The sequence below is a fragment of the Giraffa tippelskirchi genome, chromosome 1 (genome assembly GCF_054371585.1).
Source record: "Giraffa tippelskirchi isolate mGirTip1 chromosome 1, T2T-mGirTip1v1.2.pri, whole genome shotgun sequence".
In the NCBI taxonomy this organism is placed as follows: Eukaryota; Metazoa; Chordata; class Mammalia; order Artiodactyla; family Giraffidae; genus Giraffa; species Giraffa tippelskirchi.
The window spans coordinates 126,631,548-126,702,430 of record NC_137275.1 but is presented as its reverse complement, the minus strand read 5'-3'; the positions used below and the strand labels follow the sequence as shown (position 1 = coordinate 126,702,430).

Here is a 70,883-nt window from a genome sequence, read left to right as displayed (position 1 = left end):
GACTGAACTGAACTGAACTGAACTGATTCCCATTTGTAAAATCCCTTATTTGTAAAATCAAAATACCAGACTAGGTAAACTTGAAGGTCTATTTCAGCTCTTAACTAGTCCTATATATTCAGAATTTCCAAGAATGGTTTAGAGCTGAGCTGTCCAATATAGGAGCCCCTATTTCATATGTGGCCATTTAAATTCAAATTTAAATTAACTAAAATCAAACACAACAAAAAATTCAGTTCCTCACTTGCTGGAGCCCCATTCAACTGCTCAATAGCCATTGGGTTGGCCAAACAGTTCCTTCAGATTTTTCCATAAGATTGTATGTGAAGTATGTGAAAGTGTTAGTAACTCATTTGTGTCCAACTCTCTGCGACCCCATGGACTGTAGCCTGCCAGGCTCCTCTGTCCATGGGATTCTCCAGGCAAGAATATTGGAGTGAGTAGCCATTCCCTTCTCTAAGGGATCTTCCCGACCCAGGGATTGAACCCAGGTCTCTCGAATTTCAGGCAGATTCTTTACCATTTGAGCCACTAGGGAAACCCATAAGATCATATAGAAAAATCGAAGAACTTTCCGGCCAACCCAATACATGTGACGAGTGGCTACTGCATTAGTACAGACATGGAACATTTTATTGTCACCATTTGTCCTGTTTCTTCTACTTAGAATGATTCCTCTTTCCTCCTATACCCCATCCTAAGTCCAAATTCGTCAAGATCCTTTCCATAGTTATTCTGTGGCAAAACTGGGAAGAACTGTTCCAGATACAGCCACTGTGGTTTAGCAGTCGGAGTCAGGATGGATAAAGAGGATGCATAAGGGTAAAGCCTGGAAAGCCCAGTACCACGCTGCTCACCTCAACTTGTATCTATCAAATATGGGATTTCCAGAAAAGATGGTATCTAAGATCACACCAAAATACACTCTAAAAATGACAGGATACAATCAACCATAAAAGAAAGAATTTTGGGGTCTTTGAGCAACAAATGATGTAGCCCGCCCCTCGTGTACATCTGGAGAAATGCCAAGATCCTCTGCCCAACAGCCCACCCAGACCTAGTGGGCAACATGGAACCAGGTTATGCAAGTTTGTGGAATACCAGGAAAGGTGGGCAGCTGGGAAGCCATCTGTTCATCAGTTTCTGAGAATTTATCCAATCAATGCACACTTTGAGTAAGTCACTGCATTGTCAGTAAAACCTACTATGTTCAGATTTTGTTATTCCTATTTTCCTGTACTCCAGGACAAATGCCACCATCTCTTGACCACTGAAAGTAATGTCTTCCTCTTTGGAATTGCCTTTATATCAGTTTATGTCATTCTTGAGGTATTTACCATGGACCCTTTCATTGTATCCTGTGTATTTAATTTCCTTACAAGACTGTAAGATATGATCTGTACTTTGTACTTTTTATATTTTCCAGAGTTTTAGCATGATTTGTACATCAAGAGCCAAGTAAATATGGAATCTGACAGGGAATGAATGAATAAATGAATTGAATGGATTTATGAATGAAAGAATGAATACTCTACAACAAATCCCATTTCTAAGGACCCAAAATAACCCAGGTCTTAATGTGTCCCACCTTAAACCAGTCTTCCATCCATGACTTCCTTAAATTCCCTATCTTTAAAGGGAAGAGTCACATTGATGACACATAGAAAGAAATGTCCAAAAACAGCATTAACTACAAGTATATGTAAGATTGACAATTTTTGTTGAAGGCATTTTTGGACCATATTTCCTAAATTCTACCTTTTTTATACTTTTTGTTTCTTAATTTAAAATAATTCTTAGACTCAATCATATCATACTTAAATGGGTATCAAAAAATTACCTGGATATAGTACATTTTTTAAATGGTACATACTAATATTAATCATTACTAGCACTAACTGTTTTCTCATAAAATCCCTGATTCAGTGACAGAAGGATTTTTCTCCACTTTCCTCAGCTAATAGTATCTAAAAATTATCCATAACAGAAAAATATTATTCATAGCCAAATATTTTATTCATGCAGTTAGCATGGGCTCAAACTTCTCATGTAAGGCATTTTCTATAATCTTTAGTAGGCTACCTAGACTTTTCTAATTTCAGACTTGTACGGCTCTAACACTGCCTAAAAGGACAATAAATGAAAATATTTAAGTATAAGGTTCTTTTACTGTCTGTAAAAATAAGATATTGGAAACTCGATGTCCACCAAAAGGGGACTGGATAAATAAATCATGATATAGCCTTTCAATGGAGTGATAGGCCAATGTTTAAGAAAGACTGGTAATGCATTCTCAAGTAATTTATTACTTTGTTTTTTGTAATAAAAAAACATAAGAAATTCTATCAAGGTCCATCAATAAGTGACTAGATAGATAAATTATAGCACTGAATACATCCTTTCAATGGAATAGTATATAGTAATATATACTATAGTATATAGCCTGTGAAAACCAAGGCTACTGTGCCCATAAGGGAAGATATTTGAAATACACTGTCAAGTGACAAAAGCAAGATTAAGAACAAGTTTATAGTGTGCTTCCTTTTGCATTAAAGGAGGGGAGGTTTTCAGATATATTTGCATAAAGAAATTCCAGACAAGACATGAGAAACTAATAAAAATGTTTCTACATGCAAGATGGGGAAGGGAATAAATTTCTTCACAATGTCTCATTTTATATTTTTCATTCTTAATCTTGTGAATGTATAATCTACACAAAAATGTAATATATGTCTCCACTATCATTGGCCTAATGTTTGTTTAATAAGTGGATTTTAAAAGAATTACCAATATGTCACTCTCCCTCCTCCTCTTGCCAAGTTTCCTTTTTATACTGTGCTCTCCTCTTTTGTTCATCAAATGCCTTTTCAATGCTCACAAAGATCGAACTGAGGGAAACAGCGAAGGCAGAGTACTTTGGAATGGAGTTGACCTTGATCCAGTTTGAAATCTAACAAGACATGATGCTAAATAATGAAGTAAGTTGGGGAATATATTTGCATAGAAATGAAAGATGGGCTGTGTGGTCTGGGTGGTGGCCAAAGAGTTGAATAATACAGAGTGAATTGTGCCTGTTTTTGCTAACATTTTAGTGGTCTAATTACAAGAACGTTTAACTAAAATGCTTTCATTCTTAAATGAAAAAGATGATTATCAACCACATTCTGAAGAACTAATTAATTTTTTATTTCGCCAGCTTAAATAGATTTTAAAAATAAGGGGAGACAACTGAATAGCCATTCTGAAATTTCTTTTTTCATGCTAAACCAACTTTTCAAATATTTAATCTGTGTTTGGAAATCTCTAATTATCTGAGGTCTTGTACAGCCTTCCATTTATTAGAGAGATGAATCCACACAAGAAAAGCAACAATGTTTAAATTGGGTGTTCAAAGACCCTCTCAGCAAGAGGTATTAAAATGTCAGCCTCATTTGAATGAGACATTTTTGACCCCCATTAGTAGACATTTGACCCCCCGGGTGGCTTTCTGTAACAGTGGTGATGGATTTGCTCTTGTCCATCCGCATACTCCTGCCATGTCCTCTTATGACCTGGGGAAGACATATGCTAGACAGCTGGCTCAACCAGGTCTGTGGCCACTGAACAAAGCAAACCTTGCTGACCCAACACAAAGGTTGATCCTGTGACCTTGTTCTCATTAGCTCAATGTCCTAACCACCTGAGTTAAACAGCCACCAAAAAAAAGTGTAGACTGAACACTAAGTCAATAGATGTCTGTGTGGAGGGGTGTCAAAGCCGGGTACAAAATAACCTACAATACTGAACATAATACTGGTATTTAGGTACTAAAGGAGGGTGTTTTGTCCCCCTATAAATTACATATCTTGTAATCCACACCATTTTCCAAGCTGAGAACCAAAATATGATCATCTTATAAAAGAACTGCTTGAACTTCCCTGATGGCTCAGACGGTAAAGCGTCTGCCTACAATGCAGGAGACCAGGGTTCAATCCCTGGGTTGGGAAGATCTGGAGAAGGAAATGGCAACCCACTCCAGTATTTTTGCCTGGAAAATCCCATGGATGGAGGAACCTGGTAGGCTACAGTCCATGGGGTCGCAAAGAGTTGGACACGATTGAGCAACTTCACTTTCACATTTCACTTTTCAGTTCTATACCACAATTCAATATGGTATGAATCCTGAAATAAAGAAAATGGCCACTGAAATGATAGTTAACCAGGATGGATTAGTAAATCCAAGAGAGGAATAGATTCCACAGCTCATTTGATCTGTGATCTGCTGAGTCTTGGGCTTTAAAAAGGGAAGTAGAGGTAAGAATAGTAGTTGATAGGAGCAGAGGTAAGAACAAGAGCCAATAATTTGTGAGTAGAAGACATAGAAGCTGTTTATCCAGGCAAAACTTCATGAAGAAACATCTGTGATCAGTCAGTCTACAACTTTTGGTTGAGTATCTGTGTGTTTTGTGTGTCACGGGGCCTCTGGTTACAGAGATCTACCAATAGGGAGGGGAGTTCTACTTGTGGAAGACAAAATTTTGGAGAAAGCCCCTGACATCTGCATTCTCATGTTGTCCTTCACCCTGAATAGACAGTGCCAACCTCTGGTGCCAACCTCTAAGTGTCATCATGACTACAGGTTCGGTGCAATACCCACTGAGTGTGGAAATTCCCAGATTCAATGAGAAACTTCACAAGTACAGTATGAGCAGTTTCAATGGCAAGGTTTTATTTCAAGGAATGATGTGAAGTTCCATCCATGAGCTTTTCCTCCTCATCCATCTCAGTGGACTCCACCACAGGACCCTGGTCAAGGAGCCGGCAGGCTCATTAACCCCCAACCACCCAGAGACAACAACTGAACTTATATCTTGGGGCTCAAGAAATATATTCCAATTAACCATCCAAAAATACCACTTTCAGGACTCTCTGGTGGTCTAGTGGTTAGGACTCCAAGCTTCTGATGCAAGGAGCATTTGTTCAATCCTTGGTCAAGGAACCTAGATCCCACATGCAGTGTGGCGTGGCCAATAAAACACTAAAATACAACTTTTAAGCCCCTCCCCTCTCAAAAGATGTAGCTCCCTGTGGGATAAAGTTCCAATTTCTTATGTTGAGATCCAGTAAAATTCAAGCCTCAGTCCTTTTTTTTTTTCTTTGCATCCCATGCCTAGCAGAGGGCTTCCCACATAAAAGGAACTTAATCCATGTTGAATGAGGAGACGAGTGGATGACTCTGATCCTGTTTTATCTTTCCACTTTGTCTCACTTCAATGCTCTTACTTAATCCTTCCCTCCAAGACTCTCAGTAGTCTTTTCATGAACCTGTGGACATGGCCAGGTTCTCCTCACTCTGTGCTTGTTCAGAATGTTCTCTCCAACTAAGGGTATTAGCAATTACTGAGTGTTTACTAGGGCTTCCAGGTGGCACCAATGGTAAAGAACTCACCTGCCAAGGCAGGAGATGTAAGAGATGCAGGTTCAATCCCTGGGTCAGGAAAATCCCCTGGAGATGGAAATGGTAACCCAGTCCAGTATTCTCTCCCATGGACAGAGGAGCCTGCTGGGCTACAGTCCACAGGGTTGCAAAGAGTCAGACATGACTCAGCAGCATGCACAACTGCTTATTATGTATCATTTTGTATATGTTATCTCAATGAATTCTAAAACAAAATTCAGTTTAGTTCAGTCGCTCAGTCCTCTACGACTCTTTGCAACCGCATGAACCACAGCACGCCAGGCCTCCCTGTCCATCAACAACTCCCAGAGTTTACCCAAACTCATGTCCGTTGAGTTGGTGATGCCATCTAACCATCTCATCCTCTGTCGTCCCCTTCTCCTCCTGCCCTCAATCCTTCCCAGCATCAGGGTCTTTTCCAATGAGTCAGCTCTTCGCATCAGGTGGCCAAAGTACTGGACTTTCAGCTTCAGCATCAGTCCTTCCAATGATCACCCAGGATTGATCTCCTTTAGGATGGACTGGTTGGATCTCCTCGCTGTCCAAGGGACTTTCAAGAGTCTTCTCCAACACCTCAGTTCAAAAACATCAATTCTCCTGCACTCAGCTTTCTTTATAGTCCAACTTTCACATCCATATATGACTACTGGAAAAACCATAGCCTTGACTAGACGGACCTTTGTTGACAAGGTAATGTCTCTGCTTTTTAATACGTTGTCTAGGTTGGTCATAACTTTCCTTCCAAGGAGTAAGCATCTTTTAATTTCATGGCTGCAATCACCATCCGCAGTGAGTTTGGAGCCCCAAAAAATAAAGTCAGCCACTGTTTCCACTGTTTCCCCATGATTCCATGATCTTAGTTTTCTGAATGTTGAGCTTTAAGCCAACTTTTCCACTCTCCTCTTTCACTTTCATCAAGAGACTCTTTAGTTCTTCTTCACTTTCTGCCATAAGGGTGGTGTCATCTGCATATCTGAGGTTATTGATATTTCTCCCGGCAATCTTGATTCCAGCTTGTGCTTCATCCAGCCCAGCGTTTCTCATGATGTACTCTGCATATAAGTTAAATAAGCAGAGTGACAACATACAGCCTTGATCTACTCCTTTTCCTATTTGGAACCAGTCTCTTGTTCTGTGTTCAGTTCTAACTGTTGCTTCCTGACCTGCATACAGGCTTCTCAAGAGGCAGGTCAGATGGTTTGGTATTCCTATCTCTTTCAGAATTTTCCACAGTTTATTGTGATCCACACAGTCAAAGGCTTTGGTATAGTCAATAAAGCAGAAATAGATGTTTTTCTGGAACTCTCTTGCTTTTTCAATGATCCAGCGGATGTTGGCAATTAACCAGTCACTATTATACCCATTTTCCACAAGATGCCCACAAAAGTGGAGTAACTTCCCAAGATTCCAGAGCTGGAGGGCCATGGAACCAAGATTTGAACTCCAATCTCTCTGGTTTCAAAATGAAATTCTCCTTTCTAGGGTATGCTACTCCCTCCAAAGACCCAAATTCTGCTTTTCCAAAATTGATCTGACTCTCAAAGTTGAATGCAAGCTTAAGGAGAACTCTTTCCTGTCCACTTCATCCCATAAAAGTCTCTCATTCTTTTAATTTAGTGTTATTAACAAAATGTCCCAGACAATAATCAGGGATTATCTCAGCACTCCCTCTATTATTCCTGTCTATTTTTTCTTTAGCTTTTCTTTAATCCATTTCTTCACAGCCTAAGTAAATGGTTGGTTCAAAGCTCAGATTCTACATGCTATAATGCACTGTATCTCTTTACAAACATGAGAGACACCTCCACATGTGATAAGTACCCAATATAACTGACTAAACACATCCTCTCACCAAGAATTTTGTGCGAATTCCTGTTGCTATTGTTTAGTCACTAAGTCATGTCCAATTCTTTGCGATACCATGGACTATAACCCACCAGGGTTCTCTGTCCATAAGACTTCCCAGGCAAGAATACTGGAGTGGGTATCCACTCCCTTACTCCACGGGATCTTCCTGACCCAGGGATCAAACCCATGTCTCCTGCATTGGCAGGCGGATTCTTTATCATCTGATCCACAGTGGAAGCCTATTGTTACACAAAAGTACTCCTTGAAGTGTTTCTCTCTTTTTTTAATCTTTTTTTTTTTTATTTTAACACAAGTTGTTTTTATTTAGTTGCTAAGTCATGTCTGACTCTTTTGTGACCCCAGCCCGCCAGGTTCCTCTGTCCATGGGATTTCCTAGGCAAGAATACTGTAGTGGGTTGCCGCTTCCTTCTCCAAGTATTTCTCTCTCAAGGTTATTGTAATAAAGAAAGAAAACAGGAAAACTTGAAAAATGAAACAATGTTATAAACTATTTTAAAGTCTTTAATTATTAACCTTCTGGAGCATCTCTGAGATGGCTACCATATCCTGTTAGCGAGATCCTCTTGTTAAGATTTTCCTTGTTTCCTTCAAATACCCTCATATTCAAAGGTTAATTACTTGGTTGTAAAAGTGCACTCCAGAATGAAATTTAACCTACAAGCTCTCCATCTTGAGGTGAATATTTTTAGCAGTTTTTTTCAAACACAGAAAGCCATCTGTTTAACCAATTTAAATACACTCTTATAGAAGAATAAAAAAAAAAAAAGAAATACAGAGGTTCATGGATTTTTAAGCTCTTTTGAGTATTTGTAAAACACATCATGACTTTTATGCTTAGAAATAATATGAAGGGGTGCTTTCAGCTGGAAATCAGCACCAGCAAATAAAGGTGGGCGAGAAGTAAGGATATCTTTGGGACAAAATTTTTTTGATCATCCAAAAGGTTGATCATTCATAGGCCGTAGAAAAGGAGGTTTTATTGTTTTGAACGTTCAATTTTTAGTAAGATAAAGCACACATAATTTGAGAGAATATCAAATAGAAATGTGGTTCTTGTTAATATCACATAACCTTTCCTACAAAACTTTTGCCTTTTCCAGCCTCGCTCCCATTAGAAGCAAATGAAACATGCTGACAGCTCCAACTTAAGAAAGTGTTAGGCCAACAGTCTCTCCTTTAAAGAAACGGATCATTAATTCAATATCACACTACTAGTTTTCTTCATAAACCAAATGCAAAGGGATAGACTCTATTCTGTAGGGTTTAATCACATACAAGTGGCAAAACCACAGAACACAGCTCCTAATCTGCTGGGCCTTCAACCGAAGACTCACTCCACACACATATTCCACTTCCATTTTCATGAGTGTGAATAAAACTCTAACTCATTTCACACTTTTTGAAGAGGCTGGGTCTCCATATTAGTGATTAGATAAGTTCTCATAAAAATATATTGTGTCACTTTACCAAATGTGTTTATATGTATCAGTATGCTTTATCATTGAATATTCACCTCTACAGCAGACGAAATATTGTTTTCTGAACAATCTGTGACTTATTTCCTTTTCATCCTAAATACTCATGTAAATCTAAAGATAGCATTTTTTTCTTGTATGTATGTATGTGTGTGTGTGTATGTATATATATGTATATAGTATATGTATAAGTATATATAGGCCATGCCAAATGGCCTATGGGATTTCAGTTCCCTGACTAGAGATCACACCAGTGCCCATTGAATTGGAAGCCTGGAGTCTTAGCCACTAGCCAACCAGGGCAGTCCCCTAATGTTAGCATTTTGTTTTTAGAATCTTTGAGAAAGCCAAAATGTCTAGGACCTTAAGTCTGATGTATTTTAGGTCTTGTATACAATGTTGTTGTTGTTATTTAGTCAGTAAGTCATGTCCCACTCTGTATAATAGGTTCTAGGTTCATCCACCTCATTAGAACTGAGGGGTGGGATGGGGAGGGAGATGGGAGGGAGTTCCAAAAGGGAGGGGATATATGTATACCTATGGCTGATTCATGTTGAGGTTTGACAGAAAACAGCAAAATTCTGTAAAGCAGTTATCCTTCAGCAAAAAATAAATTAATTTTTTAAAAAAGACACACACACACAAAATTTCCACACACTGGCATAATTTGCACAAAATGCCATCAGTGCCATTTTGACAGGAACAAGGAGACCCCTGATGTTGCTAATTGTTCATTGGGCCTGACCCCAAACGTGATTCAGCTAACTGCTATATTGGGTTTCCCATCTCCACACATGCTGCCCCTACGGTCATCCTCTGAGGGTTTCTGGGTACTTTGGATGGCCTGGGTGTGTGCATCTTGGTCACTGTGGAGGGTTGTGTGAGTGAATCAGGAACTGGAGCATCTTAAAACGAAACAGCTGCAGCAGGAGTGGTCCAGGCTTGGGTGCAACACGATAGCTGCTATTAAACTCCACTTTGAGCTTCTCTTGGCTTTGATGATTTCTTTCTTCCTCTCCAAAGTTTATCATTCTTTTCCTGACCCCAAGTCAAGCTCATAAAAGCCCAGTTCTTGTTTTGGCTCGTATTAAAGTTTTCGTTGTGTTGCTGTTGGTTTCAGGAGTTTGCTTGTTTTCAGTTTTGTTCTGTTTTTCCTTTATCTATTTGATCTGGGAAAACTATGACGTGAGGTGGCCCAGACATTCTCAAGTCTCTTGGATAGAGGTGGAATTAGATATGAAGCTTTTGTTACCTGCCTGGTGTTCACCTGTCTCATACAGCCCTTGCCACCTCCTCCATGCCACTTCCTCCTGATAAGCAGCTGGAAATGTCCTTTTTTTTTTCTTCAGGCTTTGTGGTACCAATCAACTTTCTTGGCATCTCTCATTCCATGATGAACTAGTTGAGTTAAAATGCTTCAATTTCAACATCCAACGATGGCATCCTTGATTAAAGTTTATTGTTCACCATTGTAGTAGAATAAGTGCATAAATGCATTGTTAGAATTTTAAAAAATCATTTTCATTCTGACAGTTAAAAAACAAATGCATGTTTAAGTTCCTCAGAAAAGATGTGTTACAGTAATATAGTGATAGAATTGGAGAGATTATCAAAAGGTCTCTTCCCTTGCCACCACTACCAGGGAAATCATTTAAATGAACTCCAAATATTGTTCCCTCAATTAACATACCTTAACCCTACCACTGTATTTTGCATAAACTTTTCTTAAGATGATAACTTATAAGTCATCACTTAAAGCCTACTTAATGATGCTGAGATGGAGCTGAGATTCAAGTCAGCCAACTATTGGGACTTTTTCCAGCTCCCAACAACCACCTGGGATTCATCTCAATTCTCTGATTCTGTGTTTCAAATCAGCCACTCAAAGATACTATTTGCTGTCAGCAAGTCCCCTGATTTATTTAATCCTTCCCCAAAATGTGTCCTGAAATTCTCGCAATTTAACCCCTATTTGTCATGAAGGCAGCTCCTCTGCGGTGACTAAATCACTCTCCAGCATTGTCAGGTGTTAGTAGAGGCCCTGGGGCTGCGCTGGTGGCCTGGGAAAGCCAGACCAGCCCCCTGCAATCCTGCTGTTACTTATATTCTACACAAATCATCAGTAGGCTTTTTGTTTTAGTTACATTCTCGCTACTCCTCTCCTAAAGAAAGAGCATACAGGCATACTGCAAACATATAGTACTGTCAGAGACTCAGTTTATCTCTATATTTCCCATTTTAAGAAGGATGTTACTGGAACTTCCCTGGTGGTCCAGTGGATGAGATTCTGCACTCTCAATGCAGGGGACGCAGGTTCCATCTCCGGCTGGGGAACTAAGATCCCATTTGCCACAACTAAGCAGGCATGCTGCAATGAAGACCGAGCACAGCCAAAATTAATAAAATTTTTGTAAAGGACATTGCTAATTCCATCTATAATATGCACACATTGTTTTCCAGATTACATAGTACCATATGGGGAACTACAGGGTCAAATATTAATAGAAGAAGGAAAAAAAGAAAAATAAGTAGAAAAGAAAAAAGCAGGGTAATAGAAACTCTTCGCTGACTTAAAAATAGATTGAGACAATCAGTCTCGTTTCATCCTCTAACGTGCAAATCCCAACAGATTTAAAAAAAAAAAATACTATGGTTTACAAAGCAGAAGTCCCATGACAAAAGAGACGGCATCTTTTGCTCCCCTAATACAGCAGTAAGAATGCATTATAGTCAGTAATAATAAAGTCAAAGGGAATAGGTTTGGAAGAGTTTACATGGTGTCACATTATCATCCTTCAAGTTCATACCTCACAGCTCAATCTTCCTCAATTTGCAAGTGATCCAGAAGGCATGGGATTGAATTCACTGAAGGGCAGCCCACTTTTTAACTTTATTTTATTCCCTCCACTCCTGCCACTCCTTAACCCCTAGTTACCAAAAATCTTGTCTCTACTTCTATAATTTTGCCACTTAAAAATGTTATAGAAATGGAACCAGACAGTATTTAACAATTTGGGGTTGACTTTTACACCCTGCATAATTCTTAGGAGATGAATTTGAGTTGTTGAGGTGGTCAATAATTTGTTCTTTTATATTGCTGAGTAGTATTTCACAGTATGCTTCTCAGGTGGTGCTAGTAGTAAAGAACCCGTCTGCAAATGCAGGAGATATAAGAGATGCAGGTTTGATCCCTGGGTCAGGAAGATCCCCTGGAGGAAGGCATGGCAACCCACTTCAGTATTCTTGCCTGGAGAATTCCACAGACAGAGGAGTCTGGCAGGCTACGGCCCATAGGGTCACAAGGAATCAGACACGACTGAAGCAACTTAGCACACACACATGCATTCCACGGTATGGATATACTATGATTAACAGCACATGCTTGACTGTTAACAAAATGGTGAACCATTGGAGTGTCCTTTGAAGGTCTTCTGAGTTGTTTCCAGTTTGGAGCTAGTGTGAATAAAGCTGCAATAAACATTCATGCACAGGTTTCTATGTGACCCTAAGTCTTCACTGAGCTGGGATATATGCTCAGAAGTGCAATTGCTGAGTCATACAGTAGTTACACGTTTACTTTTTATTAAAAGAAACTGCCAAACTGTCTTCCTTTGGCTGTCCCATTTTTCTCCCCACAAGCAGTGTAAGAGTGATCCAGTTTCTCTGCATCTTCATTAGCATGTGGTGTTGTAATAGTTTATTTTTAGCCAAAGCCAGAGACCCAGTTTAGGGCAAAAACTGCTGGCAAGTCTTCCAAATTTAACATATTTTGTTATTTCTAACATTACAAGGGATTAAATGTATATATATTTGGCATATATATATGCCAACACACATATATATGTTACGTATATCCATATATATTAACATCAGCTTACTTTTGTTTAAACTCTACAACTTAAGAGCTGTGCACATTAGACAAATTACTTAACATCTCTGGACCTCAATTTCCTGATATGTAAAAACTAACCCTTCCAAGTAAAGAATTATATTAAAGTAATAATGTGTATATAGAGCACAGGAAAGGGGCTTTCCTGGTGGCTCAGTTGGTACAGAATTCATCTGCAATGCAGGAGATGCGGTTTGATCCCTGGATCGGGAAGGACCCTGGATGAGGGTATGGCAACCCATTCCAGTGCTCCTGCCTGGAGAATCCCTTAAACAGAGGAACAGAATCAGACCCTTTACCGGCCTTCCAGAGGTACTGAGTTCAAATGAAAGAGTTTCCTTGATGGCTCAGATGGTAAAGAATCCACCTGCAATGTGGGAGACCTGGGTTCGATCCCTGGGTTGGGAAGAGAGTTCAAATGAAAGAAATACATAAAAGCAATCTGTAACATGTTGACGTGGCTAGTGGAGGAAGGCAAGTTATAGAAAAAAAAGTCCAGGGCACCAAAGGGTCTCATTCATTCTGCCATCAGATGTCAAGGTAGAAAAATGGCAGGAACCACAATGACTTCGGAGTCCAGGACAGTGATGCCCCAGAGAAGAGGGTGCAAGAAGACCAGAGCACAAATTTCCTTTGCATTTGTTTTCATACAAACAATCAGAAATGAGTTCACCAACAAGCCTCACTTGGTCCTCATCAACAGTTGCCCAAGGCACCCAGGGATGGGGGAGATCTCAAAGGCAAAGGGGCTAAAAGTGCCCCCACTGTAATAGAGAAGAACAAATCTGACTCCATATTGGATCTACTTCTTTTACTTTAACATTGGTATCCTATTGCTTTTGCCTACAAGTTAATAACTAAAAGAATGTTACCTATAGCCAAAAGATACTTAAGGCTCTGATCTTTAAAAGTATAACACTTTCCCCCTCATATAGAGATAAGAAGTTGCAGAACAGAGAATAACATTTGCCTTGTTGAAGGTTGATAGGAACATTGTGACCAGACCTAGGACAGTTGAAGAACAAAGGATTCCAGCACCGAGAAGTTCACAACAGCCAGCCAAACACCCCTTCCCTTTTAGTTAAAGAAGCCTGAATTCGAAAGAGACGCGTGTACCCCAATGTTCATCGCAGCACTGTTTACAATAGCCAGGACATGGAAGCAACCTAGATGTCCATCAGCAGATGAATGGATAAGGAAGCTGTGGTACATATACACAATGGAATATTACTCAGCCATTAAAAAAAATACATTTGAACCGGTTCTACTGAGATGGATGAAACTGGAGCCCATTATACAGAGTGAAGTAAGCCAGAAAGAAAAACAACAATACAGTATACTAATGCATATATATGGAATCTGAAAGATGGTAACGATAACCCTATATGCGGGACAGAATGAGAGACACAGATGCATGGAACAATTTTATGGACTCTGAGGGAGAAGGTGAGGGTGGGACGTTCTGGGAGAATGGCATTGAGACATGTGTATTGTCATATGTGAAACAGAGCACCATTCCATGTTCGATGCATGTGACAAGGGCTCGGGGCCGGGGCAGTGGGATGATCCAGAGGGATGGGAGGGGGAGGGAGGTGGGTGGGGGGTTCGGGAAGGGGAACACATGTAAACCCATGGCTGATTCTTGTCAATGTATGGCAAAAACTATTACAATATTGTAAAGTAATTAGCCCCCAAGTAAAATAAATAAATTTATAAAAAAAAAAAAAAAAAAAAAAAAGAAGCCTGAATTCTAACTCAGGTAAGATGGCTCTTTGGGACACTAGTCCCGCATTCTGTCCACTAACGTACCAAATAAAGTCATTATTCTTTACCCCAATAACTCATCTCTCAATTTATTGTTCTGTCCCATGAACAATATTGGACTCAGTAACATCACCACAAGCTCACATGGACTAAGATAGGTTATGGTTTATCTGACTCAGCTGGATAGAAGCAGATTATATAATCCAGTTTTAACCAAACTAAACTTCAACAAAGGGCTTTAAAAGATTCCTACAAGGAATCTGAGATTGAAGATAATTTGAAGTACATAGGCATAAAACATCAAGGAGAAAATGAGAGAATTGATACTGTTCTTTCTCTATGTTAAGCACTTCAGTCCTAAAGCTACAAAACAAGGCAAGCACAGACAACATGAATCCAACAGTAAATCACCAAGACTATTTAAAATGTGGATTTTCAACCACAGCTGTAAGGTTCAATCTCACCTTAAAATATTTAAACCTATTGTTTACTTTATCTTGCTCTTTTTTAGTTCAGCTTTTTTAAGAGAAGACTGTGCTCAGTTTTGTCCGACTCTTTTTCGACCCTGTGGACTGTAGCCTGCTATAGGCTCCTCTGTCCATGGGATTTCCCAGGCAAGAATACTGGAGTGGGTTGCCATTTCCTTCTCCAGGGGATCTTGCCAACCCAGAAGTCAAACCCGCATCTCCTGTGTCTCCTACATTGGCAAGCTGATTCTTTACCGCTGAGCCACGTGGGGAACCCTTAGCTTTTGTATGGGTTTATAATGTACATATGATGTCAGTAAAGTAGTACAGATACATGATTTGCCAATAAATACAATTTACATGTTTTACTCTTGGGGTGCACAACTAAAACAGTCAGGAGACCATTGAGTTAGGGTATCTGACTTCTTCAAGGGGTCATTTCCCCCAGTTTAGACAGCAGCAGACTACCACACGTGGCCAAGATGGCATTAAGGTAGATCTCCTCTGCTAGTTTGGTGGGTTGCTCTCACTAAGACCACCTCCCTATACCTTTCTACAGCCTCTAAAGACAGACGAAAGTCTTTACCTTCACCCTGTCAACCTTGAGGTCTGGAAGCCAGTGCAGACTCCTCACACAAATCTCTGTGAAGTCCATGGGCTGTCAACACTCCCACATTCCATGACTTTCAGGAAGGTACTTGGCATGCCACTCTTTAATGTTGTATGGCTTTACCTAGTGTTTATTAAGCACATACTGTATGCCAGACCCTCAATTAAGAGCCTCACGTAATCATCTCACCACAAGTTCATCATGACATTGTGATAGACTCTACAGTTATTATCCACCTTGTACAGATGGGGTAACTGAAGCTAATAATGGTTCAGTAATTTTCTCAAGATCACATGCTGACAGCTGCTCTAGTCAATATGCAATTTTGTGCCTCCAGGGACTTACCTGGTAGTCCAGTGGTTAAGACTCTGAGCTTCAAACGCAAGGAGCATGGGTTCAATCCCTGGTGGGGAATCTAAGATCTCACATGCTGGGGGGTGTGGCCAAAAAGTTTTTTAAAAAAAGGTTCTGCCTCCGACTCCAGAGACTTGCTCTTAATCTCTATATTATGCTACCTTACATGCATAATAATAGCTTTTATTTGTATGTATTATTAATCATATTTCTTTACAACATACTCAAACTTAGTTTCTAAAACTTATCTCATTTCAAATGTGACTTTGCTTCATCCTGGGATCAAATATTTACTGGAGTACTTCACTGACCTTGTAATAAACCAAATAAACTAGAATTATATTTATAGGAGCTATTTTTATAAACAGATTTTGAAAATTTTATCTTATCAATCCTTGAAAAAAGACTACTCTAAATAACATGAAGCAGGGTATAAACAATCATACAATAAAATGAATCTGGCTTCCTATTTGCCCAGATGTATCTGAGATTATAAGTTAAACCCCTAGAATTCAAGGCAATGAGAAAAATTCAGGGTGTGATCTAGTTATTTCCACATATTCAGATAGTTCCTGCCTGTGTACATTAAGGATACTTGAGTTTTCTGATGTTCTCTTTTTGTGATTTTAAAAACACTACATTTACAAAGCACAGTCCACACCACGTGGACTCAAATGCTATTTTCTTAATGTAGCTATTTTATCCCTGATAAACCATCATATTTATCCTTATAAACACTTCATTAAACATCACTCTATCTGAAAAAATAAAAATTCAGCATTCAAAGAAAAAGCACTTCAACAGCCCCCATATAATTTATATTTGTAATAAAGCAAAAATAACCACTTGATTAGATTCTGTAATTTTATTGCTGACATCGTCTTGAACAGCAAAAGATACAGAGAACTTAACAATGCTTGGAAAAGCAGAAAGAGTTACTGGGAATGTAAGGAGGCAGTTTCTTGCTTTTTTTATCTCAGGTTAATAACAGTCTAAGGTGCCTGGTTTCTTCCTGAAAAACGTTTTTTTTTTTTTTCACCTTTTTCTCCACAAGTGGGAATTTATGGAAATCAGCTCATGGATATACTTTATTACTCCAGTTTAACACCAATTTGAGGGGGGGAAATGCTTTTTGACACCAGTTGCGACAAAAAATGCATTTATTTAGGAAAAAAAAACAGTGGTATAGTGAGTTAAAAAAAACAGTGGTATAGTGGTATAGTTAAAACAGTGGTATAGTGGTATTGGGTTATATTTTAACCCAATATTAAATATTAAAGTAGTGGGACTTCCCTTGGTGGTCCAGTAGTTAGGACTTCGCCTTCTAATACAGGGGTTGAGGGTTTGATCACTGGACAGGTAGCTAAGACCTCATAAGCCTCTTGGCCACAAAACCAAAACATAAAGCAGAAACAATTGTAACGAAATCAATAAAGACTTTAAAAATGGTCCACATTCAAAAAAAAAAAAAAATCAAGATAGCTAGAATTTTCTATACCAAGAATTTACCTCCATTCCTTGATGGGGGCTTCTTCACTCAGTGAAAAATCTATCTTAGAAATCACTGATTTGAAAAACCAAAAACAAAATCCAACCTATTTGGTTATGTGGATGCAATTTATGCCTTTTCTGTTTATAGAGAAAGCTAGACCTTGCCAAAGGAAACTTCTTTTTCAGATTTTATGTTTCTGCATTCCTCCTGTCTTGTCTTTTGCATCCCTCTTTAAGCCATCACTTCATAACTGTCATGAGAAAAAAGCACTCACTCATTTTCTCTGATTTTACATCTTCATAGAATTTTTTTTTAGGTAGACCACAGCCATCTTACAGGAAAACTCCATTTCTGGTGGGGTCTGCAAAGGGTAGAATCTGAATGTCCAGTGCGCTGTTTGTCACCCAGCACAAGGAGGGACTCCTGTTACCTACAAAGGTATTAGGAAAGTGCTCCCAGCTGAAAGTATTTATCCAATTCCAATTGTTGTTTGGAACTCTAAAATACGAAGGGTAGTACTGTTCCAGGAGCTACTGTTTAAAACAATGCAATGCCTGTTTAGAGGCAAAAAGGCAGTACTTGAAAGTCTGAGTTGGTTTAAAAAATAATAACTATGCATCCAAAAAAGAATTCTTAAAGAAACATTTATATGCCAGGCACATGTTTTTTATTTTAATAACATTAGCTAAACTAAATAAATATGTAGAGTCTAATAATTATTCTCTATATTTTTATATTATTCTATTTTAGCGAGTTTGCAAAGAAGCTAATGAATAACAATGAAAGAAAAATATGTATCTGTCAGGACAAAGTTGCTTGTGGTTTGTAGGCAATGCAAAATGTTTTGTTGAAAAAAGTGCTGTGTTAAAAAGTCATTGAAAACTGCTCTGATTAAAAAAGAAGTGAATGCAAATCCCTATAGGATAATGGCAGATAAAAAAGTAATCATGTTCCCTGTACAATTATGTTCGCTGGCATTTATATAAGCATAATAATGCTTTCAGGGTATTTCCATAGTTGTTCACTTAATGTGGGATTAACATCAAAATCTTTATAATTATCTGAGATCACGAATTTGAAAGTGGAGTGGCAAAATATGTTAATGGTTAAAAGACGCTAGCAGTTTTAATACCAAACAGATTAACACACATGAAAGTAATATAATTTGTGCACTGAATAATATGTCAGACCAATTCTTCTGGTGAAGGAAGAATTCTTATGAAATGGTACTCTTTCTAGCTACTGCTTTGTGTTTCTTCTAGAAATACTAAAGCAATCTCAGATAGAAAAGTGCATGAGATATGCACGTGGGTGTGCATAACTCATGGACTTGAAACATTATTCTGTGACTTTGCATCCCACAATTTCATGAAACCTTCATTTCTGAAGTTTCCTTTCAATAAAATCGAGAACCAAAACGTGACAATAGGAAATTAATTCTGAAGAAGTAAGGTGTGATTATAAACAACAACAACAAAAAAATTAGAGCATAAAAGAGATTGTTAATTGGCAAGAATAGCTATGAATTTCTTTTATAACCACTAGCAAATAAACGTAGATTCCTATGCATTTTTAAATAATAAAGAAGCATATTTTAACATGCACCTCAGAGTTTCATAAAACTATTTCTCAGCCTCAACTTTCTCACCCAGACAGGGGTAGGAAATGGGTAGTCATTTAGAAAGTAATATGAAGCTACGGATTAATTGCCTGGCATGCCCATCTTTCTAGAATCTCGGTGAAAATGGACCTCACAACCCAGACCTAATTATATTATAATCCCTGTTGCACTCAGCTACACGGGTTAGGATGGGATGTGAAACCTTGGAAACTATTCTGAACGTGACAAACGCAGGTACCTCCCCCCCCAACACGGAGAATGTGTATTAAAAGCCGGTATCTGTGTAACTTCAGCTGCGCCTGAATTGGGGGCAGGGGGCGGGGGTGGGGGGTGGTCCAGGAGTTAAATCATGTGGTTTCCACTTATGCAGAGAGAATCCATAAAAAAGAGATTTATTATCATATTTTCCTTTGGAAATGTAGTATTTGTTTTTGACTTTAAAAGTGCTCCTCGGTATAAAACAGGGTAAATATTACAATTTTGTGAAACAGCAGCCAAGATTTAATTGTCTGTGAAATATCAGGCTTAGGACCTGATTCGAGTTAACTACTGTTCTGCTCAGACTAGCTCGGCTGGCCCGCTGTGGCCCAAGGCGCAGGTTGAAGAAGGGGTGGGCGGCCCCACGCCCCCGGGAGCACCGCCAAAGGCCTAGGAGCCTCATCCTCCGGCAGTCGAGCTAAAGTGACTTTGCGCACAAAATCAAATCAGAATAAGCCGCCAAGGAAAACGGGACCGAGCAAACTAGCGAGAGAGAGGGAAATCCGGTAACCGCCTAGAAGTGCAGGAGGAAAACGGGATGGGATGCAAGAAAGTGGAACGGAAGCGGGGAGAAAGGACGCTGGGCAAGTGGACACACTGGACTCCACGTGTGCGCTGTCCGGCGCGTTAACACCGCGTGCGCCCCAGCCGCTCCACCGGGAAGGAGAAGCCCTAGAGCTCGGCCCTGCAGCCCCGGCCCGGCCCTGCAGCCCCGGCCCCCTCCCCGCCTCCTCCTCGCACTGCGCCGGCTCCGCCGGTCCTTCCTCCGCCGCCCGGTGCCGAGAGAAAGCGGGCGGCGGCCGATTTGCCCCGGTGGCACCGTAGCCAAAAGCCTGTCCGTAATTGCAAAGCAAACAAGGCTGAAATATTGGGTCGGTCTCAATCGTGACAAGATCTACGCTTTTGCCGCCAATTTGTTTGTGCAGCTCTATTTAAAGGCCCTTGATTGAGGAAATGTTGAAAATAGCGGGGAGGGTTCCCTAATGAGACCTCGGGAAGAAAGAGCTGGGGCGGGGTGGGGGGCGGGAGGGCGCGGGCGGGGGAGGGGCGCCTTTAACCCCTTCCTGCCCGCTTCAGGCAAAAGCCCTGGAGCCCAGAGAGGGTAGGAGGGGGAGCAGGGATCCGTCTGTTCCCGCCCCGCGCGGCGACCTCCCCGGCGGCCGCGGCCTGAACTCCACCCGTGCCCGCATCTCCCTCCTCCTCCCCAGCCCCCGAGGGCCCGCGGCGCCCTCCGACAAAACCCCCGACTGGGGGTCCCGGCGGCTGAAAGGGAAGGCTAGACACTCAAGAGGCGGGAAGAGAAAACACACACACACATTTATTGCGCGTAGAAAAAGCCCGTGTGTTCAGCGTCCAGCCCCGTGCGTGCCTTGGTCTCATTCAACTCCGAGAGCATCCTCGCAGCCAGCTTCTTTACCCCATTGCTCAGATGGGGACACCAAGACATAGAGAAAACCAGTCCTCGGGGAGTCTGCGCCCGCCCGGCCAGGCTCTGGCTGGGCAGCTCAGGAGGTGGAGGGCCCAGGGGAGGCCAGGCCAGGCTGGTCCCCTTCTGCTCCATCCCACGCCGGCGTCGCGGAGCCCTTGGATGCGCTGTCCATCCAAGCAGCTTTCTCCCCGCTTCTCCCGGGGACTTGGTGATGAGGTCGGTTCCCTGCGAGACGATGTGCGCCTCCGGCACTAGGTCTGGTCGCTTTCAAAACAAAGAAAATTGCAATCCGATTGCCATTAGGATACGCGAAATTCATCCTTGACACAAGCTGTTTAAGCACCCGCTGGATTCAGTGGCTTGATTGGGTTCTCAGGGAACTCACAGTCACAGAAGGAGAAAGCTTTGTGACCGGAGAGCTACCAGAGAGAAGATGGGGGTAGGGGTGGGCACCAGAACAGAGTTCAGAAGAAGGGAGACCTGATTTGCTAGAGCAGAAAGGAGGGAAGCCAAACCTGGACAGACTTCCTGGAGGAGGTGGCATTTATGCTGGCTCTAGAAGAAACTAGGAAGTGTGGATTCTTTAACATGGGAGAGAGATAAGTTGTTTGCCAGCTCTGCTGGCAACTCAAGGGGTGCCAGACCCACAGCTGGGGACAATGTGGGGGTCACCACCTGTTGATCCCCGGCTGCCCCTCTAACTTAGAGAATGTGACTTGATCAAGTCCTTAGCCAAAGTTTCAGTCTCTCTAAGGATTGAAAATCTAGGGCTTGCAGGCAACACCAGAGGCAAGACTTTGACCCTTCAGGAGGCCTGGACTTGGGCCAGCAGGGCCTGTTAGGGGCAGGCCCAGCAGGAACATGGCACTGGGGCACTCTCCCCAGGGCTATTAGAGCCACACATTCCTAGCTTTTCCCGAGGGATCTGGTCAGAGATGTACCTTGGCGCATTGGAAGTTTGTCTTTCTGGAGTCCCGGGCAGAGGTGGACTAGGAAAATGGAGACCCCGAGGGGCAGGGAGAACTGGTTTCAGTGGTACTTCTCCCAGAATGATCTGCGCTTTCTGTCAGCAAAACAAAAAAGCATCAGTCACAAGCGTCCAGTGGAGCTGCTCAGTGTGTTCTGAATGGAATTCTGCTTTTTCTGCATGCAACCAATTCCTTCGTTTGAAGTTGGATGCTTTGCAAAGCAGAATGCAATTCCATTTTTTCGTTCCTCGAGGTTTTGGTCTGTGTTGACTTAAGTGGGCACTCACACAAGTATTAAAAAGAAAAGCGTTCTCTTCTGGAAAATGGAACAAAGTCGCATCTCGCCAGTCACATGGCAGATGTATAATCTGTAACAACAAATTCGCCTCCTTGTGCTGCGCATTTCCAGCAAGCACCCTGCCTTCTCTGTTTATGTTATAACTTTTCTGCCTGCAATTATTTTTATTTTAATTTTCTGTCACTTTAACAGAAACCAGAGCCTTTTCCTTTAATGTTTTGTACACAACATGTTCATTTGGATAAGATGTTCTTTTCTATCCTCTTTTAGCTTGCCTTTCCTAGTGTGGCGTTCTGTATCAGGAGTTTCTAATATTTCTCCTTCTCTCTTTCTTTTTTTAAAAGAACTTGTCCCTGTCTTGCTTTATTTGTTTGTGTGAAATTTAGTTTGAAAGGAGATCAGAGAGAGCAGGAGGGGTTTGTAATAGGAGAATGACCGAATGACCCAAAGGCTGATTATCTGTCATTAACTGGAGACTCGGTGTACCCAAATTACCAGGGAGACCTCAGTCTGCTGGATCCAAAAAGGCAAGCATGGAATGCAGAGCTGAACAGGCTCGTGGCATTGCAAGTGAAGACACTCTGCCCACACATTTTCTTAAGGAGGCTTCCTTCAAACCACAGCTCAGCTTCAGTGGACAAGTGTTTTAGATTCTGACATGTTGTACACTGGTATTTAAAAAAAAAAAAAGAAAGAAAGAAAAACACCCTGCTGAAAGACTACCTTCAACATTTTCTATCGCTAACTTTTTCTGCGTCATTTCATTAGGAGCAAAATTGCAGTTAATTGTCTAAGCTCCAGAGAATATTGAGAAATCAAGCCAAGCTGCTTTTGATCTGCTAAACCCAAACCTTGTAAAAATCGAGGTTTGCCATTAATATTGACGATAAAACGGTTTCTTTTTGTTAACCTGAAACTCAGCCATCGTGGTGAGCCCTCGCCTAGAAGCAAAGGCCCTGGAAGAAACTAGCAAGGGTTTAGAAGAAACTGCCAGAAATCTCTCTACGAACTTGCAAAGGAGGCTTCAGAACAGGACTTCCTAGGAATGCGAGCCACACTGCAGTTAGCACTGGGGCTGCTAACAGATCCTTCAGTCACATAAGTGGTTTGTCCAAAGCCCCGCATGTTAAGCTGCCATTTGCTTTCAAATTTTATTCTGAACCCCAGACTGTCTGGCAGACTAGTTGAACTCTATTCTTTACCGTTCCCTTCCAGCATGTATGCAAAATTACAATTACTTCCTCTTCTGAATGTCGACAGCTTTCCTCCCGGCTTGGAAGAATATATTGCTTGTATGTGTAGGTGATGTGATTGAAACAAGAAAGTGAATGAGCAGTTAACATAAATCCTGTGTGGTGTATTTTCTTACGCCACTTTTGCTCTCACCTCCATCTCTATTTAACTACAGACTAGCAAAGATCAGATTTGTTGTACTTCTTTGGATCACCGTAATTTCATTAATAACACTTCCCACTTACACATCACGCAGCCTGGAAGGAGGCCCCTTCAAGTGCGTCATCTTTTGTTCCCTTCAGTCTGAGTAAGGAATTTAGCTTTACAGACAAACGTGGGCAAATGTGGGTACCCAGCAAAGGACTGAGTTCCCCCAATCAATAAAGACCCTCCAGAGCAGCCGCACTCTTGCCAGTTCATATGAAGATCTAGTCAGAGATTATTTGGAAAAGATGCAATTCCCACTGTCTATAATAGTGGACATTCAGACGTTTCCTGTACAGTGTCCACCCTAAGTATTGTACACAATGTTAGATGTCCATTATACATCAATTAAAAACATTTTTCTTAAAGACTCTGACTTAAGGATGAAACAGTATCTTACTCTTCATCACTTTCAGCTTCTGTGACACCAAAAAACCTTAGAAATCCAAGCATTGCTGGCAAATAAATTAGTAAGGAGGGAAAGAGAGAAGGGGAAGGAGGTAAAGAGGAAAAGGGAGGGAGAGAGGAAAGAGAGAGAGAAGGGCTAAATGGGGGGGGATTTACAAACACCCAACAAGTTCCAATTTTCTCCACTGACTTAACTGTTTCCTAATCAACGAGGAGCCATGAGCCCCACTACAGTCGGCACTGCAGCTACATCAGCCCCTCCTGCCCAGTCTCCACAGCTCTGCTCTCTGCTCTGATGGGAAAGAGGAGGGTTGAGGGCCCCCTCACCAGATACCCCACCCCACCCCAAAACTCAACAAGAAAACGCTCAGAAGAAATGAGACCTCAAAAGAGCCAAGGGCAGCCGTTCCTGCCCTTCGTTTCTGAAACAGACATGAGTCTGAGCATACTTGATTCCACTTCGGAAATGTGTACTAGGAGCACCACCACGATTCTGGGCCCACTGTCACTTGCCAAAAGGTAAACAAGAAGGTGGGGACTACAAACCCTCCCTGTTAGAGGGGGACTCTTGCCCACCACTTGGACAATACGCCTTGCTCTAGACTGTCCTAGCGGTTCTGGGGCTAAGTGGCTAGTATGCACCATGACTCAACCACACCCTTGGAGGGACAGAAATGCAAAGCAGTCAGGGTGTCAGAAGAAGCACCATGCTTGGACAGGTGAGGCTGGGGTGACACCTTCAAGAATACATTGTTTTTTCTCCCACCTTCTGGGTTGGATGTTCTTTCTGGGATTCTTGGCATGTTCTGGGGTTCCCCTCCCATAAGAGCATTATAGAGATTAACAGGAATGCCCAGAGTCACTTCTACTACGTCGGTTAGGAAAAAAAGGTAAAACGAGACTTGAAAAACGCTGAGGGGAATTGAGCCATAATTCCCGTAAACATAAAATGTGTGTTTATGGCCCTCCGGCCTGGTTCTTTTCAGGTCCAGTTTATTTTGAGTTCTCATGAGCAAAACACAAGATACAAACTGCCCTTGCCTTTGAAATAATAAATACCTCGAAAAGATCTGTATTTTCCCTTAAAACAGACTGAAGTTTTTAAGAAAGTATTTAGTTTAAAGCAGACTGATTTTTAAAGTAACATCTCACAAGCCCAGAATGTTTGCCAGGGCATGAGTGCCTCCCCCCACCCCTGTGCCCTTGGACCCTTTTCCAGGCAAGGGGGTGGGAGTGAGGGGAAAAGGGACAAGAAACACAGGCCCAAAATAAATGTTGGACCCCAGTTCTGTCTGCTTAGCTGAAGAAGGCAGTTGTGCTGTGCAGCATAGTGGGTATATCATCAGTTACAAGGATCTCAAACATTCCCCCCAAACCAAGGCTGTCCCCCGAACCCATGAATTAATTGGTCTCCCCACCTGGGAAAGACTGGCTGCAGCTCAGCTCAGGGCCTCAGAGGAGGGGAAGTGGCTAGCCAACCTCACCTTTGCAGGATTCTTCCTGCAGGCAACCCAGGCAGCTGCTTGGGGCCCCTGGAGTATGTGTGCCCTTTCCCAGAGCAGAACACCAGAGGCCACCGTAGAACACCCCAGGATGGGGTCTGGACCATGAAACCAGGAACTTCTGCCTCCTGTCTTTTCCCGCTTCCCCGTCCATCACCACCACTACCGTCACCTCCATCACTAGTGCCTCAGAAGGCACAAGGCATCTAAACTGGGGGCACACCTGACATGGCATCTGCTTTACAGCGTTCCACGGCAGCAGATTAATCTAGCAGCCCACTAGAGAGGCAGCAAAAAGTCCCAAAGAGAGACGAAGAGAAAAAAGTGGACTCGGTTGGTTGTACATCCAGAGTGGAACTCAGCCACTTTGGGACCTAGAGTTCTACCACTTGTCTCCTGCTTCCGGGGCCATAAGCCTCTGCATTTTGGCTTTCTGAGATTCATGAAGTCCTGGACCCTTGGATCACATTAATTAACTGATAATGACACTGTCAGTGTGGACCGAGGTTCAGATTAGCATCTTTTATGACTTTTTTTTTCTGTCCCATGTTATCCATCTCTTTTATCACTTGCCAGGCTCTTTGGGACCATGAGGGGTTTGTCCATTTTCTGTTTGTTTGTTTCGATTAAAAGAGCACAAGAAAGGCTGGAAGTGGCAAGTCCAGATGCCTTTGCCATGGAGGCCACTCATCCCTGGTAGGCACCGAATCTCAATCCCCAGCTCAGCCCTCTGCCTGGCCTCTTCCGCCTCCTCTCAATTTCCCAAACTCCCTCTGGCCGGAAAGCCTGTGTTTTTTATCTGGGTGCAATCATCTTACTTTTGTCTATCTGCTCTCAAGGCCTCGATGTGTTTTTATAAACAGACTTCTTTATTTCAATGTATCAAATGTCAGAGAATTGAACTACCAGTATTTACACACTCAGGGTTTACCTTTCTGGTGAAAATGCAGACCGAACTCTGACCACACTACCCATATTCTTTCCTTGAAGAACAAGGTCTTTAAAAGACTCTCCTTGTGCTCCAAACTGCAGACCTGCCTAAGGTGGAGGTTCGAAGCTCTAGGCCTCTAGGCGGCTTTTTGTTCTGAGCCCAAAGGGCCCAGCATATCTGGTTTCAGCTACTCTGCACCCTTATTCTCATCTTCAAGACCTCTGCTGGGGGCATCCCAGGAAACTGACCCTTTGCTGAAGGGACAGGATGGGCCCTCATGATGACTCTCAGCCAGCTTTCTACGACCCCCTCTGGGTTTCTTTCCTTCTCCTACAGCCTGCCCACCTAAAATCTAAAACATGTTTGTCAAAGCTGTGCCCAGGGCTCTGGGGTTAGTGGCTGGCAGCCACCCCAGTCCAGGGCAGCAGGGGAGTTGGGTACCCCCAAACCCTGCCCTCTATTCATGCAGACCTGGCCTTCCATCCTCAAGCCTGTACCCAGCAAAAAGTGGGCAGCAAGCAAGCAAAGGACTGTCCTCACCGAGTCCTTGGAATGGTACTCTGCAGCCTGGGGCCTCACTCTGCCTGCCTCCCTGGGACGAAGCCCAAGGTGGGGTGCTTGGTCTCCCCGGGCAGATCCTGGCAAGGCCCAGCAGCAAGTCCCAGGCCGCAGCGGCCAGTGCTGGCGCAGGCACATCCCGCGTGGGCTCCCTCTAATTTATGGCCCTTGGGCTCCTGTTGACACTCTTTTCCACACCGACCCTTCGGGCGGAATCTTCAGCTCCACATCAGCCTCGGCCAAAGCTGCCAGACAACCCCCGGGGATCATTTCAGCTCCTGCCACCGGCCACCCCAACCCCCAACCTCTTCTCAAAAGGCTCAAGCCACTCAGGCGCCGCGGTCCCGGTGCCCTGCGGCCCGGTGACTTACAAGTGGAGATCCATTTTCCGTTCTAATGTGTTCAAGATCACCAAGGCCAGCAGTCTAAACATCCACGAGCCGTCCTCCCGGCCTGCCTCTTAAACTGGTGTTTAATGGTTCCCCTCCGATAACTAAACCTGCTTTCCACACATGCCCGCTTTTATGGGAGAGGTAGGAATGCGGAGATGTATTTATATGTTTGTTCATAAAAACTGAAAAATAAGCTCTGAACACGCTGTAAAAAATATTCAGTTACTTACCAGACAGGCTAGTTAAACCTGGGGAACACCGATACCGGCCACACAACAAATTCGGGGAATCGAGGTGCCCTGCGCTTTGAAACCGCCCAAGGTCTGCGCTAGGGCTGGCGTCCCTGCAGAACATCCAAATAAGAGTATTTACAATCTTGACCGTTGGTCCCGGGGTCTTCACCACGATTTCCAAAAGTAGCCACTATAACACAAGCTCCCCAAGAGGGCCCTGGCCTGTGTAACGAGGTGGGTGAGTCCAGCGACGCAGAGACGCGCGTTTCCAGTCTGTGCCCAGGTCAAAGCCGCAGCCTTGCCCTGCGCCCCGCGCCCGCCTCGGCCGGTCCGAGACGCGCCTCCAGGGGGTGGGGGGCGTTGGGAGGAGGGCCGCCGCCCGCCGCCTCTCTCCCGCCCAGCACAGAACTGCGCCTGCTGGTCTGCTCTTGCCTCGGTTACCTACAAAACACTTTGAAAAGCAATATCTGCTTCCTTTTTTTTAACCAGAAAAGAAAGTGGAGAAATACCGTACCTGGTTTAAGATTCTTCAGTATTTGAGGCCTGGGGGGAAAATATTTTAATAGTGAAGCATCTGTTAAACACTTGCATTAATCTCCGGCTGATAAAAAGTTTTTTTAACCCTGCTCCCCCCCCCCCGTTTTAATTATCTTCTGGTTATGAAGGGGCAGCCAATCCTGGACGAGGACCTCGGCAATTAGCAACAAGAACATCAAAAAGTTTTATTGCGGAGAGCGCGAGGCGCCGCCCCCGCCGTCCCAGGATTGGCGTGAGGAGCCTCTGACGACATATATTAACCCGAGCGGCCCTAAAGATGTAGCTGTACATGGAGATCTTACTGGGAAAATCCGCTTCCTCCCCTCACGGCATCCACTTCGAAGAACCACCACCACCGCCGCCGCCGCCCGGGAGCTCCCACGGCCGCCGCGCAGAGCACTCCGCGCCGCAGCCGCCGCCTTCGCGCTCCAGGGGGCCTGCAGGGCCCAGATCCTTCCCCGGAAAGGAGAGGATCTGAGAAAATGGATGCACTGAAACCGCTCTGAAAACCTTCCGAGGGAGTCCGAGAGGAGCGCGGAACACGTTATTCGCAGCTAAAATCACGTTCAAGGACCAAAACAACAACCAAAAATTTCATTAAAACAATAAGCGCACAAGAATCCAGATCAGGCTTGTGGGGGGGAGGGGAAGGGGCGGGAAGAGGAGGGTCGCATGGAGGTAGCTTCACAGTGAGCAGTCGACCCCGCCGCCTCCCTGCAGAGCCCGGCCGGCTCCTCCAGCCGCGGCTTTGGACTCGCCCCGGGACTGCGAGTAGCCGCGGCGCCGGGCACGCGGCCGGGGCGCGGAGCCCGGCGACTCCACCGAGCAGTCCCGCGGGAGCCGGGGCACCTTTGCATGAGCTCGAGAGGACTGTGCCTGCCCGCAGCCGCCCGGGAAGCAGGAGCCTGCGCGCGGGCCGTGGAGCAAGGCGGGAGCCGGCGGCGGCGGCGGCGGCCAGGGGCGCACGGTGCCGGGACCAGCTCGCCGAGCCCTATGGGGAGCCGGCGGCCGCGGCGCTGCTGAGGCGGGCCCGGCGGGCCAGGCGGGGGGACGGGGCCCGGGCTGCAGCAGCCCCCTCTGCGGCTGCCGGGCCGGCCCGGGCGCCCGGGGGCTGGGGGGTGGGGGGTGGGGGAGGCCGCGGAGCGCCGAAGCGGGGGCCCGGGCGGAGGGCGCGGCAGGGCTGCGCGCACGCTGGGGCGCGTGGAGGGGCGCGGAGGGCGAGATGAGTCTGGTGGGGGGCTTCCCCCACCACCCAGTGGTGCATCATGAGGGCTATCCGTTCGCCGCCGCCGCCGCCGCTGCTGCAGCCGCGGCCGCCAGCCGCTGCAGCCACGAGGAGAACCCCTACTTCCACGGCTGGCTTATCGGCCACCCCGAGATGTCGCCCCCCGATTACAGCATGGCCCTGTCCTACAGCCCCGAGTACGCCAGCGGCGCCGCCAGCCTGGACCACTCCCATTACGGGGGGGTGCCGCCGGGCGCTGGGCCCCCAGGCCTGGGGGGGCCGCGCCCGGTGAAGCGCCGGGGCACCGCCAACCGCAAGGAGCGGCGTAGGACTCAGAGCATCAACAGCGCCTTCGCAGAGCTGCGTGAGTGCATCCCCAACGTGCCCGCCGACACCAAGCTCTCCAAGATCAAGACTCTGCGCCTGGCCACCAGCTACATCGCCTACCTCATGGACCTGCTGGCCAAGGACGACCAGAACGGCGAGGCGGAGGCCTTCAAGGCTGAGATCAAGAAGACAGATGTGAAAGAAGAGAAGAGGAAGAAGGAGCTGGTCAGTACCAGGCGGCAGAGGGCAGTGGGGTGCGGGAGATCAGGGTCTCTTTCCAGTTGGGCTGAGCAATGGCCCGCCGCGTTCTCTGGCAGCGCCTTGAGCCAAGTTGCTTGCACCAGGTTGCGGTAAGGTTTCCCGTAGAAGCAGAGAGGCCGGGGGAGGGTGTCAGCACGCGGAGGAGGTTAAGAGGGATGTTTTGCGCTGGTGATCTTCTTCTCCGGTTATCGCCGCGCCCCCAGGCACTTAGGGCGGGCCTGGCGGACTCTAGCTTAATATCTCGATCGTACTGGCCTGGACCCCTCTTTTCTCGTCCTTTCGAGCCTTCATTCGGCCTCCAGTCGGCTCTTGCTTTCAGATGTTTCTAAAATAAGTTGCTCAGAAGCACTTGATTCCAGTTATTTCACTACTGGTTGCGTTTCCCCTTCTTGAGAACAAGACAGCCACTGATTCTAAGAGTTTTTGCGGTGGTTCTGATTATTATGCCGGGAAGACATGAAGATGAACATAAGATAAGCACTTCAAAATTCAGCTCAGTTTCTCTCTGGCAGTGATGTTAAAATGTGACTTCCCAGATGAGTATTCTTCCTGGTTATTTCTGGTTTTGTTTGCATGCGCCTTTACATTTTAAGACGAATAGTAAATATTATCATAGTCATTGTCATTGTTCTGAACAGTAACACGAAGTTATAACCGAATATTAGTTTTCTCAAGTTCCTAACCAGGTGGCCATAGGGTGGTGGAATTTAGAGCAGTGCTACTGCCATGAAGAGCCTAGAAAATAATTACATTTGTCGAGGTTTTCTTCCTTGGGGCCTTTGGCGCTTTAGTTGCTGCAAAATCGAGGGATCTCCTGTAGCCTGGGATTTCAGAGGCCTTGGAGGAGGCCGAGGAGGCCTTGGGCGGACAGGCCCAAGCCGAGGCCGAGGCACCTCTCCCCATCTGCCTTAGAGCGCTGGTCTGGGACTGCGATTGAAAACAGGGAAACCAGACTGAGCGCCGACCCCCGATTGCGCCCCTACATCTGGAGTTAGAGAGAAGGCCCCCAGTTCCTCCATAAACGACTTGAAAATGGGTGGTTGTTTATAAACTCGCCGACCTGGGAGTTGAGTGCTGCCGCTGCATGTCGGCCTGGGCGGTAACTAGGGCAAGCGCCAGCCTTCCTAGCTCTTCTGCAGGGGCTGGGACTTGAGGCCACCCCACCCGCGATCCCTGGCTGGCTCTCTCACTGTCTTCTCTGGCCGGGAAAGCGCGGGGGTTGCGTGGGACCGGATCTCCTCCCTGATTTTCTCTTTCTACTTTTCTCCCCCTCACCTCACCTCTTCTCTGTCCAGAACGAAATCTTGAAAAGCACAGTAAGCAGCAACGACAAGAAAACCAAAGGCCGGACGGGCTGGCCGCAGCACGTCTGGGCCCTGGAGCTCAAGCAGTGAGGAAGAGGAGGAGGAGGAGAAGGAGGAAGAGAAGGAGAGCTCCAGCAGGGCCCAGGAGCTGGATGCAGACCCAGGACTCCAGGCAAGCTCTGCGTGCTCGGCTCTGAGGACTTCCTGCATTTGGATCATCCGGTTTATTTATGTGCAATGTGCCTCCCTCTGTTTGCCCCCCTTGGAGGCATCCGCTCCCCACCTTCCCCTCCAAAAAAAAAAAAAAAGTGGATATTTGAAGAAAAGCATTCCGTATTTTAATATGAAGAGGACACTCCTTCGTGGTAAGGGATCCCGTCGTCGTCTTGTAGAGTCTCTGTTTGTGAATGTTTCCTCCTGCTGTGTAGACACCAGCGATGCTCCCTCTCCACTTACCTAAACCCTTCCAGATAAAGACAGCGGGACACTAGTGTGTATGTGAAGTGTATCTTTAATACTTGGCCTTTGGATATAAATATTCCTGGGGATTATAAAGTTTTATTTCAAAGCAGAAAACGGGCAGCTAACATGTCCGTTGGGCTTTCCTGGTGGCTCAGCAGTAAAGAATCCGCCTGCCAATGTAGGAGATGCGGGTTTGAACTCCGGGTGGGAAAGATCCCCTGGAGAAGGACATGGCAATCCACTCCAGTATTCTTGCCTGGAAAATCCCATGGACAGAGGAGCCTGGCGGGCTACAGTCCATGGGGTCGCAAAAGAGTAGGACATGACTTAGCAACTAAACCACCACCACCATCATGTATGTTGGGGGTTAGTGTCTAGCGCCACAGTTCCATCTGATGTGGTTCCCACTTTGAAGATGTTTCCAACAGCTCCTTGTTTTGTGCACTTCCGTCCTCTAAAATTAAGTGGAATTAATATTGAAGGTGTAAACGTTGTAAGTATTCAATAAACCACTGTGTGTTTTTTTTTTACAAAACCCCTATCTTTTAATGGTTGATACCTCAAGAGAGTTTTGAAAAACAAAACTGTTATATTTGTTTTCATTATATTTAAAATATTCAGAAGTAAACTAAATTATCGTGATTGCCTCTAACTTTGTTTGATACAGTCAGTGGTTCCGATCAGTCATCAACGTGAGCAACCCTGAAGGCAGGGCCGGCAAGGAAGCCCTTTAAAAACAGATGTCCTTGGTGAAAGTCCTGCCAAAGGGCCTGGGCTCCATGAGTCCTGCCTCCTTCCTTCTGTCTCTGCCTCCAGGAGAGCACCGAGTAGTCTGTAGAAGGTGCTCCAAAGGTGGAAAGTTGTCCTGGTTGAAATCAACCTGAAATCAACCAGACGCCATGTGGTGGGGGCTTCGGGTTTTGTTGGAGGAGCCATTTTCGGTGGAGGAGATTTGGGGAGGAACCTAGCCCTTATTGCAGTCGTAGGAGCTAGTCTAGGGTTTTTAATTCAAAATATAGGGCTTTCATCCAAGTAAAGGGGAAAAAAGACCAGGAGAAAGGAAAAGAGGAGGTTTTTGCTGGTCGTCTCGATAGGGGGTAGGTGGAGGGGAAAAGAATCCTCTGAGCCGCCCAGGGGAGGGGGAGGGCCCTCGGAAAAAGTCCGTGATTAGGTAACAAGGAATTCTACGTCAAGTAAGAAATCGCGAACCCGACTGAGGATTTAAAGGGGGGTGAAGCGGGAGCTAGATTTACAAGGAGTTATAGGGAACTCAATATTAACCGCGCGGTGTCTGTAGTCCTCCCGGCCGCAGGCCAGTCCGGCCCAGGGCTCCCTCCCCCGCTGCCAGCCACCGAGGCTGATCCCGCGGCCGGAGGTTCGGGCCCGGGGAGTCTAAGCACATCCCAGGAGGAAGTCTCCAGGCCTCCTTCGCCCGCGGGCTTGGCCGGAGCGAAATCTCTGCTCCAGGAGCCGGCGGAGTTCGAGTGCCGCCAAGGTCTCGGCAGGCTGGGGAAGGGGAGCGGAGGAGGAGGGATTGCGGGTACGCGGGCGGGGGAGAGAAGAAAGGCAAAACGTATTAAAAAGCGGTTTCTTTCATAAGACGCCGCGCGTTCAAATCTGTTGTGAGGGCGGCTTGCCAGAGGGTTTCCACCTTGGAACCCATCCTCGGAGTGGGATGGGTTCGCACCCCGGCTCCGGGCACGGACTCTCCCCCTCCATCTCAGGGGTCCCACTCCGGCCAGCGCCGCCTCTGAGCCCCTCCCGGGCCACCGGCGAGTTCGCTAGAGCTAGGCTGGAGGCGTTCGAGCGGCGCTGCGGGGTTCTCCTGCGGGCGGCGGACGACGTGAGGGCGCGGGGTTAGAACAACTCGGCCAAAGCGATCTGAACTTTCTCCCCTCGGGTCAGCGGGCGCTGGGCCGACGCGGTGGGCGCGGGGCTGTGTTTACAGACACTTGCCTTTGTTTATAGCGCTGGAGGGCGGAGGGAGGCGCGCCCTGATTTTCTATTACTCTTGGGATTCCTGTCCGTTTGACCGAGTGGTTCCCTCCCTCTCCTGCCGCCCTTTGCGTCTTTACGCTAATCCGTTCAAGAGAAAAGAACCTACCGGTAGAGGGAAGGAGTTTTTACCAAGGGAGTGGAACGCATGGTGGTGGAGGACGTGAGGTTTCAAAACAGGAGTTATCTTCAAGTGCCTGTGTGCCCGTGTGGGCCTGGGCTGGCTGGTCTTCCTTGCCATCTGGGCCTTAACGCATTTCTAGGGAGTTTAACACTTTCCCTAGTCTGTTAAAAGCCAGCAGAAGGGAATCAGAACACCCTGGCAGCACCGTCACTACGAGGCCGCTGGCAGCTGCACGTGCGTTTAAACCCGCGCTCCAGAAAAGCGTCTTTTGTCTGGCCTGGGCCCCTGTGCTGCCCGCCTGCCCTCCTGCCCGCCCGCCGCGCCGCTTCCTAGGGCCCCGCAGCTCCAGTGCTTGGCACCTCCAGCATTTGGACCTTCCAACTCACCGGCAACCCCAACGGGCCAGACATCCAGGAGACCCGATACCCAGGGGGGTGCCGAACCCCCTAACCTGACGCTTCAACTCGCAAGACACCCCACATGTCGTCCCACGTTGTCAAGTCCCAGGGCACAAAGTGGTGGGGTAGGCAGGCGTTTCTTCTACTCTTCCATGCTTTTCTCTTCTACACATTTCTTTCCTTTTTAACTCCCTTTCTCCTTTGCTTCAAAAAAAAAAAATTTTCCCCCCCAAGCTCCTGCCTGTGGGACTAGCTGAAAGGCCTCTGTTTTAATTGCTTGGATAATGTGGTTGCTGCCATTTTGTTAAAAGCAATCACTCCTGCAGCGAAATCACAAGCTCTCTAGACAGGCCGGAGCCGACAAAAATGCAGGATTTGACGTTAAAAGCTAAATGGGAAGCTGGGGCGGCGGAAGGTAAATTGATGGTGGATCTGGTTGTCAGGGCCGGGCCCCAGACCGCCGCGCAGGCCGAGTGCCTGATAACCCTGGAGGGCTACGGGGCGAGGGCTCGCCGCCGCGCGCGCGCGCGCGCGCGCGCGCCCAATAGACCCATTCTCAACTTCTTGGGAAGTAATTTGGGAAACTCGACAGAGGGGTACGTGACCACACACCCTGTTCCCAGCCGCAGTTTTCCAGAACTTTTCGCCAGGACAGGACACTTACTGTGGCTTTCAGAGTTTTTTTTCAGGTGGAAGTGCCAAGAAGATGACAGCAAGATCACTTGGGAGTTCTTCTTGCCTTCTGAATCCCAGGACCACGCTCTAGGGGGTCAGTAGGCGACTCCAGCCGCCCAGTCTGTTAGCCAATAGGTCTGGGCACGTGGGAAAGGTGAGCCTCTCACCTAAGCTGCCCTTCTCAGGGCTAGCAGGACCAGGAGGCCTGGTCGTCCCCTCCCTGAGGTGGGTGCAGCCGTGGCGCCAGGGACGGAGCCTCCAGGCCCCTTGGAAAACAAAATGTGCGTTTGAGTCGGGGCTGGAGGGCGGCTGGACTCCTGCCCCTTCACTTGGATCGCTGCTGGCCGCCATCCGGGACTGGCCGGCGTGGTTGAGGTCGCCAGAGGACGAGTGAGTTGTATGCACTCGGACTTCGCTGGAAAGGGAGCCGAGGGAGAGCGACAGCTAGATGCAAAGCCACATGGGTCGAAGGAGGCATGCGAGCTGCTTCCAAGAGACTAGTTTTGCAGAGAAAACCGGAGTGAGCTGCGAGGGCCCGAGGCGCGTGTGTGCAGGGGCAGTACACTAGGCACGGGGTACCACTCTAGCCGGCGCTGCGTTTGAGCCGTGGCTCTACAAAGCGCGGGAAACCGCTCAGCGTTTCCTGTCTTCAACAGCGCTCTCGGCTCCCGGCTTCCTCCTCCACTGCCGCGCGCACTCTCCCTGCGCGCGAGTCCCACCCACGCGCCTGTATCTGGACACTGGACTGGCGGTAGGTGACGAGCCGAGCGGCCCAGGAGAGGAGGCGCGGGGCCTGTGCCCCAGGGAGGGCTGCATCGGGATCCTGGGCGCTGCCTGTCTTGTCCGGATCTGTTGACCTGAGGAGACCCATTCGCTCGACCAGGCTTGACTCCTCGGGCCCATCCAGATCCTCGCGCGAGGAGGAGGCGCCGACAAGCGTCCTGGCCTGTGGAAGCCCGCGCACCGCTCTGGAGGAAAGACTCCGGAGCGGCCCCGAAGCCGGGGGCAGCCCGCTTCCCCGGAAGCACAGCCATGCTGTAGGATTTACGTCCACGGGGCGGAGGGAATGGGGGAACCAAGTGTTTAACTGTTTGGCCAGAGAGGGGCAGCTCTAGGAGAGGAAGACTGCGAGGGCGCGCACTGCCTGCAGCGTGTGTCCCAGGGCCAGGCTCAGCTCCCCAGCGGCGGCGGGTCGGCCGTCCAGGGGCGCGGGGCAGGAACTCCCAGGCGCACGGACGAGCGTCCTCTCCTGTCCCCTCTCACCCTGCCCAAGCCAGCCCCGGTGCAGGAGCGCGCCCCCGCCTCTCCACTGAACCGACTCCCCCGCTATACACACACGCACATTCCCTTCCAATTCTCCCAGCAGTTGGGCCGCTTTGATGATCAGATGGTAGAGGCCCTGATTACAAATTTATTCCCGGCCGCTCCGTCCGTCTTTATCTCCGCTATTAGGGCCATCTGGGAATGATTAGCACCGCGCCCGCGCCCAGCCGCGCTGCCTATCTCGCCGTGGCGCGGCCGGAGCCTGGCTGACGTCAGGGCAGACGGCTCGGAGCCATCCCAGCCAAGCTGGGTGTAATCGGCGGCCGCGTGGCCAAGTCGTCCCGGGCCAGGCCGGCAGCTGGAACGCGCCGCCCGTCTGTGCGCGGGGACTTTCTCAATATGTATTTTTAGTCCAGAAGACGTTCTTGTTTTCCTTTTTTTGAGATGAGGTGGGGCCGGTGAACGCTTCGGCGGGGCCCGTCTCCACTTTAAATTTTCCAACCCACTGCTTCTGGTGCTTCCGGCCCGGAAAAGTCTCCAACCTTTGGTCCTGACCCGACCGCGCGCTCCTCCGCTATCCCTGCGCCGGGGTGCTGCTCTCCTACACCAACAGCTGCGGCCCCTGCAGCAGTGCCCATGCAGGTTGGGCTGCCAGGAGAAGGTGGCTCTTAGGGGTCGGGAGGGGAGGGTCTCTAGGGTTGTCCTCCTGGTACTGGGACCCGTTTGACCCCTACACCCCTCGAGCTAAAATAGTTTCTGCCCATCTGGGCGGCCTGAGGGACGCTGATTATGGAACCGGACGTCTCTCCAGGCCTCCGTCTTTGCACCTGCTATTACAGCCCAAGGATCTGAGGCTCTGGACTCTATCCTGCCTCCTCTTCCCCGCGCAGGAGATGTCCTTGATACAAACCCTGACAATTTGCCAGGGAAGGATGCCTAGGGCAGCTCTGTCCCCTACTATGTCAGTGCCCAGGGCAGAAGCTGGGTATATTTGAGTAAGTCCTGCACGGGGAGGAGGATACCCTTGACCTCCCACCCTCCTGCCCTGTGGCACTGGCCTGGTCTTTGGTATGAATCTAACTCCAGAACCCTTTGGGTTTGAGCTTCCCACCCTAGTGATCGGAAATCTCCGGAGAACCTGGTAAAATTGCAGATACAGCTCCACCTCCACCAGAAATTCTGCTTCAGCCAGTCAGGGTAAGACCTGAAGTCTTCAGCTTTCCAGACACCCCCAGGGAGTTAGGGAACCACTGCCTAAGGCCACACACATTCACTACAACCAGCCCCTCACCCTTGGCACTCTGGAGGGCCCATGTGAAACACTGGACAATTGGCATGGGGATGGCTTTCTCATGGGCGAGGGCCAAGACTGCATTATTTAAAGTCTCTCCTGGGACAGAATTGGCCATATCACGGATCAGCTCCACACCTTGATTTAACTAAGCAAAGCAAAGATTCAAAAAGCCAGAAGATGTGATTTATTCCAGCACAGGCTGCAAAGGCCAAGCTGAGCATTTACTCAAAGGCTACAGATAATTTAGCCAGAGAGAAAAGAAGTCGTAGCATGTGATTTGAGAGTAGTGATGAGAAGATCTACTGGGGGAGTAAGGGTATCTAAAATAAACAGGAGATCCAGTTGAGAAAATTTCCCAAATGTTCACCTCTCTTCAATTCTTCCAGGCAACTCAGTACAGCAAACTCCAAAGTGGTCTTGTAATCTAGAAGGGAAGAGAACCATTTCCTCCTAGGTTGGTGAAAGTATCACACTGAGAGCTTGGCGCCCCCTCCCACCCACCCATATCTATGGCCGAGGGGAAAGGAAATATGGGGGTGGCATGGGGATAGAGAACGAGGCTTTTAGAGACTGGATCCTTCATAAGTGGAGGAGGGCATACCTCCTCTGTGCTTGGGGAGGGGGGGAGCGCAGATAATGGCCACAGCAAGTAATTCCCCACAGCGCTGGTTAGTGGCTTCTCCAGGTTCTGCCTTAATCGTGGAGACAGACGGTGTTCGGAGTCATTCAGACCACTCACAAACAAACAAAACCAACAAAAACACATCACTTCTTCCGGTGATACTGTCTTGCACTTAGCATGCATAAACTTTTACTTGAATTAGATGGGATGAATCAACATGGCCCACAGGCCCAGAGAATCCCTGTTTCCATTTCTAAGCAAAGGAGACAGGCTTGCAGGCAGCTAAACCATTTACAGCAAGGATCAGAGGGTACTCACCAGGCCCCACCCCAACTTACAACCCAATTTTTTCAAATAATATATTTAAAGCACAACTAATCCTGAACAACCAGACTCAACCTGATATTTCCCTGTGACCAGATGGAGGGTTTCTAAATGTCATTCCTCATTTTAGCACCAAACCATCTTTCAATTCATTGGTGAGCAAGAACTCAAGAGTCAGTGAGACCATGCAGTTTTCAGTAGGACGTGGGGTCATTTGCTGTTTGCTTGTTTGCTGCTCTCCCTGCTGAAAGAACTTAGAGCAAACAGTGCACTTACTCTGGCAGAGAGTTTTCAACCTTCATTGCCTAGAGAAGAGGCCAAAAAAGGTATCATTCTAAATTAAGATGGCAGTAAATACCTCTTCCCTTCTGGAAAGAAGTAAGCCACTATGCCACTACAGGATTCCCTTCTGTTTAAAGTGAGTTGTTGTTGTCTTGAGCTGACATTTTGTCTTTAGGGTAAGGCAGCCACAAGGGAAACAAAAACTGTGTGTGTTGCTTTTATTTTTGAAGAAGAAAACGCAGACTGACTCTGTGAGTAGAACTTGGTCATGAAAGAAAACTGATGCGGTTTTACTGGGAGAAAGTGGCCGCGGAGCCGCCTGACCATCGCCTTTACTTTGCAAATCTGGTTTTCATATTCTCGCTCAGTAATCACCCAGAGCCATAACTGTCTCTGAAATTATTCATTAAAGTCATTTTCAGGGATTCTCACAGGATGACTCTTTTACGTTTATGATCTTCTGAGAGCAATGACATCAGCCTCTGTCTCTTTTCCGCTTTTAATGAATGTGCTAGGGAGACACGAGGGGCCAGGGCTCTGTCCGTGGGGAGGGAAGGAGGGGGCGAGCGGGGGTGGGGTGGAATTCACCAGCCGCTCTGCTCCCGGCGCGGTCAGCTGAGCCCGGGCGCGCGCAGACATCCTTTGATTAAGGAGGGTATTCCGGGGAGTGCAGGCTGTGCAGAAGATCACGGCGGTGCCCTGTGGTGCTGTCAGCAGTGACAGATCCCAGATGGGGCCGCTACTGTATGGCAGATTGAGTTTCTCAGCCGAAAACTCACCCTCCCTCCTAAACGTCTTCAAAAACCTTCTCCAGATACTCCAGGTCGCTTTGTGTGAAACTGAAAAAGTCCAACACCAAAGTTGGTTTTGCTTGCTTGCGTGTGTGTGCGTGTGTGTGTTAGGCTCCCCCCGCCCCGACCCCTTCCTTTTCTTTTTTTCTCTGCACTTCCTCCTCCTCTGAGCATCTTAGACCGGCAAGGTTACCAGGCTGCTAACGGCGCAGACCTGGCGGTCCTGGTCGTCCGTGTTCGCCCGGCCCAGCGCCGCGCCATCGACTCAGCACCCAAGGGCCCCCCGAAGGCAATCCGGTGGGTAGGGACGCGGCGTCGGGGACGCGAGGGCCATTCGGAGCACCCCAGGCAGCCGGGGTGGACGGCATGGGGAGGGCGGGAGACTGAACCTTTAGGAGGAAGCGGAGACCGCTTGGCCTGTCCCCCAACTTCCCTCCCGCGTTTCTCCCGGGTAGAGCGCCTTCCCGCCCGCCAGGACAATTTCAGGGGCCGTACAGAGCCCGGGAAGGGGGCGGGGGCTGTCCTTCGGGACCGGGAAGGGCGTGCGGACGGCCTCGAGAGCCTCTGGGTCTCGGCTTGAACCAGGGCGGGTAGGGGGGACCGGGGCGGCGGAAGCTGGACCAGGGCATCTCCCAGGTGAGACGCGGTTCAGGGAGACCCAGCTCTCCAAGCCATCAAAATCCGCCCACTTGAGAGCTGCCAGTCTGGGCCCCAAGTTTCGTATTCCTGGACACAGATGGGGTTGGAAACTCCTTTGCAAAAACTACTTGACTTACTTTAAACTTGTATTTAACAATTAAACAGCCCCTTCGCTATCTCCTCGGAAGCGAGGGAAATTCCTTCCGCGGAAGCGATGGAGATCCCTTCCGCGGTGCTGTCCCCTTCCAAGGGTGCCCAGGCGGAGAGGGGGGAAGGGTAGAGGGTAAAAGGCGGAGTGCGCGGAGCACCCTGATTCTGCTCCGATTTCTAGACCCCACCCATCCCGACCCCACTATCGTCTTAACTCGGGCACTCGGCGTGTTCCCACGGGCCTGGGCCGAGGCGAAAGAGAGAAAAGGAAGGATAGAAACTTGAAGAGAGCGAGTTTTGCTTTAATTTAAAGAAGACATTGGTCTCTCCTTCAGAATACCCGTGCAGCCGCCTCCGCCTACTCCCACACCCCTCCGAGTGAGGGCAGCTTGGAAAGTATCAGATCCACTTACAAAAGAGTCTCTATGGAACCTGGAGAGGAGCTAAAAATACCGCAGACGCCAGGCCCAAGGTGCTGGGAGTGGGAAGAGAGCTGGCGGCCTCCCTCGGCCCCGGCTTGCCCTGGAGGCACCGTCTTCTGCACCTCTAGGGTTCGGCCCCGGCTTAAGCTGGGCGCCCACCCGGCAGCCGCTGGGCGCATTTCGCCAAGTCTTTGCGCCCTGACCTGGGCCTTTTGTAGCCGAGTCTTCCGGTCCAACTTCTGGTGAAATCAGAGGCCACGCTTTAGACGCTCTCCATTCTGCCCCCTCTGCAAACTCAGTCTTAGAATAGAGGTCTCGCAGTATCCCCTCTACACTTTGTATAATGATCTGTATGGATGTATGCAGTTGATTGCAGTCCGGGGACAAAAGATGACTTGAGAGAAATCTGTGAACCCCCTATTACAGCCCTCTCCCGGGGAAGAACAATCTGACAGTTATTTCCCCTGGTCATCAGGTAAAATCACAAAACTCTTTATATAACAGCAAAACACACACTGAATTTCAAAACTCCCGCTTGCCCTCTTTAGAAGGCAGCTTTTATTTTCACGGCCCACGCTGGATGAAAGTGGTTTATTTTGATTTTTTTTTTTTCTTGTACCCACATGCCTTGTAAAAAGTTCCTGTGCACGGGCCCGGCCCCCCTCTGATGACCGCAGGGGCCTTGCTTCCAGACAGCAGCCCCCGCCGTTCGGTTTTTAAGTCCTCGCCTGGAGCCGAGGTGTAATTGCGACCCCGCCCGAGCCGCGAGCCTCCCGGGGGGACTTTTGGCCAGGCCGGTGCTGGGGCCGGGACCTCCCAAGTGGCGGACCTGGGAGCGGGGAGCCGCGCGGCCCTATCCCTCCCCGCCTCCTCCCTTCCTCCCTCCCCTGCGGACTCTGCTCCTTTGCTCTGGGTCTTGGTCCAGCTTGCCCTGGGCGCACAGTGTTTCTCTTCTCCTCCACTTTTTTGGTTTGCTCTTGCCCTTTTCCTCTCTAGCACCTTTTTACCGCTCTCCCCGTCTCCTTCACGTTGAAATCCCAGCCCCAGAGAAGTAGAGTGGGGATTTATCGGAATCTGGAAAGACTAACAGAGCCTCTGGCCCCGCGGGCGCCGAGGCGGAGTCGCAACCGGGCGCGCTTCTGCGTAACGTCAGCGCGCGGGGTAATTTACCTTCCCCGGGCGTCTGTCAATATGACTAATTTCCACTGGGGTCAAAAAGCCTTTCTCCGGCAGTCCATCTTGGAACGCTCTCTTACGCGGCAGACTAGGTTAGTTGTTTTGTTTCCAGCCCTAGAAATAAATACTCTTGGGGGCGTCCCTGCGTGGGGAGTCCGAGAGTAGCAGAAGAATATATACACGGTGTCAATTAAAGGCAGTTTTCCTTGAACTACGAACTGTGATTGGGCTTAAATGACAGCGACCTGCTAGCCTTTTAGTTCACATTACCTAACTCGTCCTTGATACCAGTGCTTTCTTTAGAAACAGGAAATCGGAAAAGAGGGAAATAATTATTGCTCTAGTTTCCCTCTGCGGCATGTAGATCCCTACTGAAACATTTTCTTCACGTTTCGGGGTGTGATTTAAACATAATGTATGCGCGCGTGGCTTGCTAATCTAGCCTAGACAGACAATATATCATCCAGGTGGTATTTTACAATAATTTCAAAATTGCTACCGACCGCTTAAGTGTGAAATCAGTGCTGCGGATTGAAACGTCCTCCGGGACTCGATATAGGCAGAAAGTTGATGTCACTTGCTCTTGGAAAAATGGGCTGAAAAAAGCCAGTGTGGTGGATGGTGAGGACGGATGCACGTCTGCAAAGCCCACTCCTGTCTGGAGCAGGGCACCTAGTCGCAGTTCTGGGGTGCTGGAGGAGGTAAATCTTCCCAATCCAGGTCTACCGGGAAGTGAAAGTCGCCAGAAAATCCATTTCCCTTCTTCCTAGGTTCTGGCACAAAGGCCCCAACAAGGAAACTTTGCTGAGTTAAAAAATTTTAACAAACTCTTGAAAAAGCATGTCATCCCCTGTACCCACTTTGTGGCCTGTAGAGAGTCAATGCTTGGACCTTGGGCAGTTAGGAGCTTCGGTGGACCCACTGGAAACCTAAGAACTAAGGCAGAAGAGAGGAAGGCTCCCCTAGACCTCTGCCCGCGGGAGTGGGCCGCGGGCACCCTCGGCTGGGATCCCACCTCCTACTAAGACCCACTTATCCGCACCCCCAAGTCGAGAGGGCGTGTGCGTGCGCGCGCGCGCGCACACACACACACACACACACATCCTCCTTGCCTCTCTCTCATCTGTTGGTGCATTTATGACCTAATGAAAGTATATCCTTTAGGGAAAAAACTGTCTATAAAACGTGAAATATGAAGAACCCGTTTGGATATTCCCACTCCCAGCCAGACCTGATCTTGTAGTCTTTTTTAGCACGAACACCTTGACTCCTTCGATTGCTTCCATAACCACTCTGTGAGTTTTACTAAATGGTGATATTTGGCTCTAAAAGTGATCTCTGCACATTCCCAGCAGGAGGAAAACTCTCCAGCCTGAAGATACTCATTTGGGGGAAGACCTGCCTGGAGGTGAGGGTGGAGGGAGGTGGGGGAAAGAATTGTACTTTCTATTCCTTGTCTTTGGAAAACCCTGACTCCACGTGTTCAAACTGCAGCTAACAGCTGGAGAAACCAAGGGCTCTTTCAACTCCCTTCCCTTCCTTCCTGCTTCACTGGTTTCCCCAAATGCCACCTTTTGGGGTCTCACAAACATTGCCCTGTTCTTTCTCCTGGCCCCCCTGCTGAAATCTCTCCTATTTTCTGACATAACCAAGTAGTACCTCCTTAGAAATTACACAGTTGACCACCTGTTGTCGTGGGAAAAGAGGGTCTGATTTTGTGTTTGGGGGAGGCTTGTTTATTAATATGAGTGAGTAGAGCACAGATAATCTCCTGTGTGGTTTTTCCTACATACCATACCTTTACATAAAGGGTTTTAAAAGTCCCTTTCATTTTGCAATTCACCTTTGCCACAGGAGTGGTTTCAGTTGTTTACCATCAGGGACTGTGCCCTCAGAAAAACTGCAGGCGGTGTAACCTCCAGTGTGAGCTGATGAGATGGGTTGCCAGTTGGGGTGGAGTTGTTTATTTGCACATTTAAAAACTTTTTATTGAAGTATAGTTGATTTACAATGTTGTGTTAATTTCTTTTCCATTATGGTTTATCACAGGATATTGAATATAGTTCCCTGTGCTATACAGTAGGTCCTTGTTGTTTATCCATATTTTTTGAAGAGCATGGCAGTTCTCACTAAAAGTTTTTTGGTATCCAAGGACTATTTAATGATCTGAAGATGGAGTGGGTTGGTTATTCAACTCACTGCTTAGTTGATCCGTTAGTTTCTGAGTTAATATCATTATAGGAATTTTTACTCTCTTTTTTGGTGTAGGCTTCCTGAGTAGAATTAGCCTAACAAGAATCTTGCAATTGGTTAAAGCCTAGGGCAATGGCAGATGTCCCAGGGTGAAGTGTTCAGCCCACTCTGAGAAGGGTAAGAGTGGGAATGTGCTGACAGGCAATCATTTCTGAGAAAGGGTATCCTCTTCCTTATACAAGAAATTGTCCATTTTCAAACATTGTTAGAAGTGTCAGTACTTCAAATGTGTTCTAGCTCAGCCTTTCCCCTTGGCACTGAGGGTTTGGTCAGTCCTACAAGTCAGTGTTTCTAGTGACCTGGCTTAACTGGATGAGCCAATGGCTTTCAATTGGCAAATACTCATTTCTGAGAACACGAGAGGAATTACCTTCTGCCTGACCTAAAGTTCTATACACCTATACTTCTGCGTGTGTGTGTGCATGCCCAGTCACTTCAGTTGTGTCTGACTCTTTGCAACCCTACGGACTGTAGCCCTCCAGGCTCCTCTGTCCATGGGATTCTCCAGGCAAGAATACTAGAGTGGGTTGCCATTTCCTCTTCAAGGGGATCTTCCTGACTCAGGAATCGAACCAGCTTCTCCTGCTCTGCAGGCAGATTCTTTACTGTCTGAGCCATCAGGGAAGCGGAAAGCCCCCTATACTTCTGCATTAAAATACTATTTTCTAGTCAGATTTCCAACTTACAACCCATGGAACAAAACAGAAAGTTTATTACATGTTTTTCAATCCAATATTCTCCATAGATGGACTCTAGATCCTCCTACTCAAGATATGATATTACGTCTAGTAATAGTACTCAGCATCTAGTATCTATCATATATATTCTGAGATTAATTTCTCATGAATAGGGAGTACACTCTCACAGTCTAAAAATATACAAAATGTGTATGTGAATAGCCTTTCTCCATCAGTCCAGTTTCTTTCTCATTGTTACTAATTTCTTTCATAGTCCTCCAGAGCTCCCTACTGCATAGAAAAGCAAATAGGAATGGAATTGCTATGAATCCAGAAGGCTGCAGTTTATTCCATTTGTATCTGTTCTGCTGGTCAGGAGGGCTTGGGGGATGGGGGCAGATCCCTGGAAGCTTTGAAGAACTTAAAGAGGCTCATGTCAAATACAATCTGGTCATGGTGTGAGATGCCTCCTGACTGTAATTTTTAAATATCTGTGAAAGAGAAGACAGGGCACATGCAGAACAAATGATCCCTAAGGCTCCAAACTGTGTTGCTGAATCCAAACAGTAAGGGGAAAGGGAAGAAAGAAAGGAAGAAATGCAAGCAGAAAGAGTGAGGTGATCAAATTTAGAACTGAGAGAAAGTGGTTTCTCATTTTTTGTGTGTCCCTCCCCTCAGTTAAATTTCAAAGGACTAAATTGTTAGGCATCAAGTAAGTCACAAATACATTTCCTCCTACTTTCAGAAAGGTTCTGCCATGTTTTAGTCTGTAGATATTTTGTATGGGTTATAAATGGAGTGGGGTGAAGGGGGGTGATTGGGAAATGCACATGTATTTTAAAACAACTGAGATAAATTCTGTAGTGTAACAAGTTAGTATATGTAGATTTGATAGACCTCAGGTATTTTGTCTTCTGAAATCTAAAGAGGCAAAAATAAAGCCAGAGTTGATAGCTCCCTACACAAAGCAGATGGCACCTCCAGTTACATCAGTTACATTAGGGCAGCTCTCAGAGAGGCTCAGGGGTCTTACTGCCCAACACTGACTGACCCCAACCATTTTCTATCTAGGAGTCAGATGTAGATGGAGAAGAAGACATGCCTTGTAGGAAAAGTGCCATACACAGGGCCCCCTGCCAGGGATGGGGCCAGTTCTGCTATCTAGGGTGTTCTGTGACTTCCTGGTACCTGGCCAGAATTGCAGCTGCTAAATTGGCTCAAGTCAATTGAAGCCTCCTCATCATGCTTTCCCTTATACTTGTCAGTGGAGTTGAAAGATCTTCAGCTTCTTGATGAAATATAGCTATTACTCTATAAGTGTGCACGCGCATGTGTGCGTGTGCATGCATGTGTGTATGTGTGTTCAGGGATGGGGTTATTAAGAATTCACTCTATTAATGCCTATTAATTCACTCTATTAAAATCTTTCTTCTTTCACTGTTATTCTTCCCGCCCCTCTCTCATAGTAATACTAGATCCAATAATGACAACAAAAGCTCACTGCTGATTCTCTTGTCTGCCTCTGAAAAGATTCTTGTCGGTTCCTCTTAAGGACCCGCTGCCAGGTTTTTAGCTTTAGTTACTGGTTAAGCCACCTTATGAAGCAAGAGTAGCTTTCAGATCACCCACTGAGTTCAAATGATGTCCTGGTAGGACTAAGGGCATTGGTAGGTGAAAAGGACCCCAAACCCCTGCCCCCTGCAGCCCCAGAGCTGTTCATCAGACTGGAAGCCTAAGGTTCACATAACTCTAATTAGTGTGCGCATATGCTGGCTAGCCTCTTGGCCAGTTTTATGAGGTTTCACTGGCAGTGCTTGAATCAGCGGGTCAGATGAGGATTAAGGGTCCTAATGAATCATGTGACCATAAGTGGTCTTGGATGGTGGCTGTGATCAGGAGACCTACCCCTGGTGTTCTCCACCCTGAGGCTCTTTTCGTTCCTGGAAAGGAAGGCTGGTCTGGGAGGAACCAGCCAAAGAGGGCACCGGCAGAAGTTTAAAATGTCCTTATCTGTGTCTTGGCACAGAGCGTTACTAGAACATGTATGTATCTTCAGTCGTTTGGAAATTCAGAAGAAAAGTTTTGTCTTAACTGTGTAGAATTTCAGAGTGGAAGTGGGACTTTGGAGGTCTAACATCTTTTTCACAGATGAACAGACTCAGGCTCAGAGATGCTTCTGGTCCCTGGCCAGCACAAGCCACTAATGAGTGAAACTGGGGGTGGTGGGTGCCTCTCCTCTCAGTTATTTCCAGGGATCTCCTATTTAAGAGAAATAAGGTGGAGATGGCAGCTAGAGAAGTTTTGAAGAAAAGAGAGATGTAGAGACTGAGGCAGGAAGAAAGGTCGCCCGAGAAGTGATAACCTGGGGGTGGGTTCCTGGAGGCCGGTCTTCATATTTCCTAAAAGTCTTTACTGTACTCCACGACAGCTATTGGAGCTATTGGAGGCTGTTTTCACAGATACTTTGTCGTGTGTGTGTGTGTGTGTGTGTGTGTGTGTGTGTGTGTGTGTGTGTGTGGTGTGGTGTTTAAGCCAGTCCAGGAAAACACTCTTCTCTCTTGGGAAGAAAGAATGCTGTTTCCAAAAGCAAAGCAGTGAGGCAGCTCTCATCATAAGCGCTGGTGGATCTGGTGACAACACGGACACGCGCTTCGCTTAGAGCCTGGAAGTTGTCAAGCGGCGCGGAGGCCGCGAGGTCCCAAGGTGAGCGCGCATGGTGCTGCTGCGTCCCTGGCCGGAGAGAAGCGGCGACCAGGCTAGGGAACTAGCGAGGATTCTCGGGGAATCGTGGAGGGAGGTTGGTGGATCAGAGAAAGGCGAGGTGGCGACGAAGAGAGATTGCGCGGTCAGGAAGCCCGGCTGCTGGGCTCTACGTGAAATCAGTCCACAGCACGGCTGATGCGGTCCACTGTCCTGGCTGAAGATTCTGCTTGGGCGCCTCTCTGGGTGAAGGAACCACCAGGGTGGCTCTTGGTTTTGCAAAAATTCGCGCTTTTAAAACAAATGTTTTTTTCATTCTTTTAGCGTGGGTTTCTGTGGGGTCTGAGGCTGAAGATTCTCTGGGGCCTTGGGAGCCATCGGTGGTCTTCCCTTAAGCCTCAGAAACAGAACTGGACAAAAATAAAAATCAGCAAGGAAACTAAACAGCCCCCACAAACATCCTTCCAGGGCTGGGGAGCTGTATTCTGGCCTCAGCCGTTAGGTTCGAAATCCGAATAAATGGAGTCCAGTCTTGGATTACACCCTGGGGACAGCATTTTAATGTAAATATAAGATATGCTTGTCATAATCACTTGCCCCGAAGCACCGCTAGAATCTCCGTTTAATTAAAGGGGCAGAAGAGGAGAATTACCAGCCAATTGAATCTGAGCCTATTTGTAATACTCCCTCCGCTGCTGCCGAGTTTAAAATGCGAAATGACTTTGTAAACGTGCCCGCATATCAAATTTTTGAACACAGGTGAAAACTAAAGGAGAAACCAGGGGGGCAGGGGTTGGGGGAGAAAGAAGGACGGGGAGAAACTCAGGACTCTGGGCCGAGTCTGGGGCGCCAGGCTGCCTCTCCCCGGCGCCTCGGATCCCCGCGCTACGGCCTGCGCTCGGAGCCGGACCACGAAGGAGGCCATTTCCTCTCTTGGCAGAGGTTTCGACTTCTCCTCTCCTCCTGGCTGATTTGCCCGAACCTCGCGCATGTCCACCACAGCAGGCCCAGCGTCCCAGGTCCGCTCGCGGAGGAGGAAGTGAACTCATGGAGCAGGCTGGCCCGCGGCGCCGAGAGGCTTGCGGAGCCCGGGGAGGAGCTGCGAACCTGGCCTGCCCGCCGGGGCCGCGGGCCCGGACGCAGTCTCAGTCGCGCACTCGGTCCTTCGCGGCTATGGGTGCAGGCGCGCGGGGAGCGACTCGCGAGGCTCAGGCCTCCGGGACAGAACCCGGAGGCTGGGGCCTCGTGAGCACCCAGGTCCCGGAGACGCGGCCGGGTCCGTGCTGCCCCAGCCTTCAGCCGCGCGGGTGCGTCCCCGGCCGAGCTGCGCGCTCCCGCCCCTGCGCGCCCACCTCCCCTTCGCCTGCACGCGCGCCTTGCAGACTTCTGGTCCTGGGGATCCGATTTACCTTGTGAACGTGGAGTTTTTCTGGGGCCACCGCGGTCACCCACTCGTGAACACGCTCAGTCCTCGCGCTTCAGAAGAATGAGCTGCGGATCCTTCTCCCAATCTTTACAGTCTGCCACCGCCAGCGTCGGCGCCCCACGGCTCCGCTGCAGTCCTCTCCGGAAACGCGGACAGAACGAGGCAGACTGTGTCGTCCAGCACAAGGCCCCGAAAGCGGAATACCCGAGCAAGCCTACGAGCGTTTCCAGGCTGACAAGGCGCCTGACGATGAAGGGGCACCTGTCCGAACAGGGCCTTAGCACCCCTCCGGGCCGCGTTGCTGCTCCACCCGAGGTCGCGGAGCGCGTTTGCGTCGGAAGAGCTGGCGACAGTCCGGAACCCAGCTCGGAGCGGATATCTCTGCGCTGTGCGGGGAGAACGCGACGCCGGGCTTCCTTTAGGCCTTGCTGGAGGGCCCTGCTCTCACCTGAGGAGAAGGTGCCTGGGTGGCACGCAGCGCGGGGCGCGATCCATGGCCTGGTACCTGGTGGTTCGGACGTCTGACAATTAGCGTTTGGGGGAGGCCCAGGAGCTGTGTGTTGGGGGTAGGGGGTTATGATCAGACCGCGAGGACCGGTCTGCGTCTGCAGGGCACAGTGGGAAAGCTTGCCGGGTTTGTGTGCAACTGATCTGGAATCGATTGGAGAAATTTACATCAACCAGGACCTCGCCTTTTCGCCTCCATCCCACCTCCTGCAGAAAACACCCGCACACCTCGTCACCTCTACCCAGTGGCTGGATAAGTTGTCCCATAAAATCAGTAAAATCTTGTTTTCCACCTAACCTACCACGTGCTGGTTATCTATTTTAAAACTCCAAGTCTTTCTCTGTGCACTCAGTAGGGAGGTGGTGAAGCCCTCCCGAAGTCTCGCATCCCATCCCCTCTCTGGTCCCTAATCTCTCCCCGCAAGTCCCCTCTGCGGTCCCTGGCCGCCGCAGCGCCTCCTGGCGCCACGCACGGGGCAGCCCGACTCCGCCCGGCGGCAGGCCAGGCTGACACGGAGGGGCCTCGCTACTGGCTTTGGAAACTCCGTTTTTCCCACAGTATTTCACATTCATATTACTTTTAACACCCTGTTAGGCAGTAATAACAGTGAACCTGCTAAATACTTCCATGCACCAAGTCAGCCCTCCCTCAATCACGGCCTTCCTGGGCCTTCTCCTGGTAAGGGGATGGCTTTCTCAGCACGTGGCCTTGTTGGCTTCCTTCTCCCCTCTCCTGAAATCTATCTTCAGACCTTAGGAAGGCGGTCCTGGTGGTCGCTGCTGGGTGGGGGCACACAGGTGTGGAAGAGGTCTTAGCCCTGGCCTTCAAGGATGGGAGAGGGGAGGGTTGTGGGGGGAAAAATGGATGTGGGACTGTTCCAGGTTTTGGTAATTATCTGCTTGCTGCTAGCTGGGCAATTGTTCAATGAACAAGGCCTTACTTCATACCAGGAGCAAGACAAGAAGTAAAACCTGGCTTGCATAGTAAGTCCTGCCTTCCCTTCAGGAGCCCAGGGCCCAAGGGGTAGCATCTGGGCACTAAGGGGCCTGGGGTGGGGGTGGGGTTAGAGCCCAAGGCCAGGCCTAAGAGCTTCAGAGCAGAGGAGAGGTCAGGCTGGTGAGGAAGCCCGGCTCCCTGCACCGTCACTCTTTGGCTGTTGGGTGGATTCTGTGGAGTGGCACTTGCTCCCAAAGGAAGGGCAGAAGGAGCCTTAGAGTCCAGTTACAGTGCCCTGGACCCCATTGGGCACAGTCAACAATGTGGTCCTGGCCCTCCCCTGTGTCTGAGGCCTGGGTTTCGCATGTGTGCTGCAAGGTATAGTGAGGGGGCACCTTAGCAGGACTGAAGCAGTGGTCCTGAGCTTCAGTCTGAAGAGTCCAGGGAAGTTGAGAGTGATCCTCTGCTGCTCCTCAGGACCCCACCTCAGTTCTTCCATCAAGGGAAGCTATGATACTTGCTTTGGTGGGGGTGGGAAAGAAATAAGTTCTAAGGAGAGCCCCTTATGTGTGAAGCAGTTTGCAGGCTGCATATTGTTTAATCTTCACCAACTGTAAGAGGAGTATTTCCAAACCCTGTGTGTCTGCAAGGAAGCTGAGTTGTAGAGATGAGGGACCCGGCCAGAGCCATGGATCTGTGCCTCCAAACATACTCTAGGCCCCCTACTACCATTCAGTGCTTCTAACAATGTCCTGTGAGTTGATGACACACAGAAGCCAAGTCTCCTGGTGACCTTGACAGGGAGTTGAGCTGCCTTCCATGAGCCTCTAACATGCATTCCTAGAGGCTGATTGAGGTCATGGGAAATTCGGGAGTGGGAACTTGAAGCTTTGGGCACTGTACAAGTTGTAGTGCTTTTCTACCACTTCCTCCAAAATATCCAGGATAGCAGAAGTTCCCAGACCCTCTTCCTCAACTCAGGAGCCCAGCATCCATCACATATTTTGCCCCACCACACCAGCATTGAGATTGAAACTCTAATTCACAGGATTTGTTTCTGTTCTCCCACTAATATCTAATGTGAGCCCAGAGCTCTCCCCTCAAGACTAGGGAGGCCTGGGAAGGGATTCACATGGTTCCTAACTTCCAAGGGCTGCTGCAGTTTTTTCTCCACTTGTCAGGGCTAGAGTTTAGAGTTGGCCCAGTGAGCAGAAGGGACCACCCACCCCTAAGCTAGGGGAGGAGGACTGAGTGTGGGGCCTTGGAAACTCATGTGTCAAGTTTTGGTAGCAAAACCCTGGGAGCCCCACCTCCCAAACATTGTTACTTGTGTGTATCCACCTCCCAGCACTTGTTCAGTGGTTGCCTCTTGGGGTCCTGGGCTCCCCTTTCATCCACAGAGAGGTGGTCTGGTGACTCTAGAGAAAATGCTTTAGATTTTGTATTTAAGGCATTGTGGAAGGTATGATGAGCCCGAAGGCAGGGAAGGGGTGTGTACAGGCCTGTGGCAGGAGATGGTTGTGATTGGAGTTGCTTAGGGAAGCAATTTTTTCCTGTTTCCTTTCCTTCAGAGACAATCCCAGCCCAGATCTTCTCCATCCCCTATTCACTTTCTCCATTCCGTTTTTCTTTACTCTCCTGATGCTGAGCCTGGGAAAGGAGCATTATGGAGCAGGAGACCACATCCTTCTTTTTAGGGCAGTCAGCGGCACAGAGGAGTGATTCCAGGTGGGCATTAAGGACAAATTGTTTTAAAGAGCCCCAGAAGCCATACTCATCCCTGTTAAGCCCTCTTTTCCCTTCAGGCATGAAGAGGAAGTTCTGGAGCATTTCCTCAATTTCTGCTTAATCTAGAGTTCTGGATCCTCATTTCCTCTGGAACACTATTCCAAATCTGGAGGCAGCTAAATGAGTGGTCCTTTAACAGGACTTTTTAAACCCTACAAGGTACATGAATTCATTTTACAGTCATGAGGGAATGGGAAAGAGGGAGTGACTATAGTGATTTCCTAATTACCAACTAGTACCTAGCCCCCCTACCCTGCCATTTTGTTTAGTAAACAGTGATGTATTATCTGACTCTGGTGACGAACAAGACTGATAGACAAGTACAAACCAAGTTAGGGAGCCGCAATGCACACGTGGATTTCTCCTCCATGGATTTCTCTGCCATCATTTCCACCCCTACTTGCGGCGGGTTGGCCACATTCAACTTCAGGAACACCAAGTCCAAGAGACTGAACAGAGACTGGGATTAGGTCGCCAGTTTGAGTTGAACTTGGTTTTTCTTCCTCTGACCAGAATGCCCTAACCCGGAAGTGAAATCTCCTCTGCTTCCAGGGACTCAGTCTAGAAACAGTAAAAATCAAGGCATTCGAGACTTCGAGACGGAAATGAAAAGGACCAGAAACTGTAGGAAGAGAAAGAAAAGGGGAAGTAATTGTGCACAACATTCGAAGAGCTTTCGGAACTCTGCCTGAGTTACCAACAACCGAAGCTAGAGCTTGTTTGTCTCCACTTGGCTCGATTTCTCTACATGGTTTCTAGAGCGCAGTTCCCTAGTTCAATATTTCCGGGGTTCTTCGCGTGGGAAGGGCACTTGCAAGCGGGGCTGCTCTCCTTCAGGGCTCTATTCACCGGCGGTGGTACTGGAGGGGCACCGCGCCCACCGCGCCCGCCGCCCCAGGGGAGCTTCTGGGCTGCTCACCGTTCCGGAATACTTGGACCAGTGATATTATTAGTTATTCATGACCAGGGTGATTTCTTAAGCCAAAACCGAAAAGAAACGGCTCCAAATGAGAACACTAGAGCAGCTGGGCTGTGCGCGCTGGCTGAGTGGGGATGGCGCCGGCGACAACGCCCCCAGCTGCTGCCTTGGCTCCGTGCCGGCGGACAGGCGCATGACAGTGGGCATCGAGCCGCGGAGAGTGCAATGGTGCCGGCCTGGAAGGCAGTGACGTGAAACGACTAGACTAAGACACTCCTGGTTACCTAAGGAGACTAATGACCTCCAACTTCCTCCCAGCGACAGGTTTAAGGTAAGTCTCTCCTTTCCTAAGGATGATATCTCTCCCCCAAAGCCTTCAAGAGTTCAGACAGTTCCAGGACTCTTGTAATATTAGGAACGTCGCGATGATCCCGCTTGAGCTCTTTGCCAGCGGCTGAGTGGCAAGCGCCTTAATGCATTTCGGGGCCAGGCACGCCTGGGCTGAGTCCTGGCTTCTGGACTTGATGATTTGAGCCAGCATCTTGGCCTCGCGAAGTTTGTTTTTACGTTTGAAAAACTGGGACCTACGCCCAATAAGGGTTTGAAAGTGCCGCTTCTAGCCCTGGTGAGCCTTATCGCTGTGTATTTGTCTTTGGGAAAACACCCATTTTTTCCTAGAAACGCGGGATGTGATGAAACTGCCATCCCCTCTTTCCACGAAGTGTGTCTTCCTAAGCGACCCCCTGCCTCCCCTGACCCCCGATTCTGGGGTCTCCAAGTATGTCCCTTCGGTCTCACAAGCGATTTGCTCCGAAATTTGCATTCTCCCACCCGGTGGGCGAGGTCTGACCCTTGTATTCTTGGGACTGCACTCCAGTCTGTTCTATTATTACCCTTTCGCTGCAAGTCTCAGAAGCCCACATTAAACGGCCCCACATTAGACGGTCCAAGAGGACCAGAACCTGCGCAAAAACCCAGACTCCTGATGCCAGTGAAGCAAGGTCCTCCTATTCACCTGCCACACGAGCCAGGCCCCAGGTGCATGACTAGGGGGCTTGGGAATGGAAATGATGCAGTGGCCCAGGGACCAAGGGGCGACAACTGGCCCGACAACAACTGACAACAGGGATTTGGGTCGTAGGGAGCTGCCTGGGCTTGGGGTCCTCAGCCCCTCCCCCTGCCTTCACCCGCACAGAGAAGGGTTCAAGATTGGCGGGTACTGGTCCCCTCTCACCCGCCTGCTGCTTCCGAGGGAATCCTGCATTGTGCATCAGGCTCTTTTTGAAATTTTTTCACTAAGGAAAGTTAAACATCTTGCATATATTTCCATAATGGTCAGGCCCTAATTACGGAAAGTCAAGTCGCAACCCAAATACTCTGCCGATGGGGCAGGAGGGCGCTGGGACCATGGAAGACGCTTGCAATTATACATAAATAGAAAAAAAAAAGTTTAGTTTGGACCGTTGTGGAGTGTCCAGAACCGACAGGTTGGCCACTCGAACGGGGACGCTTGAATCCATTCCAAAAAGGGGACCTCTGTGTCACCTTGCAGTTGAGAGCTCGAGAGGCAAAAGATCAGTGAGATGGAGCTGCCTCTCTTGGACTCCTTCCTGGGCCCATGTTTGGCCCACACCACATTCAACTGGGACCCAGTAAAAAAAGTTTGCAGACTTGGAAAGAGAGGAAGGTTGCCAGGCAACAGAATTGCAGAAACATCCTCTCAGTCAGGTGAGATTTACTGCAGATCAGGAAGTTATCTAACTGCCAAAAATCTTCTGACTCCAGAACTCCAAATGTTGACTGTTTCTCACACCTCACCACCAGGGTCCGGGGGTCTGCTTCCTTGGGGGTTATCCAGATTGCCTATTCCTTTTCGGCTTCAATCTACCCCCACCTGCCCGGTTGCATTTGGAGATGATTTCCTTTTCTCCATTCCAGAGACCATGTGGCTCCCATACTTACCTGGGCTGGCTCTTCCCCCACCCACCCTCAGTAAGGCGAATTCCAGATCTCCTGAGGAGGGAAAGCCGGGTTGAGGAAGGGTCAGAAAAAGGAAGCGGAGCCCAAGTCCAGGCATGAAATATTATATTCTTCTCTGGGTGCCTTTGATTCATTCCAGAAAAAAAGTGCAACAGAAGAAGTAATTTTAATGTGCCCCCTCCCTTTTTTCTAACGCACTAATACCCAGTCCTGAGCCAGGTTCAGGGGCAGAAAACTGGCCTTCTGTGGCCTTGGATCCCTGAAAGAGCTGGTAAAGATCTGAGCATACAGTAGGAGCTGGGACAATAGATCATGGTTGACAGACGGATGCTCCGAAGGAAAAGGAGCAACTGTTTGAGAGCAACTGTAAATAAAGGTAGGCATGTGTGTAGCCTGTGCCTATCCAGTTAATTTCAGGCTCATAAACGAGATCACCTCAGGTAGATCAGCTCCTACTTTCAACACAGCGCCCAAACACAAGGGGGCCCACTCCAGCTGACCCACTGAACGGATAGGGCATCAGTGTGATTTCTGCTGACAGTGCTCCTCTCCTGACCTGCGAGTCTCTAGGCGACCTGAGCCCGCCCGACCGAGTTCACACTCAGGCCAGATTCACTCCAGACAACCAAGACCTTCCTGGAGGCCAAAGTGCATAAAGGCTGTGCCTCGTGTGCCCAGTGAATTTACCCTGACTAATGGGGTACTTGGGCCGTGCTTGAGTACCTGCGATGGCAGGTAGGGCAGGGATGCTGCAGCGGCGCCCTGGTCTTCCGCTTCGGATCCCCCTTCTCTGAGCAGATGCTAACGAGCTTGAGAACTGGGGCTTGATCATGACTAACTGGAGAGGCTATAGAGTCACCCACCTGGATGTCACCGTCGGCTAAGGTAGTTTACTGCTCTCTTTTGGCTTTAACCTTCGCCTTGAGTATTTGTAATTAACCACAGGCGCCTACACAGTCCGTGTGGCGCGCACCCGGAAGCACTTGCAGAAACGAGCCCCGGAAGTGGTGGGAGCTCTAATGCAGCTGCTCTTGCTGGCCAGCCCTCTCCCCTCTGCCCACTCACGAGGTGCTGGGATTATCAAAGGCTTGCGCGCCAGAGTCACTTCCAGGACTTCTCTGCCTCTAGGTCGTGGTGGGTGGTGGCCTGGCCCTCCCTATTGCCGGAAAGAAGCCTAGCGGATTTAGGGCTCTTAGAAGGTTATTGCACAGGTTGAGGGAGGTAGAGGGAGGCAAAGGGAAGAAGGACTTGACAGTGGGCGCATGAGGGCCCATTTGGTAACTCCTATCTGGGTGTTAGGAGTCAGATGACTGGGTGACTCCTAACTCCTAACTGCCGTCGGTAGGACACTTCGGGTTCAGCCTGGCTGCTGTCCACAACGGGAGAGCCTGGGGCCGAGGCCGTCGGGGCAGCACCTCGGTCCACGTTGCCAACCTGCTGGGGGCCTGCGGCCTGGCCTCGCCGTTTCCCTGTTTGTGGGTTCAGGCGCAGTTGGAGAAAGAATAATGTCTCTACTTTCAGGAAAAACATCAAAGACCGGGTCTGCGCAATATGGAACACATATGGAAGGTCTCCGAAGGCCGGGCCTGCCAAAACACGTTTCGCAGGATTTTCTTCCTCCTTTTTTTTGGTCCATCCCTGCCCCACCCCCACTCTAGTCTACTTTTTTTTTTTTATTCCCCCCCAAATGGGAGAGAGCCATGGGCTAGGGTTCCCGGGGAGTCGGGCTTTCCCTTGAGGCAGCTGCGGAAGATCCACAAGGACTTTGGGAAGGTGACTTTCACCCAGAAGGGACTGAGGGACCACAGAGCCATGACTCCGCCAGGGACCAGAGCAGAAGCGCCAGGAAGCTTTTAGCATTTTACCTGGTAAAAGCAGGTGAGTTTCCTGCTGGTAGGCACTCCCTTAATGTCAAGTTACACCAGCTGAGTCCCAGGCCTGCCTTAACGTATGGCTCCTCAGATAAGGGCAATTCAATACTTAATGAGTATTGAAGTGAGGGCCGGGCAGGAGCCTGCACACCTGGCTCCAGTTTACTTTTTACTTTGGTCTAAACAAGATTTGGGGCTTCCTGGATGGCTCAGTGGTAAAGAATCTGCTGCCAATGCAGGAGATGCGGGTTCCATCCCTGGGTAGGGAAGATCCCTTGGAGAAGGAAATGGCAACCCACTCCAGATTCTTGCCTGGAAAATCCCACAGGCAGAGGTGCCTGGCAGGCTGCAGTCCATGGGGTCACGAAAGAATCACACATGACTTAGGGACTAAACGACAAACAAGATTTATTTAACAGATGCAAAGCTCCTCTTCCTCAACAGCTATTTTAACATTATTATTGCTGCTGGATAATAGTAACTATCACAGTTTTTTCAGTTACCTTGCTGAGAGAGGCGTGAGACAGTTGGCCCAAAGTTCAGGCAGTTTGCTTCAGGAATTTCTCAAGATAAAATCTCAGCATGTAAGGGGTCATTAAAATGATCTAGTTTCAGCTTCTGAATTTCACTGAAAATGAGCTGAGACCTAACAAGATAGCTACTTGCCCAGGGCACATATTAAGATGGAACTGGGGACATGCTGTCTTTGAGCTAACTGCCCCTCAGTTGAAGGACAGGCTGGGTAATTTCTTCTCTCTTGAATACTTCCATTAGATGGATTCCTATGATCGCCTCTGAAAAATGTTCTCAGGATATGCCTCAGCAAATTTACATGTAGAGTTGGTGTTAAAGGCAGGGGTAAATTCTTGGGGGCTCCCATTTAAAAGCAGATCCATGCTGTCACCAGCACATGCAGCTTTCTCTGATGCACTATTGATGATGGTGGGGAAGGAAACATGCCATACATGGAGCAGTAAACATGAATCTTACTGAATCTTCCAGTACCTCGTGACTTATAATTTGCCCACACCCAGACCAGTGGGCAAATTATCTGACAAGTAGTTAGAAAATCTGGACTTTCCACCTGGCTTTGCAATCAACCTGCTGCATGTCTGGACCAGTCAGTTTCTCTGCTGCTATTTGCACATACTTTTAATTTTTATTATATGCACATTTTTAATCTTTATTTACTTATATGTGTGTGCTACATATTTGTGTATATACATATGCATGTATATATGTCATTCATTTAAATTTTTTTTTTAACTGGAGTATAATTGCTTTACAATGTTGTGTTTCTGCTGAACAACAATGCATATTTCATTTTTAATCTTGGTAATCAGTTGATTCATGAATCTTTGTTTTTATATTGTCTGATACTATTGTGTGTATCAACATACAGTGAGTCCCTTACCCATAGCAGATGGAGAAGCAGCAGAACCAACTATGGCACCCTGCTTATTCTTGTATTAAGTATGCAATGAGTGTTAAACTTGCAAACTGCTTTAGAGTTGCTTCTGCTCCCTTCTTACAGATGAGCACAGGAGCCCAGAGAGCTGATTTCCCCAGGTTGCACAGCTGGAGAGCCCAGGATTGCTTCTTGCTCTGTGCCACATTCCTCTGAAAATTTTTACAAAGACAGGTCTCTAAGACCCAACCATCTGCACTCTTCATCCCATTTTCTCATTCAGAACAGCGATACCTGAACCAGAATATAATAGTCTTGGGTTCAGGAGTACAAAATTAAAGCAAAACTCAAAGTTAGCACCTTCTCACTTGTGCTGTGTTCCTTTAAACATACCAACTCTGTTATGTGAATTTTGAGCCCACAAGGACCTTTGTATCTAATGAGGATACAGTGACAAATCTCACTTGTTTTTAGAGCCTTGAACTCAGTGTAAGAGAGATAGAAATCCATGACCAAATAAAGAAAACATAATAATTAACAAATTTATAAAGTAAAGTCAATGTTCAGAAGTGATTCTTTTCCCTCACACAACAGGCTCCCAGATTATCAACAGTAGGGGCAGTGGAAGAGCTAACAAAGGAGTTATTCACTATTAATGATAAGATGGTAAACCTGCTCTTGCTTGCTTTGGTGAAGCACCTTCTTGATGCAAGATATGATGTGGGGAACTGTCTGCCATGTTGGAAGTTAAGTCTAGGTGCTTTCTCCTGTTTCAATTGACCTTGATGAGCCTGGCTGGAATCCAGAGTGTTTCTCAGGGGTATGTAGTGCAACAAGCAGTTTCTGTGCACTGAAGCAGTCTCTGCCTCTATCACCTGCAGGCTGGGAGACCTTGACAACTTGGAGGCTAAAAGAACCCCACACAGCACTAGGGCTGAGGGGTGTCCCTCAGCAAAGACCTTACATCTGTGGGGATGGGCTGCCAGCCCAGATAACCACTCCTGGCTGTTGTCCTGGAGCACCTTCCACTCACCTTCCACATTTGAGTCTGGCTGATTATGTAAGGTGTTCATTGCAACTCTAGCTAGAGCTCTCCAGCCCCTCCTTGTAAACCTCATTCTCAGAGTCCTGTTGTAGAACTTTTTCTCTGCTGATATGAAAATCTCTCCCTGGGCAGTAGTCAGTCTAATCTAATCTAATTTTGGGAGTATCCCTGAGATTGTTATAAGAAGTAAATGAGAAAATCTAATAGTAAGTACTAGATGCATGTTAGCAGTTATTATCATCACTATTATTATTTTTAGTCATTCTGTGGTCACAGATGATGTTGATGGCAGATTATTCTACAATTCAAACCTTTTCTAGGAGCGCTAGACCTGAATATCCAACCCTGTACAGGAGGGCTTTTCCATATCCTAAGTAGATGTACTTAGATTTTTAAAATTCACCATTCTCAAAATGGAATATAGTTGTAGTCCCTGTTGCAACTCATCATCTGGTCTAGTCTCTGTGAATGGCACTGATAACAGTCAGGGGCTAGGCCAGTAACCTGGCAACTATCGCCAGTTCCTCCTATTATCTTTCAAATCCACCTTCTTCACCTGCCCCCACCTTCTGCCTTAGTAATGACAAGTACTGACTGTGCCTGCATCATTCCCTCCATCATTTCTCCTCCCGCCAGTGTGCACTTCAGTTTGTCCTCGAAGCAACCAAAGTTATCTTTATATAATGTAATGTGATCATATCATTTCCCTACTGTAAATCTTTCATTCACTTCCCATAAACTTTCAGGAAAATGCAAACGTGAGCATGTGACGCTCTTTACATAACATCTCTTTTTCTCACCATTTTCCCTTCTCACACGCTGAAGCCTTGCTCTGCTGAACGGTGATGGACACCAGTGGTTTTTTGCCTTCATGTCTCCGCACGTGCTGTCTCTCTACCCTGTGCACACCTCCCTCCTCCCCCATAAGGTAGCAGGATGTCATTCTATGGGTCCTTCTAGATTCAGCCTGGGTGTCTTTTCTTTTTGGAAGCCTTCACTAAGCCTCAGGCTGATTATGGAGCTTATATTCTACAGGATTGTAATTTCTCTCTCTTCCACTGAATGTGAATTCCCAAGGGCAGTAGAACAAGTCTTTAATCTTGATGGCCACAGTGCTTTACTGGTGTATAGAAGATGTCCAACACATATTTGCTGAATATGAGAATGGCCTGGAACTAGAATAAATATATTTGGTTTTATAGCTTCTTTTATTCAGATTCGAAGCCATCCTCACTTTCAGTAAATATGTGATAGACACCAACACAACATTTTTTCCAAGCTTCAGGTTTTTCACCTATAAGATGGGGACTAATGATGCCCCCTAATGTTGTGAGGATTAATGAAAAGTGAATGTAAAAGTCTGCTATAAAGTGTATAGCACAGTACCTGAGTCATTCTAATAAATGCAAACCCACATTTCCATACATGCACGTAATGTGTGCATGTTATATGCATCCATGTGTCTGTTGGTGCACCTTCATGCTTACTTGGAAAAACAGCTTCCAAAACATTCACTGCTCTTGATCCCCCCCTGAACAGACCTGCTGAAATAGGTGGGTAGATAATCTTGATAAGTAGTCCAGGTTTAATAGCAGCGCTGTCCAGTTAGCAGTCCTATGAATTCATTACATCCATACACACAAATGCAAACAGTGCAAATTTATAGAGCACTGAACAAGTATTAGAATCCATTACAGCTTTTATTACGGCTGTTACTGCTTTGTCTACTAAAACCTTTATGTTGAAAGCACTTCCCATCCGGGCTTTTGTTTTATTTTCACATCAGTTACTGAACGCGTGGTTTTCCCAATTTGCATGCCAAGGGGGTACGTTCGACAGCCCTCCCCCTTTCCAGTGCTCAGCTGGGTGGGTAGCAGAGCCTGTCGTCTCTCCGCTCCGGAGGTGGATGGAGGAAGTTTGTGCAGAATAGGTAATCGGTAAAATCCGCCAGAACCCATCAAGGCGTAAACCGACCGGTGCTTGTTTATGCTTTGAGTTGCCACCATTATGTCTGCGCTTCGGGCCTGCCCTAAATGTGGAATCTGCTCTTCTAACGTCAGTAGCGGGGGAAATTCTTGGTCTTTCGTTTCCCAGGAGGGTAATTGCCTCTCTTCCGCAGCGCGGGTTGCCAGCTGCCTGGCTGCCCCGGGGCTTTGAAGTGGGAGGCGCTCCGCGGCGCCTTCCCTCCTCGGTGCCCGCAGCCCCTCGCCCACCTCCTCGACCTCCTGCCTCCCGTTCTGCTCTGAAAAGCCAGGTGGCGCCAGCCCGCAAGCCCTGCCCGAGTGGAGGGCGCGGAGCTGGAAGGCAGGCAGGCGGGGCTGGCGCTCCCTCCCCTGCGCACCCCTAGAGGGATACGAGGTGTCCTGTGTGCCACATGCAGCTTAGGGAATGGAAGTAATTAAAGCCATGAGGTTTCTGGCTTTTCACGGTGTTTTCGGTGGGTTTTGATTTGGGGAAGGAGGGCGAGGAGTGGGGCAGGCCTGTTCCAATCTCGCAGCATCCTGTGTCCGCCTGTCTGTGCTGCAGATGACGCGCGCAGGCGCGCCGGCAGGGTCGGAGACCTGGTGTCCTGGGCCAGGCATAGCTGTGCTGAGTGACAGAGCACTGAGTACAGGTTAAGAGGCAGACCCAACCTAGCTGTGAAAGGAGGGCTTTGAGCTTCCCTCACAGGACAGCTGAGGGTCTGACTCTATTAGGGAAGGCACACGTTTCAGCTTTCAAACCCCATTCTTTATCCTTGAAGTGTTTCCAGTCTTTGAACTACTGTCATTTAACAGGGAGAAGAGAGAAACTCCATTATGCGATTATATCGATTTACTTGATTTAAACCAAACTTCATTGAACAGAAATGTTTGTTGAAACTTAGAAAATAACCACTTATCTGGTAATGAGAATTTAGCCATCTACATGTGCTGCTGTTTCGAATCATCACCAAATTTTAAGATGAATCCAATAGAAGTAATTTTTTAGTATTTATTGGAAAACTAGGAACACAGAGTTGGTATTATGGCCTGTAGCAATTTTAGAACTTTAATAGAAATGACAGTAACACATATGCAAATACATAGAGCTGTCAGCAATGTGGGTCATGATGACAGTGTGCTACTAATGCTGCCTTTTCTGTGATGCTGGTGGTGTGTTTATTACAGTGTAGACTTCAGAACAGTGTTTTTCATACTGCAGGTTGCTATCCATTAGTAACTCATGAAATTAGTAATGTCCAATTTGACTAGCAGTTTTAAAGTGGCATAGAAAAGAAGTTTTCCCCATGTATGTGTATACATGTATACTGAGTCACAATGCAAAATGTATTTCTTGTCATGGATTACATTAAAAAGTATGAAAGTGATAGTGGTAGAGAAATCCAACAAGAACCCCATCAGTGTTATCCTCTTGGAGTTTGGTGTGCAAGGTTGGGACTCCTGCTGCTCTGTGGTGAGCTAGAGGGTATGTGCCCTCTTGCAGACCTGACACTGAGCATGATCCTCAGTGAAAATGAGATCGGGAGATGAGTATTCAGTTTTTCAAATCACAGCACTGTGGGTTTTTTTCCTGGTTATAATAGTAATACATGATAAGAGATCATGTCAGACCTCAGGCCCCAGGAAAAAGATTGGCATGAAAGAGTGAGATGGAGCCCCAGGCCTCAAGGGGAAGGTGGCAATGGGAAGATGGGGATATAGCAGACGCCTGCTTATTCAGTCTGGGTGTGGAGGGGAGGGCGGCTGGAGCCAGACATTGGAAAGGGAAGTCTTCATCTTAGCTTATCTTAGCAGGGGAAAGAATAGTCTTAAACCAACTCCCAAGCTCGGGAACCGACACTGGGGATGAGGAATGCTTCTGCCCCTCATCTTCCTCTGTGCCCCAGTGTCTAAGAGGAGCAGATGCTTCAGGACCCTGATTAAACCATATTTACTAGAGGGCAGGTCTTGTTTGTTAAGAGTCGATCTCCTGTTTCCTGGTATAGGAGCCTGCCCTGTATGCCACCAGGCATATCAACAAAGGTTCCCCTTTTCCACTCCAGATACTTGGATTGGTTATCTGAGCCAGACCCAGATTGGATGGGACCTTCCTTCTCTGTCTTTCCCTGCATTCATGCTGGTCATGACTTTAACCCTATCTCATGTGGTCAGCCAGAGGGAAAGGAGACATAGGCTTAGACTTTGGGGTAATGGACCTAGCCCAGGCTCTATCTTAGCCTGACCGGGACCTCTGCTGATAAGCTGTGTTCACCACTAGTAATCTAGTGGGCCTTGTTTCCACTTTCTATTGCTCTAGAAATGCCTAATTTCCAACTGCAGGGGTTCTCAAACTTCAGGATGCAGTAGAATCAGCTGGAGGGCATTTTGAGGCTACAGATTACTGGGCTCCACCCCAGCTTTGATGCACCAGGCCTGGGGTGCATTTCTAACAAGTTGCCAAGTGAAGCTGATGCTGCTGGCCCAGGACCAGACCTTGAGAACCAGTGGTCTGTAGACTCTTGGGAAGGGGGTTGGGGGAGAAGGTGACTGTCAGAGCAAGATGAAAGCCCTCTTGAGATCTTGTCCTTAATACCACCTTAATTCCAGGAACCCTGCTCTGCCCCCACCCCAAGCCAGTCCCCTAACACTCAAAGCTGCTGGGGGATCAGATCTGGAGGAGGGTGACTCAGTAACACTGGCTCTGAGTGGTGAATTTGGGGACTCTCCATCTTAAGGGGACTCAGGAGAGGAGGGTTCCAGGCATCTTCCTCTTCCCAGGCCATTGAGGATGTGGATAACTGTCCCTGGAGGAGGGCCCTGCCCATGCCTGTGGGACTCCTCATGCTGGGGACCCAGGGTACACGGGCTAGAATTCCCAGGATATCTGCATTAAGAGGCAGGATGCAGGGCAGTTCTGATAATGAAATGTAGTCACATAGGATTTGAAAGGCAGACAAGAGGAAGATAACTTGTCTTTCCTCAGCTGTGTAGGTGCCTAAGAGGGCTCTGGAAGGTGGGAGTTTGGGCAGTGGCCCCATCCCATCGCCACCTGCCTGTTCTCCAGCCTAGAGGGTGTGTGGGCTCTCATGGTGGCTGTTCCTCCAGCCCTTCCATGTCTACGCTACTTAAGAGACTGTATTTTTGATTTCCAGCCTGAGGCTAAACAACTGGTTACTTGAGCAAGTTGGCCTGGCTCAGTGTGAACTGGTTGCTAGATGGACGATGCGGATCCCAGCCACAGTGGGGCCGCTTCCTCTGTCCGCCTTGCTGCCTAAGCCCCACCCTAACACCCTGAATCTGCAGATAATATTCTTCCTGCTGAGCAGAGGCAAGACTGCATCTGTATCACTTACTAATTTTTTCCAGAAGGACTTGGTTGCTCTGCTACCGTCTCACTGCTCGGGGGCACAGTGCCCATCCCTGCAGGGGGAGACCTCCCCACTGTGCCATGCTCTGGTGTGACCCCGTGAACTGGCTCTTGCCAGTGAAGTGTGAGTGGAACTGACTGCCCTTGGTCTTTAGTCTGTCTGACTGCAGGTCAGCCATGATGCAGATAGAGGCAGCTCCCCAGCCAGGGCCCCAAAATGATGATGACGCTGCAGGAACCCAGGAGGGACATGGTGCTAACACTCTCAAAAAATATTAATTCTCTAGTAGTTAATTGAGTTCTGTGAAGTAGTTGGGATTTTAGAGGCCTCATAGGTTGTACCTCTCACCCCAGCTAAGGTTTGGTCCAAAAAAGCCAGTGGTTCTTCCAGATGCACCCATGGGCTAGGTCAGGAAAGGGTACAGGGAGTTACTCCAAAGGCAGTCCTGTTACCTGAAAACTTTGGGGTGGGGAAATAGGAGAGGTTTCCAAAGGGATTTCATTACTGTAGAATTGTATCACTCTCAGTATCTGAAAGGATTCGCCAGAAATAGAAATATAAGGAGAGGCCATAAACGCGTTAATTCTTGTCTCATTTTCATTCTTGCATATTTGAAGGCCTAGGGAGACCATTCAAGTGACGGATCAAGGCACTAAATAAAATTTTAAGCAACGATAATCCTATCCAATAGAGTTTTAGCTCCTTACTAGGTGAACTGTGGCTGGAACATTAACAGGGTGGACTCTCTGCCAAGACATCCCTGGCTCTGAGACCTGGCTCCTCATTAACTGAGGTCTGTGGCTCCCAGAACAGTGCTCTGCTCTGGCTGCCGAGCCTCAGGAAACTGGATTGTTTTGAAACCCAGTGCTCTTAATGAAGCAGTTCCTGGCCCTGAAATGCGCGGAAAAATATCTAAAAGTGCGGCGAAAAACTGGTCTGTTGAAAAGCTAATGACCTTTCCAGGGTTGATTTTTAAATAATAGATTTGTTTTATTTGACACTTTGGTAAATGATTTAATAAAACATAACAAGGTCAGAGAAATTGCTCAGTGTGTTTCATGTCCTGAAGCCTGGAATATCTGAATCCTATGCTCGCAAACGAGCATCATTATTAGTGAAAATTTTGTTGTAAAATTTTGCATGGACTGTTTTGGAGTGTCAGACTTCTAGGCGCTATCACAGAGTTGGCAAGGTTCAAGAGATCTTTTTTTACTGACTTAATAACATTTTTCTTTATTGTCTCCATAATCACCTGCTTTATGAACTGTGGCTAGAGCAGATGTTGCAACTGGTAATTTTCTTAGAACCCAAATGCATTTATATTTTTCCATCTTTTGACTTTCATCATTTCTGGGAATTGTTAGTAGATGGAAAAAAAAAAAGAATACATTATAAACAATTCAAAACACTAAAAACAAAATTCCTTGGACCTTTTACAGATACCACACATGCAAATAAATGTGGCTTTGCATTCCAATGACATTTGAGTGGGGATTACATTTTCCTCATTAACCTCTTTCTTAACCAAACAGTATTGTTTTTCAAGTCTGTTTTATTGAAATCAAGTCTGACATTTTAAATTAATTCACATTGACTTAGTTCAAGTGAAGAGGCAGAATGTCTTCTTTTGATCCCAGTCATTTGTGCAGTCCTGGTTGAACTGTGCAAAGTAGGAATGCCTACTGGCTTAGGATGAAATTGGGAGGTTGATTGTATTGCTTGCAAAACCAAAACATTAGGGTGCTGCTGCTGCTAAATTGCTTCAGTGGTGTCCAACTCTGTGCAACCCCATAGACGGCAGCCCACCAGGCTCCCCCGTCCCTGGGATTCTCCAGGCAAGAAAACTGGAGTGGGCTGCCATTTCCTTCTCCAATGTATGCAAGTGAAAAGGGAAAGTGAAGTCGCTCAGTGTTTCCGACTCTTAGCAACCCCATGGTCTGCAGCCTACCAGGCTCCTCCATCCATGGGATTTTCCAGGCAAGAGTACTGGAGTGGGGTGCCATTGCCTTCTCCAATTAGGGTACTAAGTATGTTTTTTTCGCATCCTACTAAGGAGAGAGGTAGAAAAAGTAATAGTGGATGCACATCTCAGATCTGAGGTGCTTATTTTCTGAATTTTCTTGAAAGTGAAAGTGTTAGTTGTTCAGTCATGTCTGACTCTTTTCAACCCTATGGACTGTAGCCTACCAGGCTCCTCCGTCCATGGAATTCTCCAGGCAAGAATACTCGATTGGGGTGCCATTTTCACCTCCAGGGGATTTTCCCAACCCAGGGATTGAACCCAGGTCTCCTGCATTGCAGGCAGATTCTTAACCATCTGAGCCACTGATGGCAAGCTATTTGTAAGATGAATATACTTACTTCTAATTGAAGAACCACCCAATCTGTCTTCCTTTGGTCATAACCAGTGATTTCTCTGCTAATAAGTGGGCTTAATTTGAAGCAGTGGGAGTCTTCTCTTTTCTCCAGGAAAGTCAACAGAGTTGTTTAGAAAGACTGCACAATTTTGGTAGGAACAGAAATCTAACTTGAGGTTTTATTTAAACTTGTATAAACACTTAGGCATGTATCTGCAATTCTTGCCCTGACACAGAACAAAGGTATACATCATTTTCAGTGTTGATATTTGGCAGTAGATGGTGAAATATTTTGGAGTAGGAAATCACAACCCACTCCAGTACTCTTTGCCTGGAAAATTCCATGGACAGAGGAGCCTGGTAGGCTACGGTTCATGAGGTCACAAAGAGTTGGACGCAACTGAGTGAGCATGCACACACAGTGAAATATTTGTGAGTATTTAGGTATTGTAAGTAAAATGAGAGAGGTTAAAATAAGTCTGGGTCTGAGTTACATGCACCAATTTTAGGAAACCTTGTAGCAGTTGTCTTCGTTCCACTGTTTGTACTCTCTTGTTTTGTTAGGGTTTCTTTTTCATTCCTCCATCTCCTCATGCATTGTTTTTAGCTCCTGTAATCCTAGCTCAAGATGGCACGAGTTAGAGTTGGACAGAGAAGCAACACTAGTTTTCTTAGTGTCCACAGTTTGAGAACACACCCTTTCATGCTATTTGACACTGTTTTGTACGTGTGCTTTCTTTAGTGGAAAATACATTATTGAGAGTTTGTCAGATGATACCGTATTGCAAAATGTTTGCAAAACTGAATTGTTGACAAAATGCATGTGATTCCGAAAAGGCCTTCTTGATTGAAAGCAGTTGCAGTATTTCAGCATGAGAATACTGCTCATTCTTTTTTGCTGTTTTTCTCTTTTGGATTTTACAAAGCATACCCCTGGACTTCTGCTGTCCACAGATAGCAGTTTCTACACTGGTAACTTAGAACAGGTTAGAGCTAAGGTTTCAGAACTCTCTATGCCTTCTACTCCTGGAGTGAGCATTCAGGAGAATCGCTCTCCTATGATCAACTCCGGTTCACAGGAAGCTGAATTCCCCTGCATGCCTGCAGTCTCACACCACCTACTGAGTGGTGTAATCATGAGTATGTAGTCCTAGCATGTGCTTTGGTCGTCACGATGCAACTGTGACCTCAGTAGGTCCTTTGAGAAGATGCTCATTCAGAATTGATTTGCTATTCACGCCTTAGCACCCAAATTAGCTGACACTTAGCCTATGTCTGCGAATGAAACTAGAATCAGTTCTGCCACTAATTATATAATAGAAACAAGGCAATTCCATCATGAAAGCACAATGGCCTCATGAAAAATTGCATTTGCATACTTGGGGATAATAATTGGGATGTTTAAAAAATTTTTAAAGCCCAAAAAAGTAGGGTATGTGATATATGGTGAGAGAGAATTCTTCAAAAATATAATGTATTTTACATCTTAGTTGCCTTTTGGCTAACACAGAATTAGCATCCTGAAAATCGACCAAAGAAGGAGAAAAACAATTTGCTATATTTTTTCATTTTCAATACACTTTCTTTGTCAAATTACTCTCTTAATTAATAAGGAAAACCATCCACAGCAATGTAGTTCATCTTTATTTGGAATTTCAGAAAAGTTACTGTCCCCAACTGTCTTTTGAACTTTTCAAAGAACTTTTTGCTGTTGAGCTTCGTCTTGTTTAAAGATGTTAGAGCTGCGTTGAAATTAATATCAACAATCAGAAAGTAATATCACAGTTCTGGTTGTCATTATCCTGTTTAGACATGCTAGAACTGGATTGCCTGTGTTAGCTTAATGGGTTAGAGAAGAGAAGCATTAAGATTCATCATGATGGGGGCTTTAACTACCCTGGCATCGCCAGATGCCTCATTTTCTAAACTCAGAACAGCTGATAAATTCATGATTCACCTTAATTACTATTCTCAGCCATGTTTGGCTGTTAGAATAATCCCATAATTTTTTTTTAATGGGTAGGGCAGGCTCCACCCATTCTAATTAAAGCAGAATCTCTAGGAGTAGGGCCCCAGACTTTGTTTGTTTGTTTGTTTAAATGTCCCTGCCCCCAAGTGATTCCAGTGTGCAGCTAGGTTGAGAATCACTAACCCACATGATAATTTCATCTTTCAGAAGGGAGAGGATTAACACTCTGCTTCTAATTCTGGCCAACTCAGAGGCCCTGCATGGAAAATCAGAAGTGACAGGAATCCTGGAAGAGGGCCACCTGGCCATCAGAAAATTCCAGAGGGATGTGGTCACTGCCAGACACACTCAGTTAGTTTGAGTTTTAAAATATCTCAGGAAATTATAAAAGCTTGACTTTGACCCCTTGGTCTCCCCTGGTCTGAGAGTCCAAAAAGAAGCAGGGGAGAGTCCTCAGAATGACATTCTGATGCTACAATTGTGAATGGTTCAAAGCAATGGCTGGGGGCCAAGGGGAAGAAGAGAAGGGAAAGAGCAGCCAAAAAGATTTACTATCTTTGTGCAGGAAGCTGGCTGTTGAGATCAGATATGTTTTTCAATAGTGTATATAAATGTGAAATATGATCTGAGAAACAAGCATGGACACAAAAAAATCTGTCAAGAACATGTGAGAAAAGAGTCAGAAAGACTAAATCCAGAAGGAGGCCACCATTCCCGATGATGAAGAGGGTCATTTGAAAAAAAGCAAGTATGGAAGCCACACAGGGCTGGATGGCGTTTCAGCCATGTTCTGTCAGCAGGAAAGGCACAGGGTGACCACACCCTCAGACTGTTTCACACTTTAGAAAGGATGGGACAGAGTTTGGTTAAAAGGGATTGAAGAATAAGATCACTTAGGAGCAAATGCTTGCTGACCTAAATAAGTTCAAACACTTGTCTGGAAATAACAAACTGGAATATTAATATAATTTTCAGATGAAATTGCTTTAATCTTTAAAAATAAGAATGTAAGATGAGCCTGAGGACTGTTCCACATTTTTTTAAGAGGAAAGTAGAAAACATCTTTGAAGTATAGGCTCAAAGACCTGCTGATGCTTCAGTTCAGTAATTCTAGGACGTACTTTAAAATGCAGTTTGAATACATGACTTGCCACATTAAATCATACCAATGATGTAGTTAGCAGAGACAAGGAATTATAACCTTTTAAATAATCTAATTCAAATTCAGGCGTTCAATGAAGAGAATTTGATAAAAGCTGAAAACCCTCTTGGAATAGTTAAATAATACATTATAACTGACCACCCCAAAACTCTGTGGCTTATAACACTATTAATTAATTTCCTCACAATTCTGTTTTCCTGGGCCCCACTGGCTAGCTTTGTCTGGCATCCATCAGGCAGCTTCAGTCCTCTTTAGCTAGACTGAGGCTGGATAGACCAGGACAGCTTCAACCACCTGTCTGATGGTCATTGCTGGCTGCCAGCTGCACCACAGCTCTGCCTCAGGGCTGCAGGGCTCGTTTACATGGTGGCAGCCTTCCAAGAGAACAAGGGCAGAAGCTGCAAGGTCAAGGCTTACATGTCACATACCATCACTTCTGCCTCATTCTGTTGCTCAGGGCGAGTCACAAGGCCATCCCAGACCAGGGGACAGGGAATCAGATAATACCCTTCGATGAGAGTTGTTGCAATTTGTATGTCTTATCTACCATTCTCTCCTCAGAGAAATGCTTCTACACTAATATGCATGAAATAGTTTACTTTCAGGACATCCACAGACCCTTGCAATCCATGTTAAGAATCTTTATTCTAACCACTGGCCTATTTAAACAAGGAAATTAAAGTCCAAAGACACCAAGGACTGTTTGTTTAGGACACAAGCATTGCAGAGTGGGCTGTCACATAAGTTTCATAACTCCCAAGCCTGTGCTATTTTCATCCTGCCCAGTTGACAATCACCTCATTATTACCAGAAGGGAATTTTAGTGATTTCAGAAGTCAGCTTTGACTCCCAAATCTGGACAACAATTCAACTGAAATGTATACAGTAGAAT

The 70,883-nt window shown here is 47.2% G+C and overlaps 2 protein-coding genes and 1 long non-coding RNA gene across 3 annotated transcripts; 1 reads left to right on the top strand and 2 right to left on the bottom strand.

Moving 5' to 3' along the window:
• Positions 1–20,533: 20,533 nt before the first annotated feature.
• On the bottom strand, positions 20,534–28,483 carry LOC145537966 (uncharacterized). The gene is made up of 5 exons (XR_014076537.1): positions 28,232–28,483; positions 27,907–27,935; positions 27,390–27,502; positions 21,607–21,728; positions 20,534–20,929 (listed from the first exon to the last, which is right to left on the bottom strand). It is a non-coding gene; the product is annotated as an uncharacterized LOC145537966 (long non-coding RNA).
• A 572-nt stretch (positions 28,484–29,055) lies between these two features.
• HAND2 (heart and neural crest derivatives expressed 2) lies at positions 29,056–32,160 on the top strand. The gene is made up of 2 exons (XM_081569025.1): positions 29,056–29,706; positions 31,038–32,160. Exons 1-2 carry the CDS (start codon positions 29,152–29,154, stop codon positions 31,134–31,136), a joined length of 654 nt encoding a protein of 217 aa, XP_081425151.1. The 5' UTR covers positions 29,056–29,151; the 3' UTR covers positions 31,137–32,160.
• A 12,450-nt stretch (positions 32,161–44,610) lies between these two features.
• On the bottom strand, positions 44,611–49,799 carry LOC145516004 (uncharacterized). Its single transcript, XM_081517315.1, has 3 exons — positions 49,555–49,799; positions 48,703–49,370; positions 44,611–47,837 (listed from the first exon to the last, which is right to left on the bottom strand). Exons 1-2 carry the CDS (start codon positions 49,797–49,799, stop codon positions 48,758–48,760), a joined length of 858 nt encoding a protein of 285 aa, XP_081373441.1. The 3' UTR covers positions 44,611–47,837; positions 48,703–48,757.
• Between the last annotated feature and the right edge of the window lie 21,084 nt (positions 49,800–70,883).

Bases quoted from the DNA above. Each gene is read 5' to 3' on its own strand.
- HAND2 (XM_081569025.1), top strand. From the start codon at position 29,152: ATGAGTCTGGTGGGGGGCTTCCCCCACCACCCAGTGGTGCATCATGAG. The intron at 29,707-31,037 runs GTCAGTACCAGG...TTCTCTGTCCAG, and splicing joins AGAAGAGGAAGAAGGAGCTG to AACGAAATCTTGAAAAGCAC.
- LOC145516004 (XM_081517315.1), bottom strand. From the start codon at position 49,799: ATGAATGTGAAATACTGTGGGAAAAACGGAGTTTCCAAAGCCAGTAGC. The intron at 49,371-49,554 runs GTTTTAAAATAG...AATCGATTCCAG, and splicing joins TGCACAGAGAAAGACTTGGA to ATCAGTTGCACACAAACCCG.